The sequence below is a fragment of the Vitis vinifera genome, chromosome 9 (assembly GCF_030704535.1).
Source record: "Vitis vinifera cultivar Pinot Noir 40024 chromosome 9, ASM3070453v1".
Lineage (NCBI taxonomy): Eukaryota > Viridiplantae > Streptophyta > Magnoliopsida > Vitales > Vitaceae > Vitis > Vitis vinifera.
Genome location: NC_081813.1, coordinates 18,886,873 through 18,958,961, shown reverse-complemented (window position 1 = coordinate 18,958,961; position 72,089 = coordinate 18,886,873). Strand labels below are relative to the sequence as shown.

General features: G+C 34.9%; 1 protein-coding gene and 2 long non-coding RNA genes across 3 annotated transcripts; 2 read left to right on the top strand and 1 right to left on the bottom strand.

Annotated features, from left to right (window-relative positions):
* The first annotated feature begins 31,715 nt into the window (after positions 1–31,715).
* Positions 31,716–36,090, top strand: LOC104880376 (receptor-like protein EIX2). The gene is made up of 3 exons (XM_019221966.2): positions 31,716–32,007; positions 32,209–33,206; positions 33,876–36,090. Exons 1-3 carry the CDS (start codon positions 31,961–31,963, stop codon positions 35,933–35,935), a joined length of 3,105 nt encoding a protein of 1,034 aa, XP_019077511.1. The 5' UTR covers positions 31,716–31,960; the 3' UTR covers positions 35,936–36,090.
* Positions 36,091–36,221: 131 nt separating this feature from the next.
* On the bottom strand, positions 36,222–39,254 carry LOC109123103 (uncharacterized). Its single transcript, XR_009466610.1, has 2 exons — positions 39,147–39,254; positions 36,222–39,002 (listed from the first exon to the last, which is right to left on the bottom strand). It is a non-coding gene; the product is annotated as an uncharacterized LOC109123103 (long non-coding RNA).
* Positions 39,255–67,704: 28,450 nt separating this feature from the next.
* LOC132254374 (uncharacterized) lies at positions 67,705–69,115 on the top strand. Its single transcript, XR_009466652.1, has 2 exons — positions 67,705–67,915; positions 68,890–69,115. It is a non-coding gene; the product is annotated as an uncharacterized LOC132254374 (long non-coding RNA).
* Positions 69,116–72,089: the final 2,974 nt, after the last annotated feature.

The following is a 72,089-nucleotide window of genomic DNA, read 5'->3' as shown; positions in this document are numbered from 1 at the left end:
ATCAAGGAAGGACAGTTTGTGGAAGTCCCTGATTCAGTGGTCAAGATCCTTAAGGAATTCAAAGACGTGATGCCTGCAGAACTCCCCAAGGAATTGCCACCCCGGGGACCTATTGACCACAAGATCGAATTGCTGCCTGGAACAAAGGCCCCGACTCAAGCCCCTTACCGGATGCCTCCTGTAGAGTTGCTGGAGTTACGTAAGCAACTGAAGAAGTTGTTGGATGTAGGCCTAATCCAACCCTCAAGGGCCGCATATGGTGCACCAGTGTTGTTCCAAAAGAAGCATGATGGCTCTCTCTGCATGTGTGTGGACTACAGAGCCCTCAACAAGGTGACCATCAAGAATAAGTACCCGATCCCCTTGGCTGCTAAGTTGTTTGACAGATTGTCAAAAGCCTCTTACTTCACCAAGTTGGACCTGAGATTGGGTTACTGGCAGGTTCGAATTGCAGCAGGAGATGAGAGGAAGACCACTTGTGTAACTCGGTATGGATCATACGAGTTTCTAGTAATGCCCTTTGGACTTACTAATGCCCCTACTACATTCTGCAATTTGATGAATGATGTTCTGTTTGATTACTTAGACGCATTTGTGGTAGTGTATCTAGATGATATTGTAGTTTATAGTAAGACCCTAACAAAGCATGAGAAGCACTTGAGATTGGTGTTTCAGAGATTGAGGGAGAATAGGTGTGGACCCCGCATTTCGATTGCTCGATGCGTTTCCTACTCGATGGCGAGCTCGATTTTTATTTTATTTGAAAAATGAATTTTATTTATTCAAAAATGACTTGGAGTCGCCACTTATTTTTGTTTTATTTTTTAAAAGGGTAAACAAAATAAGAAAGAAAAACCCTAAGTGTGACTCCTTATTTTGGAAAAGGCGGTCTGTGAAAAACCGGATCGGATTCGGGGGTCAGGTTACTTATCGGGAAGGTACGGTACTGGCCGTAGCACCCCTCTAAGTCCCTAAAGTCGAGTCTCTACTAATAAAATGAAGCTGACGTGGCAATTGATGAGTAAAACAATGGATATCCCGAATAAATCATGCACATGTGAGTATCAAAACATGCGTACAGCAAGACCAGACTAAGGACAGATGCGTACCTGGGTAACGATCTTCAATGCGCTATCAAGAAGTGAGATTAGTGCACAATTAAAGGATAGTCACATGCATATCATAGAGTAGAATAAATCATGTATGGCACCCGAATCAACCAAACAATCCATCAATCATAAAATCTCATATGTTGGGCCCCCACCAAAGCCCATTTCTATTTTTGCATGAATTGATTTCATAAGTTCCATTAATTGGAATTACAAAATTGGATTCATGTTTTATTTCAATAGGCTTTATATGAAGCCAGAGAAATGTGAGTTTGCTCAGGAGGAGATCACATTTCTAGGACACAAGATCAGTGTAGGCCTGATCAGGATGGACAAAGGCAAGGTGCAGGCTATTATGGAGTGGTCGGTTCCTACCAAAGTGACGGAGTTGCGGTCCTTCCTTGGCTTGGCCAATTACTACAAAAGATTCATTAAGGGGTATCTCCCCTTACTGACCTGTTGAAGAAGGATAACCAGTGGGATTGGAGCATGTAGTGTCAGATGGCCTTTGAAGGCTTGAAGGAAGCCATCTCCACTAAGCCTGTACTATAGTTGCTAGACTTGGACTTACCCTTTGAAGTCCAAACAAATGCATCAAATAGAGCCTTGGGTAGAGTCTTGGTGTAGGAAAGGCACCCTGTGGCATTTGAAAGTAGGAAGTTAAACAATGCTGAGCAGAAGTACTCCACTCACGAGAAGGAGATGACGGATGTGGTTCACTGCCTACAACGGTGGAGGCACTACCTACTTGGAAGCATTTTTACAGTTGTCACTGACAATGTGACCAACACCTTCTTCAAAACTCAGAAGAAACTAAGTCCCAGACATGCATGATGGCAGGAGTTCCTGGTCGACTTCAAATTTGAGTGGTTGCATCAACCAGGAAGACATAACACTGTGGTTGATGCCTTGAGTAGGAAAGAGGTGATTGCCTACATCACGGCCCTCTCAGAAGTCATCTTTGACCTCAATGAGAAGATCAACCAAGCTGCGGAGCAGGATGTTGCATATGGCAAGCTGAAGCAGCAAGTAAAGGAGGGTGTGATCATGAGGTATTGGCTAGAGGGTGACATCTTGTGGCAAAAGGAGGAAGATGGTACGTTCCTGCAGGAGGCCTGAGAAAGGAATTGTTGCGAGAAACTCATGACGCAAAGTGGGCAGGCCATCCCGGTGAAGAGAGGACTCTCACATCGCTAGCCAAATCCTACTAATGACCTAAGATGGGTGAGGATGTCCAGGCATATGTGAAATCCTGTCTGGTTTGTCAGATGGACAAGACTGAAATGAAGAAGGCTGCAGGGTTGCTGCAACCCCTCCCAATTCTAGAGAGACCTTAGGAGAACATTTCCATGGATTTCATGACTAGGTTCCCAAAGGTTCGTGATTTTAAATTTGTCTTTATTGTTGTAGATAGATTCTCTAAGTATGCTGTGTTTATACTTGCCCCTGATGCTTGCCCTGCAGAGAAAACGACTAAAGTGGTTTTTCAGTAATGTGGTCAAACACTTTGGGTTGCCTAAGGACATAGTTAGTGATCGAGATGCACGGTTCACAAGCCGGTTTTGGGTTGAGCTGTTCAAACTCTTGGGTTCAAAGTTGAAGTTCTCTATAGCCAACCACCCTCAGACTGATGGGCAGACGGAGAAGGTCAATGCATTGCTGAAGGAATACCTCAGGCACTAAGTGACAACAACACAAAAGAATTGGGTGGACTTGATGCATACTGCCTAGTTGTGCTACAACTTACAAAGGAGCTCAGCGATAGGGGTGAGCCCCTTTGAGCTAGCTATTGGGGTGTAGCCACGGATGCCTTTGGAGGTGGTTAAGAAAAAAGCAGGAGGAAGTAATCCTGCAACATACAAGATGGCTCAGTCCCGACAAGAGATGTTTGATGAAGCCCGGGACAGTCTAGAGAAGGCAGTTAGACGAATGAAGAAATATGCGGATCATGACCACAGACCCTTGGAATTTTAAGTTGGGGACAAGGTCCTCTTAAAATTGACTTTTCAAATTTGGAAGAAGATCAGCAACAAGACAAGGCAGAGGGGTTTAATTCCTAAGTATGATGGACCATTCGAGGTGATTAAACAAGTTGGGCAGGTGGCCTACATGTTGAAGCTGCCTAAGAGGCTCAAGCTTCACCCAACTTTCCATGTGAGCTTTCTAAAGCCTTATCATAAGGATCTGGATGTAGAGAGGGTGTAGACAAAGCGGGCCCCTCCCTTAGTCATGAAGCAGTTTGATCGAGAGATAGAGAAGATCTAGGATCATAGGACCATGGGATATAGCAGAAAGAACCGGCGAACTGATTTTTTGGTTCAGTGGAAGGGGACTTCAGAAGCAGAAGGTACTTGGGAAAGAGATGTTACCTTGTGGCAATTTGAGACAGCGGTCCAGGCATACTGGCAGACTAAGTCGACAAGGGCATCGACTTTAGTAAGCGAGGGTGGGTTTGTCAGCCCCTTAGCCTCTTAACTTAACCATGGTGGAATAGGCCTCATAGGTAGGCCTTGCACCCATGAGAGCCTAGGCTGAAAGTAAGGAAAACTTGGAGGTTTGGTGGTTCAAACTTCAGGGGCTATGTGAGGAGGCTGCGGGCGAGCCAGACACGCACCGCACGCTTACCGCGAGAGATCCAGACGTGCACCGCGCATGCACTGCGGGTGAGCCAGACATGCATCGCATGCGCACCAAATGGGCATCGCGTGCACACCTGACTTAGGTGGTGCAAATAAAGGCTGAGGGACTTTTGGAATTTTAATTTATAATTATTTATTATTCCATTATGTCTCCTCAGGCATACTAATGTCTCCTCCAGAAATAATGAAAACGACTCATATTGCCCTTTAAGGGGGAAGGTAGGTGACTAAAAGGAGGAAGCACCAAGGGAAGCCTTGACCGCAACAAGGGGGCACCATGGCACGACCTTGGGCATACCTAGGACACATGGATGCGACTCGAGCACACACACATGGGCTCAACGGCATGTGTGGTGTGCACCTCGTGGCCACAACGGCACGAGGCCTGGTGCGGCCTACCTGATTACTACTCAAAACATGCTATTTTGTAGCTTGTAATTAGCTCTTTTAAACAACCTTGAGTAGTAATTATTACCTTTTAACTCAATTAACATGTTAGGGACCCTTGCAATCGTTTTTAACAATTGTGTTGAGTTTTGGTGCTTTTTGATAGCTTTATGCTCACCAAAGCAATTTATGAATGAGGGAGAGCTATATATGGTTCATGACAAAGCTTTTGGAAAGCTTAAATTTATGAAGAAACCAAGCTTTGGAGCCTCATAATGCTTTGCCTTAGTAGTTCAAAGTATGCAAGGAGAGAATAATGGAGAAGAGGAAAACAGGGTGATGAAAACAGGGGACACAGCTACAGTCTTTCATTGCACTTTTGGAGCACTTCCCGAAGTCCATTTTCTACATTCTATATACCATTTCAAAGCTTAGAAAGTCAAGAATCCAACGATTCAAACCATGTACAATTTGGAGCTGAAATGAGGAAGATATGGCCTTCGGAAGACAACTGCATCAAGCTAAGGGACAAATTCGCACGATGGAAAGCAAGGTGCAAATTCCTCAGTCCAAAGCATGAGAATTTCGCACACCTCAAACCAAAGTGCGAAATTGCAACTCCAACGTGCGAAAATTGGATATTTTTGCCGACTCTTTTTCTTCTGATATTTTTGTGTCTAAATTTCCATTTTCTCCTTGTATTCAGCCAATCATGTAATTCCTTAGCTAGGAAGTATCCAAGGAAGGGTAAAATTACCTTCCTATATAAATTCTCTTGTAATCACTAAAAAAGGATCTGTCGGGGAGCTTTCTCCAGGAGACCAACTATTGTAAATTTGATACTTAGTGAAATACAGAGATCTCTTTTGCTTTCTTTTTCTCTATACTATTTTCTATTTTCTTGGAAGCCAAACACCCTCTGAGGATGTTTTCCCAGAGGATGAGAGGCTAAACCAATAGTTTCTTGGAGTAAAGGAAGCTAGGTGAAAAGTCCAGATTAAAAGGTGGAAAGTTTCCGTGCATTAAATTCAGGTAGTTGGAGTCCATAAATGGTTTCTAAATCTAAAGTTTTGCTTTAAATCCCTTAGAATCACTTTGATTGGCCAATACATGGTAAGCTTCAGGTCTCTGTGGATGCTTATTGCTAGATCCATATCAGTCCATTAGTTATCATGTACGAGCCAGTGAAAAGTGATTCAAGGTGATAACCCATAGTGTCTTAAGCCATTAATGGACCTTGACTACCATCTCTATTGACTTATATGGATTAAATTTTCATTGTCAAACCCATACCGGTTCGGGAAATAACTATAGGTTAAATCCCCAATGCGAGGAGAAGAATCCGGAATTTTCCACTTTGCATCCTGAACTTGAACCTAGCAACCTTTAGCTCTGGGAGACTTTCTTTCTTCCACTTTTTATATAGTTCTATGTGAGTTTAGTTTCAATCACATATCAACACTTTCAAAGCAATTTTATTTTCTTTTAAATTTCAAGTTTGTGCTAAAGGAAATCATCAGAATCAATTTCTAGTTTAGAGTCTATCACTGATAGAGTGAAAACCCATCCCTGAGTTCGACCCTAGAACTGCTATACTATAGTAGCTTTGCTACGCCAGTATAAGGTCATAGGATTTATAAATATATTTGATTAAAAGACCCGGCTGGGCATTGAATCACTACCCCCTCCCCGCGCAAGCACGAGGGTGCCTAAGCCTTGTGCAGTGAGCCAACTGATGAAACTATGGGCACAATGCCATGGTCTAATGGCACCAAACAAATAGATGACTCGCACTAGGATGCCTACGCACAGCACAGGGGCGCAATGCCCTATGCACCAAGAGGAATCAGCCATGGGCATAATGCCATGGCTCGTTGCTATGAAGTTGGACCGGACAAGGGGAAGCAAGCAACAAGCCCAAGCCATGGGCACCTAGACATGGCACGGGCTCATACATCAGTGTGAGGAAGGCACACTGATGCACCAAACACTTGGTCAGCTGGTTGGTGCACCCTGCTTAGCTTAGAAGGCCTTGATCAAAGACATGTTGATGGGCACCCAGACACAAGAGGCACCTTGCGAGAAAGGAGACAGCTTGTTAGGGGGACTCTCTAGCAGCTTGGTGAGTAAGGCTTAAGGAGATGGCAGTGCAGCTAGCTCAGACAGCAAATGACCAAGTCAAGCCGTCATTTGACCTGCAGTTGGCTGAGGGATGATGGCTGGTGCAAGTGGGTGGCATGTGCAGGCCACTCTCTAGGTGGTGGGTGGTTATGCAAGGCAATTATGGGCGGTTTTGGTTAGTTGCATAACCACCAAGTTGGCTCCAACATTTGAATTTGGAAAATTCAAATTTGCAACTGCAGCTTGAGTATTTTAAAACGGCTCCTGTATCCTTGAAACAGAGGGAGAGAGTTTAGGATAGGGTTCTTCTCGTATACTTGGGTGTGAGCATTGTACTCTGGTTCAGGAAAACGATTTTGTCTTATAGAGTGAAATAATACAAGTTGGGAAAGGGTTCCCGTAACCTCGTGTGTGTCCCTGTTGCTTTGTTCTTACTGTGCTTTTACTTTGCTTTTGCTTGGTTTCTATAAAAGTTGGGAAGGAAGGTTGGCTAAGGAAAGGTCCTTAGCACCGCGCACTCGTGAAAAATTCAGTGTAATCTTCAGGGGCGTGACACTTTGTATGGTGTAGAGGAAGACATTGCTAGAGGATTGTAGCCCGAGTCTTCCCCTTCTGCTTCAAAAGGGAAGAAGCCCTCAAGAGGACAGAGACCAGGAGATGTGGGTACTATCAGTTCAGTAGGATTGAGACTGTCGAACATAAACTGACTGATACTGATATTGTGAATGAGATAAATGAGCTCTTACTGTAGGAGGCCTATAAGGTGAGTGATGCGCAAGCCTCTAATATTGATAACTAATAATGTTAACCTCTTCAAATTTGTTAAATGATCCAATTGACTTTTTCCCCTTACTGTCAGGGGAAGGAGTAGTATCTATCCATAATCCTCAAGCAATGGCCTCCTCAACACTGAAAGCTGCCTAAACTAGACTCTTGAGATCCTAAAATGGAATGCCCACAAGGAGTCTAACAAACCTCGGTTGTAGGCTCCAAAGAACTATATCAATCTAATTTTGCTCCTTAAGTCGGTTTATCATACCAGCCACCTTTGCCCTCCAACCATTGACAAAGAAAGAAATAGACTTATTTGACCTCTATCTGATGGCCTCTAACTCTCATCTAGATACATCAATGTCAACACTGAAAGCGAATTGAGTTAGGAACTCATGAGCCACATCCTCTGAGGTGTAGAGTCTCTAAGGCTCAATTGAGGCAAACCATCTTTGAGATGCCCCACTAAGTGACATGGGAAAGAAAGCCATTAACTGTGCAACATCTATCCCATTTGCTCTCATGATTATGCTGTATAGTTTCAAGTGGATCTTGGGATGACCAATCCCACTATATCGCTCAATGTATGGCATGCGAAACTTAGTGGGCAAGCTAGCTACCAGTGTCCCATCCCTGTCATCCCAAGTCAAACCTCCATCCTGCAATCTGATATGTCTCATCCTAGACTCAAGCCTCTCATACTGCTCAACCAATCTAGTATCATCAATGGTATGAACAAGACGATGTGGCACTATGATAACAGCTAGTGGAATGGTCTCATAATGATTTGGAAAATGGAATTGAATACCATATGAAATCCTAAGTGGAAGAGTCTGTGCTGTCTGAGATGCATAAGGAATCGTCTCATCTGTGCCTATGCCAACTAGATGAATAGCCTGGTGTGAGCTCTTTATTTGATCCAAGCGTCTACTGATTCCTGCCATGAAATCTTGAATAGAAGTAAATGTAGAAGCCAACTCATCTGACATCCTATTTGGACTATTTGAACTCAAGTATGAATTTGATACGATCAATCGGTCTCCAACTCTTTTCCAAGAATGCGACTCTAAACTTAACTAGCACTTAAACTGACTTCCTACAATGCAAACTAAATGGATGAAGGACATAAGATAAGACCCTAAAAGATAATATTACAACATGTAAGCACATGGTCCTAAGGTGGCAACTCGAAATTTGGATGTACGATAGGGACTTTAGAGTCATAAAGGTGTCTACTGTGAGATGGCTACAAATGTGACTAGAGAATTCGTATCAATAATCCAAGATAAAATATGTGCGAGAAACGCACTATCACAACATTGATACTCCATCTATAACCACATATCTTTGACTCAACCTTCAATCCAAGCTCCATAAAGAAAAATGATAAGGTGATCAAGGCGACTCTCTAAAAAAAATGGTGAATGTGAAAAATGTGCCTTTCATTTTTCCGTAATGAAAATGTGAGCATCAAGTTGAAAATTGCATCAAGAATCGAACAAAGAATGAAGTATTAGGCCCATGATAGGTGTACGACGTAAAAAAGTGATCATGATCAATGAACATATCCCAAAGCATCTAGCAAGTGACAATAAAGTGAAAGGATGTGCCAAGACAAGAAAGAAAGATGAAAGCCCTAAGGAGAAAGCATGCTAAACTCATCAAATGGAAGAAAAAAATCTAATGCAACAAGGTAAGAAGTGATCCAACTAATACTCAAACTCATACTAATCTCTGAGCACCCTCAATAGGAAATGAAAGGAGAAAGCACTGGGTCTAGGTGGTGATTAAGGTGACCCTGAAGGCTCACAGATGCACCCACATATGAGAAAGGAATCCTAATCAAAGGATTTAAGCTCATCCTATAAGGTCAAGGTGGCTTTAAAAGGATAAAGGTAGGCTTTCAAGGGTCCCTAGAAAAAGCGATTGTACCCTCTGGTGGTACGCATCCCTCTGCACGCCTTCAAAGAAATGGGGTGCTTCCATGTAAGGTGGTCATCACATCCACACCTGCACTACCTCGCATCCCAGGGGGTTTTTTAATGGTGAAGACTCTCGCATCTCTCAACACTCAATGGTGATCTAGAATGTACAATGAATGGTGTGGGTGCATCTGAAAATCCTATCAAACTAAGAAGAAAACACACTAGCCACACAAATATCTTGAAATCTAGCTTTGGGCTATACAAGTCTTCAAAGGTCAAACTCCAATCAACATCAATATGTCAACCACCTCCAGAATGCTCCCAAACATATATATAGCCCATTGCTAGACCTTACTCCAAATCACTAGCTCAGTTGGAGAACAAACAAGGCAACAAGTTTCATATGAAATATGAGATCAAGGAAAACAAGTTTGACTGAGACTAGAGAATTGGAAATAAGGGGATAGGTGTGAGACCCACACAGACAAGCAATACATGCATCATGTAAAAGGAAAGTAATCATGCACCATGCAGTCATGCAAAGCAGGTATATATCATCCAAATTTACACACAAGCTAAGCAGGAAATAGGATAATTGAGATTAATATCTATCAAGGATAGCATGCTCCATGATAATCATGATAATATACAACCAAGAGAATCAAACATGTCAGGATGAACGAGATAAACAACTACAAGAATGTACATGTCAAGGTGAGCAAAGTAATCATACAGTAAAAAGAGTCACTATGTGAGGACAAATAAAAGGATCGATCAATATAATCAGTATGTCCATGCCTCAAATGAACACAATAGGCAAACATGCATCCTAGATAAACATATCAAGAAATCTTAATGTGCTATCAATACTCAATCATACAAAAGCACAAAGAAAGAAGGGTACCCACTAATCAACCAATCAAACGCCATATTTGCCTTAATTTAAGTTTAAGCTTAACCCTCTAGTGTTCCCTAGTGGAGTTGCCATTTTGTGGACCCTGCATTTCTCGCATGCATTCCCTACTCTGGCGAGACTCGCTTTTTATTAGAAAAAATGATTTTTGAAAAGTTTTTAAAGTTGCCACTTATTTTTGTTTTATTTTTAAAGGGAAAAAAATAAATAAGAAAGAAAAACCTTAAATGTGACTCCTAAAGGAAAAATAAGTCTGCAAAAAATCGAGTTTGGGTTCAGGGGTCAAGTTACCTATTGGGAAGGTACGGTGATAGATTGTATCACCTTTCTAAGCCCCTAAAAATTAGGTCTCTATTAATTAGCTAAGTCAAGTATGACAATTGATCAGAAAATCGTGGATACCAAACAATGATCAAATAATAAAATAAGTCATGCATGATAACGGATAAATAAATAAATATGATCAAGTACTAGGCATACCTTAGTCACAAGCTGAGTGCTATCATGAGAGACAAGGTTAGTGCACAGATACAGAATAATAACATGCATGTCAAAGTAGGGCAAAGTCAATCAAGCAATCAATCATAGAAGTTGGGCCCCACTAATGCCTAATTTATTCAGTATGAATAAAATTCTATACTTCCATCCACAATATCTTTAGCTTACCTAACTTTGAAAAATGTTCTTCAGAAAGAATTTTAGTCAAGTGATTCCCAAAAACATCTAAGAGAACAAATTCAAAAAGTTGTCCAAAACTAACTGGGAGACTCCCATTCAGTTCATTCAATCCAAGCCACATTTCATTCAGATTTTTGAATGTCCCAAAAGAAGCAAGGATAGGACCTTGAAGCTTGTTGTTGTACAGATCGAGATGCATTAGTTTTTCCATCTGATTCAACCGTTTTGGCAATCCACCCACTAATTGCTTCTCGGACAAGTCCAAATAGCTCAGTTCTAGTAAAGGATCTTCAGAACTGCAGTTTTTGATATCTTTGACAAATTCAGGGAAAGTTCTTGTCAAGGTATTGGAAGCTAAATCCAAATGTTTTAAGTTGCAAAAATTTCTTATGGAGTTTGGAATTGTACATGCAATCATCATCAAGAGTATTAAAATAATTTGATTTATTTATTTATTTATTTATTTTTATGAAACATAAGAAAGTTCATGAGAAAGGTAAGAAACTTTGCCTTCTTAATGCATCATCAAATGAGTGGTGAAAAGATAATTTAAACTATTTTTAGAAATAAGTGTCTACATGGAATAAATTGATAATATTGTTTTCAGAAATTAAAGTTTCCAAGCAAAATTTTGTTTCAAAATATAATATAATATTTGTAAAAATTATTATAAAAAAAACTCAAAATTTGACTTTGAAAAATTATTTTTAAAATGTTCACAAGAAACAAAATACATTATAATTTTTGTAAAACCATTATAAAAAAACTCAAAAAATGATTTAGAAAACTATTTTAAAAATTGTTTACAACCAAAACCTAGATCTTGTAGTGTAATCTTTCAAATCCATCAAAAGCCATGGAGGAGAAGATGAGCCAAAAAGCCCTAAAAATTCCCCTTTGTTAGTCAATTGTGCAATGGATTTATGACAAATCATGCACCATCAAGAGTTAAAATAATATAATTTAAAATAATTTTCAAAAAAATAAAAAAAAAGAGTTTATGAGAAAATAATTTAATGAATAGTGAGAAGATAATTGAATTTACTTTGATGGTTTAATGTAAAAGTGAAAGAGATTATTGGAAAATCAGAATAAGTTAATGCCAAATATTTTTTAAAAACAAGTGTTAGACTGCAGAACCACTACATTATTTTGATGTATCAAAATCAATAAGCAATAATAATTTTTCTAAGCCAAAAACATACCAAGAAAGTTATTGGATGCCAAATTCAGAAATTCTATCTTCTTCCAGCTTCCGCTTAACAGTTGAGAGCAACTACCTATGAGATTTTTCTTCCAAGATAGATCGAAGTGCTGCAAGTTAGGTAGTTCCCCAAGGCCAGGTGAAATATGCCCATATAACTTATTAGAACTTACATCAATGTATACAAGGCTGCTAAGGTTTATAAGCCATATTGGGAACTTTGACCGGAAAGAATTGTAACCAATGCTTATGACCAACAGTGAAGAGAAATTGATAGAGCTTAGAAATGAAATTGGACTAGAGAGCCCACACTGTTGTAGATGCAACTCTGTAAAAAATGGAAGCTTATTTAATGCCTCCACCCAGTGAGATCCTACCATTGAAAGGTTGACATAATTCATCTTGAGATGCCTTAAGGAAACAAGACTAGTCATCCATTCAAGGTCCTTAACAAATAATTGAAATTCATGAGAAGAAAGATCAAGAAATTGCAAATTAGAAAGGTTTCCCAAGGTTGGAGGAATTGCACCCCATAATCCACAATTTGATAAGTTTAGATATTGTAAATTTTTCAACGATCCAAAGAATTTAGGAATTGAGATATGTTCAAATGAGTTGCCACTCAAATTTAAATATATCAAATATTTGAGTTCTATCAAAGAAGGTCGAATCTCCCCGCTTAAGTTCATTGAGCTCCAATTCTCATATGCTTCTTTAGGAGAATATAGGTGTCACGTTCTAAGTTAATGGCTCAATCCTATCCCCTTCCTCGCCCCCTACCTTGCCCTCAAGCTATGTTGCTAAGGCAAAATATGAGCAGAATTGAAAGAATTTGGAAAGCAAAAAACAAAGACAAGTTTTTGGAAGTTTTTCATTTGATCGTTTTATTGCTCAAAAATGAGGAAATTTATAATTTAATAGACTCAACAACTTAAAGATTAAACAGCAACAATTACTAAAAAATAGCTCACGTGACCCACTCTCTAGCCCACTACTGCTAGTTATTTGAACTAACTCAATAAACCAAGATATCTGAAATAAACAAATTAAAATTGTTGCACATGACATTTCCTCCCTCTTGGAATCGTCCTTGTCCTCAAGGACACACAAAGTCTGGAAATTTGTTTCGAAGTTGGTTCTTATCCTCCCAAGTAGCATCTGTTGTCGGGAGCCTCTGCCAGTGAATAAATAGTTCACGTTTACACCCGTTGTTGCAAAAATTTAGAACTGCTATAGGCTAAGGTTGCAAGTGACCTGATGTTTCTAGTACTAATGGAAGAGGATAATCAATTTTATCAGTTGTACCAAGCTGTTTTTTAAGGATTGACACATGGAAAACTAGATGAATCTTACTTCCTGGCGGGAGATCAAGTCGATAAGCCACTGAACCAATTCGTTCTAGCACACGATATGGCCCATAAAATCGCAGGGACAGTTTATGTGACTTCTTAAAGCCAATGAAGTTTTCCAATAAGGTTGTAGCCGCAAATATAACCAATCACCAACAACGAATTCTCTCTCAACTCGCCCTTGGTCATAAGCAGTCTTCATTCTAGCTTGTGCTTGTTGGAGCTGACATCTTAGGTCTTTTACAACTTTATCTTTTGCTTGGAGCATGTTATCTACAACTTCAACTTTTGATGTACCATGAACATAGGAAAGCAAGTTGGGGGGCTCTCTTCCATACACCACTTCGAAGGGAGTTTTGTGAGTAGAAGCATGTAAACTGGTGTTGTAACAGAATTCAGCCCAAGGAACCCATTAAACCCACTCCTTTGGTCTTGAACTAGTAAAGCAATGTAGGTACATCTCAAGAGTCCGATTCACTGCTTCAGTTTGGCCATCTGTTTAGGGGTGGTAAGATGAGCTGAAATTGAAGCTACTGCCCTACAATTTGAAAAGCTCTTTCCAAAAAGCACTTATAAAAGTGGAGTCCCGATCACATACTATTGAACTTGGCATGCCATGGAGTTTAGACACATTTTCAAAGAATGTTTGAGCCACCTTTGGTGCAGTGTAAGGGTGAGACATTGGAATAAAATGTGCATATTTGAATAGCCGATCCACTACCACAAGGAGTACTGTTTTCCCCTTAGAAGGGAGTAGGCTATCAATAAAATCCATAGAGATGTCTGTCCATACCTGTGTAGGAATAGGCAATGGTTGGAGAAGACCTGATGGCTTTTGGTGATCTATCTTATAGCGTTGACAAAAATCACATTGCTTGATGTAATCAAGTACAACCTTCTTCATTTGCCTCCAATAGAATACCTCATTCACTCGATGAAGAGTTTTGTAAAGACCTTCATGCCCAATGCCATGAATTTCTTGGAGAATGATTGGGATGAGTTCTGAGTTTGATGGATGATGGATACGCTCCTTAAAGAATATTACACCATTTCGATTTTCCCATGGTCCAATAGCCTTTCCTTGCTTATGCAACTGATGAATTCGTTGCAGCTCCTGGTGTGATTGATTCTCAACCTTGATGGATTCCAACCGTTGGGGTAAGAGACTAGAGACTGCATTGAATTCCCCTTGTGTGTCCTTTCTTGATAAAGCATTTGTTGCCATATTGTTCTTACCCTTCTTGAATTCGATGGAGAAGTCATAACCCATTAATTTGAGCAGCCATTTTTGTTGCGATTCTATCATTATTCATTGCTCCCAAAGAAATTTAAGGTTGCGTTGGTCAGTTCAGACCATAAAATGACACCCAAGCAATTAAGGTCGCAATTTTTTTACCGCAAGAACAAGTGTCATAAGTTCATTTTCATAAGTGGACAACAAAAGGCGTTTTCTCTTCAAGACAGTGCTGAAATAAGCAATAGATCTTTGTTCTTGCATTAGGACAACTCCTAATCCATTCCCTGATGCATCACATTCCACCACAAATAAGAGCTGGAAATTTGGCAAGGCTAAAACTGGAGCCTGCATCATGGTTTGTTTCAATAATTCAAATGCTTCTTCCACCTTTTGAGACCAAGAAAAAGCATTTTTTTTGCAACATGTCAGTCAAAGGAGCTGCAATTTTGCCATAACCTGCAATAAACTTCCGATAACAACCCATTAGTTCTAAAAAAACCCCTCAAAGCTTTGATAGTTCCTGGTTTTGGCCATTCCATCATTGCCTTTATTTTTTCTGGATCCACCTTCACACCATTTTGGCAAATGATATGCCCCAAATATTTGATTTACGTTTGCCCGAACTGACATTTTTCTTTCTTGACTGCAACATGATGAGCTCGCAAAATGGAAAATGCAATTCTAACATGTTTCAGATGTTCAACCCATGTGCTACTATAAATTAGAATGTCATCAAAGAATACCAAAATGAATTTTCTTAGATGAGCCTTGAAAATCTCATTCATGAGTGATTGAAATGTAGATGGGGAGTTAGAGAGGCCGAAAGGCATTACCAGAAATTCAAAGTGCCCATGGTGAGTTCGGAAGGCTGTTTTATGTACATCAAGAGGATCCATTCGTATTTGAAAATACCCAGATCTGAGATCCAATTTGGTGAAGAATTTGGCACCATGTAGCTCATCCAACAATTCATCTATAACTGGAATTGAAAACTTATCTTTGACTGTCACCCGGTTTAGTGCTCGATAGTCCACACAAAACATCCAACTCCCATCATGTTTTCGCACCAAAAGTACCGAAGAGGAAAATGGGCTTTGGCTAGGCTAAATTATACCTTGTGATAGCATCTCCTCCACCAAGAACTCAATCTCTTGTTTCTGGAAATGCGGGTATTGATAAGGACGTACACAAATTGGACCTACTCCTAGCTGGAGGGGAATCCTGTGGTCATGAAAGTGTGGAGGTGGTAATCCCGTAGGTGCTCCAAACAATTCGTTGAACTCAATGAGCAAAGGAGCCATTGCATCTGATAGTAACTCCTCATGATTTGTATGCTCATGCTGGATTGTACAAAGCTGTAAAATAATTCCCCTACCATCACTTTGCCTCAATGTTCTAGAAACAGTATCACCTTCAAGAGCCCGAAGTTTTGAGGAGGTTGAACCTTGTAGCAACACCTTTCGCCTAGCTATAATGAATTGCATTTGCATCCTTCCAAAATCCCATAAAATTGGACCAAGAGTACCCAACCACTGTACTCCTAGAACAACATCACAACCTTCTATAGGAAGTAAGAAAAAATCTACCTCAATTGGGATGCCTTACAAGGGCAATTTTACTCCATTACAACGCCCAGGACTTAACAACCTCTCCCCATTGGCAACCACCACGCTAAACAAGCAGCTCCTTTCCGACTTAAGTCCGATGATTTTGGCAAATTTGTGATGCAAAAAATTATGAGTGGAACCAGAATCAATTAAAATAGTCAGTGGAGTCTTACCAATCTATGAGTGGATCCATATAGTTTGTGGAGATTGAACCCTAGCCAAGGCATGTAAAAGATAGTTGGTGTCTCTTCTTCATACTCTTCTTCTATGGCTTCTTCATTCTCTTCTTCTAGTTCAATGAAGAACAATTTCTTGCATTTATGACCCATTGTATACTTTTCATCACAATTGTAGCACAACCCTTGTTGTCACCGCATTTGGAGTTCGATTGGAGATAATTTACGGATTAGTAAAATTCTCTCTAGATTGGTGCCTTTTGCACCACTAGGGGTTGAGGTGTTCCATTGGTTGTTGGGGTTGCGAACTGAAGAAGAGAATGTTGGGTTGGTTGGGCGCCTCACTTCCTAGGCTTTGAGTTCATCGTGCTAACCCAACTGCAGAAGACAGATTTTGAGGGTTTTGGATTCTTACATCCGCCCTTAGCCCATCCTTCAATCCATTACTAAAACACTCAACTTCTTGTTTATCTATCAAAGTGTCGGCCCGTGCTAAAAGCCTTTCAAACTGAGTTTGATAGTCTGAAACAATTCCCATTTGCCTAAGCTTGCATAAGTCTCCAAAGAAATCTTCATATTAAGTTACAGCAAACCTCTCTAGCAATCCCACCTTCATTCCATCCCAAGTAACCAAGTGACCTTGATTTTTGCATCACTGGTACCACAATTGAGCATCTTTTTCCAAGTGGTAGGCTGGTAATTTGACTTGATTCTTCCAATGATGTCCTTTGAAATTCAAAGAATTGTTCTGTGCGACAAATCCATAAAGTTGGATCTTTTGAGCCATCATAGCGAGGAAAATCAAGCTTTGCAAACTTAGGAACCACTAGTCCACCTGCGTACCTAACACCACCCTGTCCATGTGGTCCTCGATTCCTATTGACGGACCCTTCTTCCTGCAAGTCTAATCGGGAGTTCATTACCCCCACCAGTTCTTCCATCTACTTAAGGAGCCTTTCTTGACCTGAACTTAGGTTCTCAACCTAATTTTCAAGCCTTTGGAGTCATTGATCGTCAGCCATAACTGGCTCTGATACCACTCTGTCACATTCGAAGTTAATGGCACGATCTCGTCCCCTCCCTGGCCCCCTACCTCACCCTCGAGCTATGTTGCTAAGGCAAAATATGAGCAGAATTGAAAGAATTTGGAAAGCAGAAAACAAAGACAAGTTTTTGGAAGTTTTTCATCTGATCATTTTACAAGAATGAGGAAATTTATAATTTAATAGACTCAACAACTTAGAGATTAAACAGCAACAATTACTAAAAAATAGCTCACATTACCGACTCTCTAGCCCACTACTACTAGTTATTTGAACTAACTCAATAAACCAAAATATCTGAAATAAATAAATTAAAATTGCTACACATGGCAATGGGTTATGAAGATTGATTGAAATAACAACTCCTGTGTTGTTTTCACAACCAATTCCTTCCCATTGACAACAATTGCCTCATATCCATGATGAAAGTCGATTGTTAGAAGAATCTTTGAGACCATTTTTGAATTCAAGAAGAGCTTCTCGATCAGTTCTTAAGCAATTTCCCTCAAGGGTTTCACCCTTATAAGCAAGATTTCTTGTTATTAAACATAGAATGACCAAAAGAAAACCAGGAATCGAAATTTTCTCCATCTGAGAACACCTATAAAAACAAGTAATTAATATTAAGTTTCAACAAAAGAATCAAAATAGTGATGAAATTTGATAAGTAATCAAAACATCGAGTTATTGGATATTAAATAACACATTTATTTTAATCAATCATAAGTTTAATAAGATTAAAACATGTCAAGTGGATGGCATACTTGAACACATATCCATATCAAATATGGTTTGATGATTTTTGCTTATCAAAACAATAGAAATCACCCACAAGAGAAGCTTAGAAGCATTAGGTAGAGGAGAACACTAGAGACAACTTGGCATTGTTGGTAAAGTAAAACAAGACTAGTGATCCATTTGAGATCATTGACATATAAATCATAGGATTCAGAATTAAAAAATAAATCAAAATATTGATGGCTGGAAAGATCAAGAAATTTCAAATTAGAGAGGTTTCCTAGACTAGGAGGAATTGCACCACTGAACCCACAATTTGATAGGTTTTGATATTGTAAATTCTTAAAGATACAAAAAATTCAAGAATTGAAATATGTTAAAATGTGTTGTCACTCAAATCTGAATATCTCAAGGATTTGAGTTCTATTAATGAAGATCCAATCTCTCCACACAAGTTCATAGAGGTCCCATTCTCATATGCTTCCTTGGGAGAATATGGCTTAAGAAGATCAATTGAAATAATAGCTCTTGTTTTATTTTCATAATCAATTCCTTCCCATTGACAACGATCAAGCCCTCTCCATGATGAAAGCCAATTGTTAGTACTTTTGAGACCATTTTTGAAGTGAGTAAGAGCATCTCTATCAATTTTTAAGCAATTTCCCAAATTAGTCTCACCTTTACAAGCAAGTTCTCTTATTATTGAACATAGAATGATAAAAAGGAAATCGAGAATTAAAATTTTCTCCATCTAGGAACACATGCAAAAACAAGTAAAATTAAGTTCCAACACAACAATAAAAATAGTGATAAAATTCAATTAGTAATGGAATCAAGACATCAGACAATTAATAACACCTTTAACTTAACCACTCATTTGTTTCGAAAGATTAAAAATTGCCAAGTAAACAACATACTTGAATACATGTTAAAGAAAATATAATTGAAATCATCTCAACAAATATCAATTATGCTTTGATGATTGCTAATGATCAAAACATTCCAACTATAGAAATCTCCTACAAAAAAACTTGAAGCATTGGATAGAGAGAAATACTATAAAAAAAACTTGGCATTATTAGTGGAATAGGATCTTACCAATTATCTTCCTTTTTTTTTTTTTTCTTATTTTGATTTAGTCATTCCTTTGGATGCAGAGACATATATAGAAGATAATTCAACTAGAAACCATGTGGATGATAGTGATAGGCTCCTATCCTTTCTTTTTAGCAATATTTTGAAAAATGGACTAGACCAACCACTTGAATCAATTCAATTGCTTACCAATTCAAGTGACCTTTTCAAACTATTTTGGGCTTACCAATTACTACTATTTGAATATGATCAAATTGTGTATATGAAGTAAAAAGATGAATTTGCAACTATCTTTTTTAAAAAAAAAAATTCCAAGAAAAAATATTTAGGTGATGTTTGTCTTTTAACTTAATAATAATAATAATAATAATAATAATAATAATAATAATAATAATAATAATAATAATAAGGAAAATAAGTAAAAAGATGAATTTGCAACTATCTTTTTAAAAAAAAAATTCCAAAAAAAATATTTAGGTGATGTTTGTCTTTTAACTTAATAATAATAATAATAAGGAAAATAATAAAGAAAATAATAAAATAATCAATAACACATCAACAATTCTGATTTTAAAAAAAAAACAGAAAACGTATAAAACACGATTTATGCAGTTTTCCATAAAGCTTACATTCACAAATTGAAGATAAAAAAGAACTTCCACTATTGTTTAAGAATATTATAATCCTATAACTCTTAAATCCTAAAGTCTAAATTAATTATACCAAGAAAAATGATTCTTTCTTATTTGATAAAATAACTTCTCATATTTTCTTGATTGGAATATTTAATATAAGGAACTAATTATGTAATTATTTGAGACACAAAATATTTGTGGAGATATTACTACCAGTTTTCCTTATTCTATATAAAGAATCTAATTATAATCATATTATATATATTTATGAAATATTTTATATAAGGTGGTAAGGACTATACGTGGTAGATAGAGATATGATGAAGAGTGAGAGACACTTGTTGGAGAAGACCACAATGAAGACAATAAAAAAGTTAAAACTTAAAACCACAATGAAAAATAAAAATAAATAATAAATAAATAAATAACAAAAAACACATCAAATGCGATTTATGCAGTTTGCCATAAAACTTACATTCACAAATGAAGATAAAAAAGAACTTCTAGTATTGTTTAAGAAGATTATAGTCCTATAACTCTTAAATCCTAAAGTCTAAATTAATTATACCGAGAAAAATGATTCTTTCTTATTTGCTAAAATGACTTCTCATATTTTCTTGATTGGAATATTTAATATAAGGAACTAATTATCTAATTATGTGAGTCACATAATATTTGTAGAGATATTACTACTAGTTTTTTTTATTCTATATAAAGAATCTAATTATAATCACATTATATGTATTTATGAAATATTTTATATAAGGTGGTGAGGACTATACGTGGTAGATAGAGATATGATGATAGAACAAGTATTTGTTGGGAAAATTGAAACACCTAAATACAATAAGAAGAAAGAAAGTGAAATAAGAAAAAAGATAAAATATTTACTTAGTTTGAGATAATCGCCTACATCTATGAGAAAGAAAGATCATATTAATTTATTAATAAACTTTACACACTTCAAACTCTCTCAACATACCTTTCTTTACCCAAAACTCATACACCTTTTGACTATCTCTATTCATTCTTTGCTCATTTTTTCCTTCTATCTTAAAATCATATATAAAACCATATATCTATAAAGTTTTAATCCTGATCAAACTTAAAAGGGTAATTTACCCAAATAGAAACTCTACAAATATTAAATTTCCTCAAAATAAATATAACTAAATAAATTGAGTCTATATATATATATATTAAAAGATTTTTTTTCTTCTAAATCCAATAGACCAAGTCCACCGACAAGGACTAGATATCATTTTATTGAATTTTCATGGACCAAGCATAACTTGCTTATATAGGAAAGTAAAAATTTTATTACAATGAAGAATTTTCCACATTTCCTTTCATTGAATTCCACATCCATACCATCATCCGTGGAAATTTATGCCTTCATTCAAGAAGTTGTAATATTATAAATATAAGAAAATATTCTTAGTTCTTGCCTAGTATTCTCTTTTCGCTATCATTTGGGAAAGAGATAATTTTCACAATAATGTGTACCAAGACTTCTATAATATCCTTTGCACACTTATAAATGTTAAACTAAAAAAAAAAATTTTCAAAACCTCAATGCTTTAGGGAAAAAAAAAATTGTTAAAGCAATTATAGAACTTGTAACTTTTTAGATGAGTGTATTTACTAACTAAGCAATCTAACAAAATCTATGTAAGTTTCTTAAGAAAAAAAAAAATATTTATGAGATGTTATATTTTATTCTACATAACATTATGCTTTGAGGAAAAATTCTCTAGTGATAGAACATTTTCTTCTAATTTAAAAGAGAAACATGTTGTCACTCTCTTGTATAATGAGTTATTTAAGTGGTTAGAAGAATGATACTTGGTGATAAATAATATATAATATAATTTTAAATATAATAAATATATCATCAATTCAAATGACTAGTCTCATACTTATTCATCAATAACACACTAACTATATAATACCCTTTAAATCATCTATATCACTCTTGAAAAAAATCCACAATAATAAATCATATTAAAAGCCTTACTACATCCCTAACAATGATTTTTGAAATTATTTTAAAATATATATAAAATTGGACTTCCAATAACTTCAACAAGTTTGTAAATATTTCTCTCTCTTACCATTTAAAATAAAAGGAAAGGAAAGACCAAATTATTGCTTTGAAAAACTCAATTCTTCTGTAGTTTAGTTTTATGAAATTAATTAAGAAATTAAAAATTTTCTTAGAATATTCATATAGCAATCTTTCCTTAGTTGCTTTCATAATTGAATTTGACATATTTTAAATTATAGGAATTCTTTAGAGGAATATGAAATTTGATTTCTAGTTTATAAGCTAAAATCATTACTGTAATTACTTAGAGCATGTTTTATAATGATATTAAAAGTTTAAAATTTTCTAATATGAGTTTATTATTAAGTCTATATGACTGAAAGGAAAATAGTTATAATCACCTAATCCAATCATGTCAACTTTTGATAGTTGTAAGTGTCCAAAAATTGTGCAACTGGTGTATGTCATGTAATTTTATGCTGTTAATTTCTATCACGATGACAACTTTTTCTTCAATCATTTTAATATATTTTTGTTGTATCATTTTAATACCTTATTAGCAAAAATTTTCGTTGGATTGACTTTAACTTTATGTTTAGATCATCAACATTCAAGCCTTTTCAATTGTATGTGGCTAAAAAAAAATAGAGATATATAAATTAAAAATTCAAGGTCCAAAAACATGTTGTTGTCTTCACTTAAAACATTATTTTTGAAGTTGTCTCCTTTTGTCCTCTTGTAGAAAACAAAACGTACTCCTCACTTCAATCCAAGGATGTATATAAAATAATAAAATATGAATTGACTAGTCTAATTATGAAGTCAAGAACCATCTTCTCATTCATTAAAGGAACCATTTTTAATCGTATCAACTACTTAAATAGAGCTTGAGCTTTAACAATTACCTTTATTTGAACTTTATCATCAATTAGTGATATTCTTTCCATTAATTAATTACCTTCAAATTAGTTGTACGTATTAGTTAACAAAATTTTCTATCTGAATTTATAGTTGAATAATTATAGCTAAGTGAGAAAAAAAATTAAGTTCTATTTGAATTTAAGTAGAAAAAAAATAAGAAAAAAAACACCATCTTAATCTACAATCTTGTAATTTTTTTTTAATGAGAGAGACTTAGTCTATTATGTTGATTCAAACTTTAACTTTGCATTATGTCTCATTGTCCCTTTGAGCATGACTTTGCTACTATATGTCACACACAAGAAATAATATGCACATATAGATGATAAAGTCATTACCTCTATGAATTGAGTTGTGGAAAAGCCTTCCTCAAAATATCACAGTCTTCATGTTGCCCTATCAATAAGTATATAAGTAATATTTCACAATCTTAGAGACAATTAAGGAAAAAAATAATCAATAGCGTATCCACAATTTTAGCATACCACCCCAAAATATTCCAAAGATTGTGGCCACTTTTTAAAGCCATTTTTGCCATGTCATGTCATGTCAAGGGAAATTTAAGGGTATTATTTTCCTCATTTATTTATTCAAGGTTTATGCTTGTCTACCAAGGTGGCCATTTTTCCTCAAGTTTTTGCCATGTCTTGCTACCTTATCAAGAAAATTTTGCATTAGCTTGACTTTGACTTTATGTTTGGGTCATCTAGATTAGGGGCCCTGTAATTGCCTATGCCTAAAAAAAAAAAATACAAAAATAAGGACACAGAAACTAAAATTTCAGTTCATGTCAACAAATTTTAGCAAACCACTCCATAATATATGAAATTTCTTAAAAATTGTATTTTTGTAATAATAGTTCTAAGCTTTTTTTTCCCTTTATTTTAAGAAATATTTGAAAGTGTCAATTGCATTTTAAATTTTGCAAGACTTTGATAAGTATTTGTAAATAATAGATATTTTATATATTTTCATTTTTATTGAAAATATATTTTTTTGGTAAAAAGAATTTTACACTAGAAATTCATTTCCTCACATAGAATTGTTAGACAAATTTTAAAATTGCCTAATCCATTTGGTGCTTTTACGAAGTATATATGATTTAGTTGTGCTTCAATGAATCAATTGCTTTAGATTACTTAATTTCCAACCAATTGAATTTTACATTTAGATATAAGGTAATTTGGGTAAGTAATTGTTAATAGCTTCATAATTTCTTTATTTTAATTTTATAAAATTAAATATATAACTTATAGTAAACAAGTTGGAAGCATATAGTCATTCAAGCCATCATTTTTCCTTTTCGATTTGCTATAAAGTTGATTTTGTTTCCTAATTTGAGAAAATTTTGAAAATAAATAAAATAAGTTATAAAATTAAATATATAACTTATAGTAAACAAGTTGGAAGCATATAGTCATTCAAGCCTTCATTTTTCCTTTTCGATTTGCTATAAAGTTGATTTTGTTTCCTAATTTGAGAAAATTTTCAAAAGAAATAAAATAAGTTGTAAATTAAAACCACAATAAAAAATAATAAGAAAAATAAGAAAACAAAAACAAAAAACACATAAAACACATAAAACACGATTTATGAGGTTTTCCCTAAAGCCTACATTCACAAATTAATTATACCTAAAGAGGGAACACTTATTGTCATTAGAATTTTTACTTTAATAGATTGTCTCTTATAAACTTGACTGATTAGATTAGACCTTTGTTGATAAAATTAGTGTCTTCAAAATATTTAGATTTGAGTGATAATTCATTTAAGAACATCCTCACTCATTAATTCATATAAGGTACTTGATTTTATGGTATATTCCCTGTACATTTGATTTAGACTATAAATTATGTTGCTTTGTCATTTTATTGATTTTAATTTATTAGAAAATTCTCTTTTTTCTTCTTTTTTTTCCTGGTTTCTTTTAGAGTTATTGTTTCGAAATATCATACAATTAACAACTATATTTTTTTTATTCATGTTTTATTGGAGTTTGTAAATAAATAGAAGACCCACTTGAACTAAAAGAATTGTTCAGAAAAACATATAATCATTAAAAAATCTTTTTAATAATTTCCTTTACAATATTCTTTTAGTTTATATTTTTATTTTCTATCTTCTCTCCTTGAACTATCACTTTGTTCAAATCATTTTAGTTTATTGTTAAAGAAATAATTAATATCAATTATTAATCTTACTATTGTTACAACATCTAAAGAAATTACTTTATTTTATGGTTATTAGGAAAAGAAAAAAGTACCATTCCCAGTATTTTTATTCACCAATGCATGAACTTTTTCTTTAAACTAATTGTCCATGAATTAACTTGTTTTTTTATTTGCTATTTTTATTATTAGTTCGTTACATAGTTTTAATTCACACATATTTTTTACTCTTGGTCATGACAGGTTCAATTCCACGCTCCATTGGAAACTTTTGCAATTTAAAATATCTAGATTTGAGTCTTAATAACTTGAATGGAAGTTTACCTGAGATTATCAAAGGAATTGAGACCTACAATTCTAAAAGTCCTTTGCCTAATTTGAGGGAGGTATACTTGGACAAGAATCAATTGATGGGAAAATTCCCATGCTGGTTGGGTGAGCTTAAAGAACTTAAGGGACTTCATTTATCTTACAACAAATTCAAAGGTCCCATCCCTACTTTTTTAGGGGCATTGCAACACTTGGAGTATATGAATCTTGTAGAGAATGAGCTGAATGGAAGTCTCCCAGATTGTATTGGACAACTTTCTCAACTAAAAGAATTGTTGGTTTCATTCAATCATTTAAGTGGAAATCTCCCAGATAGTATTGGACAACTTTCTCAACTGCAACTATTGGATGTTTTTTCCAATCATTTGAGTGGACGTCTCCCAGATAGTATTGAACAGCTCTCTCAACTACAACAATTGGAAGTTTCTTTCAATCATTTGAGTGGAAGTCTCCTAGATGGTGTTGAACAACTTTCTCAACTTCAACAATTGGGTGTTTCTTCCAATGATTTGAGTGGAAGTCTCCCAAATAGTATTGGACAGCTTTCTCAACTACAAGAATTGGATGTTTCTTTCAATCATTTGAGTGGAAGTCTTCCAAATAGTATTGGACAGCTTTCTCAACTACAACAATTGGATGTTTCTCTCAATCATTTGAGTGGAAGTCTCCCAAATAGGATTGAACAACTTTCTAAATTGTAAGTCTTGGGTGTTTCTTTTAATGATTTAAGTGGAACTCTCTCTGAGCAACATTTATGGAAGCTAAGTTGGAGTATCTATACATGGACTCCAATTCTTTCCGTTTGAATGTTAGTCCCAATTTGGTTCCCCATTTCTAGGTGAAAGCTCTTTAGATGGGTTCATGCCACTTGGGTCCTTCATTTCAATATTACAATATTACACTATCATGTAATTAGTATATATTATGTGAAAACATTTTATTAGTCCAATGTCAAATAACCTTATCTTTTCGTTTTTCCATTTTTAAAATTTTTTTTCCCAAGTTCAAAAACCCAATTAAAGTTGAAGAAAAATGGCTAAAATTTATAATTCTTGAAAGAAAAATATCATATTTTTTTCATACAAATTAGATAGATCATAGCTTCTTGAAGGGTAAAAAACAATAAGAAATAATGTGTTCTGATAGAACATACCTTAAATTTGCATCACTTCTACTGTGAGCAAACTTGTTTAAAGCTTAATGAAGAAAACAATAGTGAACCAAAATAACCCTCCCCTTTTCATTTGCAGAGGAGGGTCAATATTTTAGATCAATCAAACCACTTTTTCTTCAATACTACTTTTAATAACTATTTTTGTGAAGAAAAAAAAGACCAAACTAGTATCTTTTCATGTGACATCCCACATTAGATGGCGCTATATAAGTATGGACTCCTCATAACCTTATAGATGTGTTTTAAAGCCGTGAGGGCCCCTTTGGGTCCAAAACGGACAATATCTACACGGTTGTGAGCGGGTCGTTACAAATGGTACCAAAGTCGATCCCTGACCTCGATGTGGGGTTTGTTTGGCCCCACAATCCCGTGGAACACAACAAGGACATTGATTTGCATCGGGAGTGTTTGTGACATCCCACATCGGATAGAGGGGAAAGTTCCTAGCACTATATAAGTATGGACTCCTCGTAACCTTGTAGATGCGTTTTAAGGCCATGAGGGCCCCTTTGGGTCCAAATATTTACATGGTTATGAGCAAGTCATTACATTTCATACCATTAGCACCGGTGGATTCAGGTTGGCTCAGAGAGTGCACATGCCCCCCTCAAAAATAAAAAACTTAGCATGCAAAATAAGGTATTGATCCTATCAGTTTTGAAAGAGAAACAAACCAACCAGTGAGTCAAATACCCTTTCTGGTTCATATCTGCCCCCCGAAAACTAATCTCTGTACTTTTGCCCCCTCAAATCCACCCACCCACCCCCCCGCCCCCATAAATCCTATTTCTAATTCCATCCTAGCCACTAGCATACAATCTTATGATGGTCAAGTGTACAGTAAGAACCATGAGAACCCTTATAGCAAATTAATTCACCAGATAATAAAGAAACAAACAGCTTATGTGAAGATACTTAGTCACACCTTGTCAAGTCCACATTCTTTTTCGTAGTAAAGAACTCAAATTGAAGAGCTCACTGCACAGAGACATGGGGAGTACAAAAGGACATAGGCCCATCCATGAGAATAGAAAAAAGAAAACTTGTTTGCACCAGGTCTGCAACAACCTCATGGTGATCACTTTGAACCTACACAACAAGATGATCCAACGAACATACCACAAACTGAATTCAAACTGGCATGTTAGAAATGGAAAATTCAAACTCAAATCTATTTTCCCAACTTCATCAGAGAAGGATGAAGAGAATTTCCAGCAAATATATTGGATATCTGGACAATCAAATAATCCCATTGTACTTTATTGTGGCATATTTTGAGCTTGTTTTCTGTTTGATACTCTTGACAAAATAGATGGATATTGTCTGGGTCCCTGAATTTTTCCACTGTACTTTATTGTACCCTATGTTAGGATCTTTTTTTTTTTTCCTGTTTGATATTCTGGGCACACATAGATGGATAGATATGTTGGGAGAGAGAGTGTACCAATTAATGGAGTTCTTACCCAAGAGGACCACCTTAGGAGGATGGTGAACACAAACCTTGAGGTGGAAAGGGGCAGAACATCTATACATCAGAGTTGAAAAATAGTTGCATCTCATATTTTCTCCTGAGTATTCAAGAAGTGGGTTTCTGATTCAGCATGGTATAAGTTCCCTTTAGAAATTTATGCCAAGTGTATTAATAGTGTAATACTTAATGAAATCAGAGTGTTCCTCTATAGAGGAATCTGGTCTTGGTTTTCTGATGTAGTCTGGAATGGAGGCTTCATACTTCATGTTTACCTCATTATTTTCACCCATACCCATCAATGTATCAACCTGTTCATCTGTCCATTCATCTAGTTTAATTGATAAAACCTGCATCATAAGCATCATATGAATGTACAAATTTTTTATACAAGCATGCAAACTTTATTATGCTGTAGCTCAGACAAAATTGTGGCTTAAGGGGGAGAGCATAAATACATTTTGGAGCATGAATACTTCTCAACTCCTGATTTATGGATCAAATAGGGTTTTCATACTAGTATCAACCATCTGGCCCTTACGCTGGCCTGAGCAGCAGATTCAGCCTTATGGTTTTTTATGTTGCCTTATAGAAACTGTGCTGACAAAGCAAACAGACAAATTAAGACAGCATAGCATTTACTTCATACTCTTAAATCCTGTCACAGAAGAGATAGGGTAATGGTAAGATACTACTCATAAAATAATGAGTCAATTTTTTTAATTGACTCATTAAGGTCCCAATTTAATCGTATCTTACTAAATTAATTTGATTAATTAAGAGGAGTTGATAGTAGTTAAAATTGACTCATCTCAATTTTAACTGTAGCTTATCATTTTAATTATAAAAGTATATTTGTTATAAATATAATTTTTTTTTTTAATGTTGAGTAAAATAATATTAGGAGCTCATTAGAATCTAAAAATAATAAAAAGAAATATTATTCATATACTTCATGGTTCATTTTCATGCATTTGCAATTTTTACTATATAAAAAAAAATTGATAATCTATTAGCTTCAAGCTGACATGTGTTCTTTATAAACCCAAATCAATGAAGAGAGATAGTACATTACCATCAGATAGTAGAAATTGTAGTATAAGAGACAGATTGTCAGACATTGAATTAAATTTCCAAATGAATTAAAATGTAGTTTTTATTGTTTTTGATGGAGTTGGAAGAGATTCAACAACCAGATTTTATTGTTTTTGAGCACTGGAAACATATTCCTTATCCTTATGTATGTGTCCCTGATGTTGTTTGCAGCCATGCTTTTGTATGATGGGAGTGAAATTCTGGTGGAAGTTGCTAGTGCTAGAATTACTGGTGTGGTTTTTCTACCTTTGCTTGGCTCTCTTCTTGATGCTATTATAAGTATTGGTGAGATTGATTTAAACCAATAGCTCTTTTGAAATTTATAACTTCTTTAGAATTTATGGTTCCACATCTAAACCCATTTGTTGATTTCAAATAAATATATACATACATAAATACATAAATACATATATATATATATATATTCCATTTCGGAACCTTCTCTCACTTCAGCAATTGCCATTTTCTAGACCTAATACCATGGACTTAAATTTCCCAATTAGTTAAAAATAAAAACCAACAATATACCAAAACATCCACCATGCAATCTAATTATTTTATACACAATGATGGAATGTTTTTTCTTAATTTTTTTGGGAACCAAACATAATCTAAAAACATTTTCTTAATTTTTCGGGAACCAAACATAACCTAAAAGCATACTATGAAGATATATAGTAAAATTAAAAATAGAACTTGAAATAATGCTCTTAAGAATAACGCAAGGATGTACCAAAAAGATTGTTGATTCTCTAGACAAGTAAAAATAAATGAAATAAATTCGACTTAGGGTTTTTATGTTAGAATTAGGGATGAGCGTTTTATCACCATTCCATACTTTTCCACTAATACTTCATTCTTTTTTTAATTTTTTGCTGACAGTTCATTATGGTCTAAACTACAAAAATAAATTCCCGTATGGGGCACGTAGGAAAACTCTGCTGGATCTAGTCCTCAGTCAATTGCAACTAAAATCCTCTTCCACTCAAAATTGGTGTAATGATGGCTTGAGAGGTATAGCAGGCCAACAACTCAGACGTATTACTGCTAACATTCTACTAGATCTAGTCCTCAGACGAATTACTTATCGAACTATTTTAGTGCTAAAATATAATTATTCAAGTGGACCTCGTGGAGAGGTATGTTTAGTACTAATACTTAAAATGTAATATAGATGTAACAAGTTTAAAAGTTATATGGATGATTAAGAGTGTGTTTGGTAATGATTTTATGAAGTGTTTTTAGTTTTTCTAATGTTTAAAAGAAAAATAGAAATGCTTCTTAAAATCACTATCAAATCAACTCTAAATACTTTTCTAACTTGAAGTTTGATGCAACTTTGATTCATTATTTATTCCTATAAAAGAGTTTTTAATTGAAATGTCTTCTTTCCTAACAAAAAAATGCTTAGTCTATGTTTGGTTTCCAAAAAATACGAGGGAAAATACGAGAGAGAGAAAATAGAAAAGAAAATTAAAAGGAACGAAAAAATAAAGGAAAATAAAAATATATATATATATTTGAAGTCAATAATTTTTTTATATCTTATTTCAAACTTATTTCACTTATTTTCCTTAATTATATAAAAATTGAATAATTTACATATTTATAAAATTTTTAACTAATTTCAATTATATTTGATTTTCTGTAATATTTTTCACAATGAAACCAAATATATATAAAAAAAAACCATTTTTCCTTACATTTTTTTTTCTTTTCTTAATACTTTTTTAAAAATCAAACATAATCTTAAAACATATCACATGTATTTGAAAAAAAAGCTCAACACAAATTTCTTTACCTTCTTTTCGTTGGGCAAATATTATTTAGTCACTAGAAATTTTTTCTATACCCCTCAATGTTTTAGTCCACCTGAAATTGATGTTTTGACAAATATCGAGTCATTTTCCGTGGAGTAAGAGTTAAGGAGTTTTGACAAATAATATGAAACAAAGACTAAGAAAATTAAGGAATAACTGGAGCCCCTTTTATTAATGCTCAAATGGTTAGATCTTTCAGTTATCCTCTTTAACCAGGTAATTTCAATTATATTAAGTTTGGTTCTTAAAAATTACTAAGGAAAGAGAAAAAAAAATGTTAAATAAAATGAATACATAGACTTTCAATTGCAAAGGAATTCACTAATTAAATTATTTTGAAACATTCCTTAAGTCTCTGGTTCTTAAAAAGTACTCAGGAAAAAGAAAAAAAATGTTAAATAAAATGATTTTCTCTTATTCGGTATCACTATGAAAAATATAAAAAAAAATTCAAATATAATTAAAATTAATTAAAAACTTATGCATTTTAAAATTATTTAATTTTTATATAATCAAAGAAAAATAAGATAAATGAATTTGAAGAAATATATAGATTGTGTTTGGTTTTAAAAAAATATTAAGGAAAGAAATAAAATATTAAGAAAAATAATTTTCTCATGTTTGGTTTTACTATTGAAAATAAAAATAAAAAAAAATTAAAATTAGTAAGAAACTTTTATATATATAATTAAATCATTTAATTTTTATAAAGAAGAGTTAAATAAGTAAAATGAGTTTAAAGTAAGATATAAAAATAATTTATTAACTTGAAATCTATTTTTTATTTTCTTTCATTTTTTTATTCATTCTATTTTTTCTATTACATTTTTTCTCAAACTTTTTAAGAATCAAACATAACCATAAAAATAATTTATAGACTTTAAATTTAATTTTTTTTCTTTCTTTTTTTCTCTCCTTCCGTTTTAATTTCATTTCTATTTTATTTCCTTCACATTTTCTCTCAATTTTTTTTTTGGGACCAAACATAGCATAAAAGTATACTATGAAGATATATAGTGAAATTAAAAATAGAACTTGAAATAATGTTCTAGAATAACACAAGTCCTCGTGGAAATAACGTATGGGGCAGGGAAAATTTTAAAGGGTGTGATCATGGAAAATGTTATTCAGTCACTAGAAATTTTTTCTATACCCCTCAATGTTTTAGTCCACCTGAAATTGATGTTTAAGTCAAGAAAAGCATCTCGAGTCATTTTATTAATGCTCACATTAAGGAGTTTTGACAAATAATATGAAACAAAGACTAAGAAAATTAAGGGATAGCTGGAGCCCCTTTTATTAATGCTCACATGGTTGGATCTTTCAGTTATCTCCTTTGCATCGCTTCTTTAACCGGGTAAGTTGTACTTCTGGATTATACTTCTGTTTAATTCTCTGCAGTGCTTCTATTTATTACTGCCTTTTTGTAAGCTTATTATATTGAGAATCCTTGTTAAATCTGTTATTTAAATGTGTCAGAAGATTTAATACTTTACTTCATATGAAGAAAACAGTACTTATGTATGATAATTAGTTTTTTTTTTTAATCTGTTTGCAGCTTCAGAATTGAATATCAAATGGAGAGAATTTTGGTTCTTGGTTTCATTTTGGCCACCCTTTCTCTGATGACCACAGAATTTGCTTGTAATGGCGATGTCCATTCGGGAAATTGCTTAGAGTCCGATCGAGAAGCTCTTGTTGACTTCAAAAATGGTCTCAAATACTCCAAGAATCGGTTTTCATCGTGGAAAGGTAGTAACTGTTGTCACTGGGAAGGAATTAATTGTAAAAATAGCACAGGAGTTGTGGTTTCAATAGATCTTCATAACTCATATGATAGTTTTAGTGATTATCAGAATTGGAGTTCTACGAAATTGAGTGGAGAGATTAGACCCTCATTGAAGAAACTCAAGTTCTTGAGGTATTTAGATTTGAGTGGCAACTCATTTGATGACATCTCAATTCCTCAATTCTTTGGATCGTTAAAAAATTTACAATATCTAAACCTATCAAATTCTGGGTTTAGTGGTGCAATTCCTCCAAATTTAGGAAACCTCTCTAACTTGCAGTCTCTTGATCTTTCTTCCGAATTTTCTTATTTATGGTCTGATAATCTTGACTGGATGGCTGGTCTTGTTTCCTTGAAGAATCTTAACATGAACCATGCCAACCTTTCAATGGTGGGGCCTCATTGGGCTGGGGTGTTAAGTAAGCTTCCAATTTTAACTGATCTGCATCTTCTTGGGTGTAACCTCTCTGGTTCAATTTCATCCCTAGGTTCTTCCAATTTTAGTTCACTTGCTATTCTATCTATCAGTCAGAACGCCTTCAATTCGAAGTTTCCTGAATGGCTTGTGAATGTCAGCAGCCTTGTATCCATAGACATAAGCAACTGTGAGTTATGGGGGAGGGTTCCGCTGGATCTCAGTGAGCTACCTAATTTGCAGTACTTGGATCTCTCTGGTAATAAAAATCTGGAAGGCAGTTGCGCCCAGTTGTTGAAGGGAAGCTGGAGAAGGATAGAGGTGCTCATTTTGGCTTCAAATAACTTACATGGTAAATTCCCCCTCTTGCCTACAAATATTTATATTAACTCATCATTTTGATATCAGATGAATAATGTTGAGGTTACCATAAAAAGGAACTTGTTTATATGGATAAATTAACTGACTATTGAAACAACTTTACTGCAATGGTGCTTTATATTGGATTGTGAAGCCTAGGTCAATTTTGTTGCATTTTGCTCGGGATATTGGAGGTTGAACTCTCCATTGAACTTGTAGGGGTTGAAGGGGGTAGTGTCTCTAGAGAATTTTTTTTTTTTTTTTATGTGGTGAATAACGAGTTTATCTTTATTATATATTTAACCTATTGATATTTTAGGGTTTTGTTTTCAGAGAATGCCATTGCAATTAAGCGGGTTTTTTCAAGAATTTTACCATTATGACCCTTCACATTCCTTTTGATTAGTGAATTCTTGAGTGTTGATGCACTCCATGGACGTAAAGATCACATTGATCCTCGAATCACGTTCAAAATCTTGTCTTTTTTCTTTATTTTCTACTCACATGTATGTGTAATTTGATTAATACTTTACAATAAGTACAAAATTGTATCTTCTCTTTAATTCAGTTGTCTATGAATTTAGTTTCTTATTATTTAGTATCATTATTGTTACTATTAGCTAATTAAGCTATTGCTTAATGTGTTTTTAAACTTATACAGGTACAATTCCAAGCTCAATCGGAATTCTTTGCAACTTAAAATATTTGAACTTGGGGTTTAATAACTTGACAGGAAGTCTACCAACATTCCTTGAGGTGCCTGAAAATTGCAGTTCTGAAAGTCCTTTGCCCAACCTCACCCATTTAAGTTTGTCAAGCAATCAGTTAACTGGAAAACTGCCGGAATGGTTGGGTGAGCTTGAAGAGCTTGTGGAACTCAGAATGGATGATAACAATCTTCAAGGTCGCATCCCTGCTTCTTTAGGGACATTGCAACACTTGACCAATATGTGGCTTGGAACCAACAGACTGAAAGGGACTCTTCCAGACAGTTTCGGACAGCTTTCTGAATTGGTTTACCTGGATGTTTCCTTCAACAATTTGATTGGAATTCTCTCTGAAGAAAATTTTTCCAAGCTAAGTAAGCTGAAATATTTATTATTGTCCTCCAATTCTTTTACTTTGAATGTCAGTTCCCATTGGGTTCCTCCATTCCAAATCCACTTTCTTGAGATGGGTTCATGTCATTTAGGTCCTTCATTTCCACCTTGGCTCAAGTCACAAAAGGAAGTTGAGTATCTTGTTCTCTCAAATGCCAGCATTTCAAGTTCCATACCAAACTGGTTTTGGAATATTTCTTCTAACATAGGGTGGGTAAATCTGTCTCTCAATCATTTACAAGGTCAGTTACCAAATCCACTGAATCTTGGCCCCTTTGCGTCTATTGATTTCAGTTCCAACCTCTTTCAAGGACCCATTCCTCTTCCAAACCGTGGGGCTTACTTACTAGATCTATCTGACAATAAATTTTCTGGTCCTATCCCACAACGCATAGGTGAATTCATGCCAGAACTGTGGTTCCTTTCTCTTTCAGATAATGAAATAAAAGGAACCATCCCTGCTTCTGTGGGACAATTGTGGAATGTTGAGGTCATTGATCTTTCAAGGAATGGATTGGTAGGAAGCATCCCTTCGACCATAAATAATTGCTCTAACCTAAGGATTCTTGACCTTGGGAACAATGGTTTGTCTGGAATGATTCCAGTATCATTGGGTAAATTAAAGCAGCTTCGGTCTCTTCACCTAAACAAGAATAAGCTTTCTGGAGAGCTTCCTCCATCTTTCCAACATTTATCAAATCTGGAAACCCTTGATCTCAGTTACAACAAATTATCAGGTAGCATTCCATCATGGATGGGAGCTGCTTTCAGCCATCTTAGAATTCTTAACTTGAGGTCCAATGCTTTTTCCGGGGAACTTCCGTCTGATGTCTCCAAATTAGATTCACTGCATGTGCTGGACCTTGCGGAAAATCATTTGACTGGAACCATTCCTGCTATTTTGGGTGATCTTAAAGCCATGGCTGAAGAGCAAAACAAAAATCAGTATCTATTGTATGGGATTTCTTCAGTCCACTACTATGAAGAAAGCTTGTTTGTAAATGCAAAAGGGCAAGTTCTAGAATACACCAAGACTCTTTCTCTGGTTGTCAGCATAGACCTCTCCCACAATAATTTAAGTGGAGACTTTCCGAAGGAAATAACAAACTTGTTTGGTTTAGTGGTTTTGAACTTGTCGAAAAACCACATTAGCGGGCAGATTCCAGGAAGCATTTGGAGGTTGCATCAATTGTTATCTTTTGATCTGTCAAGTAATAAGCTCTCTGGCACTATCCCTCCAAGCATATCCTCATTAACATTTTTGAGTTATTTGAATTTATCAAATAATAATTTCTCTGGTAAGATCCCCTTCATGGGGCAAATGACAACCTTTACAGGGACGGCCTTCACTGGAAATCCAAATCTTTGTGGAGCTCCACTTGTTGCTAAATGCCAAGATGAAGGTTTAGATAAAGGGCAAAGTGATGTTGAGGATGAAACTGACAATAACTTCATTGATCAGTGGTTTTACTTGAGTGTTGGGTTGGGGTTTGCAGTTGGTGTTTTAGTTCCCTTTTTCATTTGTACATTTAGCAAATCTTGCTATGAAGTCTATTTTGGTTTTGTAAACAAAATTGTGGGCAAATTGGTGTGGCCGAAGAGGAGAGTAAATCGTAGCTAAAACTTAAGGCATGCAGCTACAATGATTGTATGTATGCTTTGTGTGAACTTACAATGAATTAAATATTGTATGTAATTTTATGTTGTACTTTGTGTAAGCTTACAATAATCTTGATTTGGAAAGCAATTCATCAAATCTGTGAAGAAAAATTTGAAGTTTAGAGAGAATATTTTAGCCTTAGAATGAATAGAGCAGTAACAACTCAAAAAATACTAGCACCAATCTTAAGAAGGATTGAGACTAATAGAAGCACCACAACAAACACACAAGGGATAAACAATTAATGTGATCTGAAAAGTCCCCCACATCCATTGAAGGACCATATCATTTCTTGCCATTGAACTGTAATTGTACAATTTTTTTATTTTTTATTTCTCTTTTACATGTCAAGTTATATACATCAACATTGCAATTGACTTCATCATCGATTGACTAATTGATCATTGTTTTGAGCCAATATCCAACAACCTTTATTTCTCAACAATAATCCTAGTCAAAATGATCAATGGGTAGCTTCAAATTAGCGAAATGGCAACTACCTGTGTTATAATCAAGATTCATAGAATTAATTTTGGGAAGCAAGCTGATTAAAATCATAAGAGCAGTAGCAATTCAAATTCTTCAGGTAACATAACTTGTCAGATTTGTGGTAAACTTAATCATAGTGAAGTAGTAGATCAAAACCATGAAGGAAGGTTGAAAAGTGAGAACATGGCATGTTGCTATTGGATATTGTGATAGTAACCATGGCACGCATAGAAGGTAAACGCAAAGCAGTATATATGAGCAAAATTCACCAGGCAACAAAGAAGCTGCATTTAAGGGCTGCACGTTTGATGTTATCAGCTCAAAATTGTAGCTACAGTGACCTCTTGAAGTGCTCTGCACAGGTAATGTTTTTCTATCATTTCAATAAACTGTGGAATGTAGGTGTTTTCTGCAATACATGTCCTATGGGTTAAATTATGTTCAGACTGCAACAAATTCACTAACTTTAAAGAGAGCACATTGCAGAAAAAAGGAACACACCATTGACCTCAGTCTGAATATGTAATAAACACAGCATATTATAAAAGTACATTTTAAAATGAGATGTCAATCTCAAAAATCAATTTACAAAGCAGAAAACAAAAAGAATATATGGTAATTATGACAATTGCAATAAAAATAAATAAATGGTAGGCGACTAAGTATGAAACCTATATCATAGACTACAAACCGAAGCAAACAAACACTTGGTGTACAATCAAACTATGTAAAGCATATATATACAACATGAACCTTAAGCTTAAGCTTTCTTCTTGCTGCAGAAAAAAAAAAAGAACTATTGAAGTTACAAAAATATAAATATCCAACATATCTTACATCTTCCAATACAAAGATAAAAATAAATAAATAAATAAATCAAAAAAATAAAATTTCAAACTAATATGAGGAATTAACAGAATTCTAATAATGAGGGAACTATAGTTCACAAAGACTGAGCAAAAAATGATGTGTATTTATGTGCATGAGAGAGAGAGAGAGAGAAAGGTAATTTTAGTTTGTGGCCATTTGACCACTTCTACATAAATTAGCAAGGTGATGACCAAGAAAAAGGATACAAGAAATTGCTAGGTGTATCTATGATACTAGCATGCTATGCATCCAACTACCTTACAGAGTTACACCAAACCCATAGGGTAGAACAAAGTTGATTTTTTTTTTCTTTTCAATGCATGGAAATAAAATTGGAAGGGATTAACACCCTATGTTAACCTGTTGGTATAAGGAGAAGTTTTTCTTGCATCAGTGAATTAACTTAGCAATTTGGAACTCAGGAAGCCATTTGCCTTAGTTGTAGAGTGCATCAAGGCCTTGTAAATTGAGAGAAGAAGTCATCTATCTTACCAAAATAAGATAGGAATTCTAACTTTAGGAAATGTTGGTTGCAGTCCAGCAGCTTATGCTATTAATTAGTAGATTAACAATGTACGTTAGGCCGATTAATACTTATGATAATTGCCTTAAGACATCCTCTCACATATGTATTGAATACAAAGAGAATAAATAAGTGGTGAGGTTCAAACCTAAGACTCCTCAAAAGCCAAGGATTCAACACTATTTTAAACTACAAATTAAACTCAAAAAGTTGAAGCATGGGAATTGAGTTTGAGACACCATCTACAAAAGCATGTCCCATTCCTCCAACTATATTCTTCTAGTTTGCAACTATAGACTCCAACAATATTAATACATGGAAACAAAATTGGAAGGGATTAGCACCCCACATTTACCTTATAGCCCAAACATGGAAACAAGAAGCAGAGTAAGTGAAGGAAATATCCTCTTAACCTGTTGGTAGAAGGGGAAGCGTTTCTTGCATTAATAAATTAACTTAGCAATTTTGGGAGTTGAGAAACCATTTACCTTAGTTGTAGGGTGCTTCCCCTAGCCCCATAAATTGAGAGAAGTCATCTACCTTACCAAGATAAGATAGGAATTCCAACCTTAGTAAATGTTAATAACCACTTAATCCTAGAGCTTATGCTATTAGATAATGGATCAACAATGTATATTAAATGAAGTAGCTTAATAGTTGTGATAATTGCCTTAACACTAGCCTCCATGGATTCTCTGTTTCTCTCCCACATCGATTCAATACAAAGGGAATAAATAAGTGGTGAGATTCAAACTAGACCTCTCAAAAGCCAAGGATTCAACACATGGATTTAAACTACAAATTTAACTCAAAAGTTTTAGCAACAGGGTAATTGACCAACAAGGCATACCAACATGATTAACAACAATAAGGTTAATAGGCTTCAACTTATTCTTGGTCCAAATCTAAATTGCAGGAAACAATGACAAATTTGACACTTCACAATCGCCAACCAAAAGATGCAAAACAAAACAAACAAAGCGCAAACCAAAAGTTACAAATTTGAAGTAACTACCACTCTCTTCTGCTAAAACACATTTCTGGGCAAAACTCATCATCGATTTGGACCCATAAAAAACCACCCCAATTGAAAATTTCAGGTTTCTGAATATGGGACTCTTAATACACTCTTAAAAGACCCTAATTCTGCAATAAGGGTGAGATGAAAAGCATTATAAAATTGAAACTTTCACAAAAGATTCTCAGAGAAAAAGGGAAAATTGGAAGTGGGTATGGCGAATTAAGACAAAAAAAAAAAATTAATAATAATAAGGAATTGTGAGGACTTACGGAGAAGTGGAGAGGAGGCCATCCTGGTTTTGGATTTTTGTAGGGCCTGGTGATACTGTGGAGCTTGGCGATGTGGACGCAGAAACGCCCTCAAAACTCCAAGAAGCAAATGGGTCTAATTTAATTTTCTTTTTTTTTTAAAAAAAAAAAAGGAAAAATATATTTTGAAATAATATATTTTCTAATATATTTTTTTTTTTTACAGAAATAAAAGTTATCCCAACAATTATTTTCATTATTTGTGTTATATTGTAGCTTGACTTGATCCTATCATATCAACTAATATTTTAATATAAATTCATTTTGCTAAAAATAATAATATTTTTTATTTTTTATTATTAATTATAGTTAATAAAATTATTTATTTATTATTATTATTGTTATTGTTATTTTGATTATTAAAGTATAACGTGACAAATTCAAACTTATTTCAAACTCGATTTTATTGAATCTAGTTAGACGTCATAATCATTTTTTTATTAATTGTGTTCCATCATAAATAATATAATCCTATCACATCAATAATTTTATTTTTAATATAAATTTAAAAGCAATAAAATAAAATTAATTTCTTAATTTTTAGGACAATAATTATTTTATTATTATAAATTTAAAATCAATTAAACTAAACAAATTAGCCTTTTGGCATTATTGATTTGTAAGCCCAATTTTGAGAATAACTCACCCAAGTACCATAAATAGTAAAATTAAAAGTCATGTTTTTTTTTGGTTAAAAGATGATAATATGTAGTAAAAATTATAAAAGATAGATATTAATATTTTAATAAATTTTTAAATTAAATTGATAGAGTAAGGGCACTAGGATTTCTCTCGGGGAGGAGGGAGAAGTTTTTTACACAGGAAAAATATTTATTATTTTTATTATTCTATAAATAAGACTGTAAAAATATGAAGTCATCTTAATTTTCTATAAACAAAAAAGAATATAAAAAAACCCTTAAATTTTTTCCTGTAAACAGTATAGGTTGAAAACCCTTTTTTTTTTTCTGATGATAAAATTTGAAAAAAAAAAAAAACTGATTATTTTCTCAGTTAATAATATCGATCCCCAATATCATAGAAAAGTAGCTCCCGCCCAATTGTCTACCGAGAGCAGCGCCCCTCAAAGCTTGACTCGAGTGGGAAAAAGGGTTAGAGAGAGTTTGTCATATTAAAGTCCCAATAAAGACAAATATTATAGAACCTATATCATAGACTATAACACAAATGCCAAACTATGTAAAACATATACATACAACATGAACTACAAAGCATTTTTCTGTTGGATGCATATTGATATGATTTTATGTGGGAAGAGTGTAAATAATTTATTTTATTTTATTTTATTGGTCTTATATTTTTGGGAAGAATCCTTTTGAGAATTATTTTTATTTTATTTTATTTTATTAGTCTTATATTTTTTTAAAGAGTCATATTGGGATTGTACTAGTGGAGTCTCATTCCACTTATAAGTAGATTCCCCTTCTACTTTGAGTTATATTCTGATTACAAGTAAATTCTCATTGGGAGTGTGTTAGTGGTATATAAAAGTGGGTCACCCTTCATTCTCTATATATGAATACCAATTTTTTTAGAGAATTTTTCAGAGTTTTTTAGGGAATATTTTCATACATTTATCTGGAGGAATATTTTCAAAACCCATCCTGACACCTCTAAAATTGATCCCTTCAACGGGACATTCTTTAAGAGATGACAGGAAAGGGTCTTCTCTATAATTGATGTAGTAAACTTGGGACACATTTTGATTGACCCAAAACCAGAAGATGATTCTCATTTTTTACCAACCTAGGAAATTGAAAATAAATAAGTTAGGCATGCTATTTTGAGCACCCTTTTAATGAACTTTATGATATTTATTGTCAATTTAAAGTTGTAAAAGAAATTTGGGATGCAATAAATAAAAAAATATATTTTGGAAGATGCAGGAACTCAAAAATATCCCATAGGGAATTTTAGAAATTTCCAAATGACCGAGGATAGAGATGTATCATATCAAATCCATGACCATCACTTATTGATTAATGACTTAGCTATTGAAGACACTAAATTACTCGAATCTTTTGTGGCTGGTTATTTAGTAGAGACTCTTCCAGAGTCTTGGAAAGATTACAAAAATAACATGAAACATAAAAGGAAACAAATGTTCCTAGAGGATGTCATAATCCATATTAGGATTGAAGAACAAAACCTAAATAGGGACAATATTGAGAAAGCTAAGGAATTGTTTTCTAAGGCTAATGTAGTAGAAGAAAAATCTAAACCCAAAAACAATAGGTCTCGGAAACAAAACTCTCAGACCAAACCTAATGCATCAAACAAGGTCCATAACTCAACTATTAAAAAATGGGGTAATTGCTTTGTCTGTGGCAAGTCTGGACACCATGCACCTCAATGTCGCCACAGGAAAAGAACTAAGAAGTCCAATTCAAAGGCAAATCTGGCAGAGGCAGAGGTAATCACAACAGTAATTTCCTTTGAGGTGAGCATGGTCAGCAATATGAAGGATTGGGTGGTAGACTCTAGGGCTACCAGGCACATTTGTGGAAATAGAAGTGCATTTACTTCCTATACCAGTCTAAAGGAAGGAAAGGAACAAGTATTCATGGGTGATTCTAGATCTACTCCAGTGATTAGCAAAGGGAAAGTTCTCCTCAAGCTAACCTTTGGAAAAGTGCTTGTCCTTAATGATGTTTTTCATGTGCTAAATATCCGCTGGAACTTGGTGTTAGTATCTTTGCTTGGGAAAGTAGGAGTGAGGATATTGTTTGACTTTGATAAAATAGTTTTAACCAAGAATGATGCATTTGTGGGAAATGGCTATTGTAATCAAGGTTTATTTATGTTGAATGTTTATGATATTATCAATAATAATGCATCTTTTTCTTCTACTTACATAGTTGATTCTTGTGATATTTGGCATGGTAGACTAGAACATGTGAACTTTTCATATATGAAGAAAATGGTTGAATTGAGTTTAATCCCTAAACTGTCCTTACAAAACCATAGAAAATGTGAATTTGGTGTAGAATCTAAAACCACAAAGAAATCTTGCAAATAAGTTGAAAGAGAATAAGATCTACTAAGTTTAATACACAGTGACTTAGGAGAGCTAAAAAATACAATGACTAGAGATGGTAAACGATTCTACATAACTTTCATAGATGACTACTCAAGGTATACAAGGGTATATCTTTTGAGAAACAAAGATGAAGCAAGAGATGCTTTCATCAAGTACAAAAATGAAATGCAAATCAACTAACTAAGAAAATTAAAAGGCTTATAATTGATAGGGGAGGAGAGTATGAGTCCATCCCCTTTAATTCTTTTTGTGAAGATCATGGGATCATTCACGAAACTACTCCTCCTTATTCCCCTAAGTCTAATTGAGTAGCAGAAAGAAAAAATAGAACCTTAAAAGAAATGATGAATGCAATGTTGGTAAGTTCAGGAGCACCCTTGAACTTGTGGGGGGAAGCTATCCTATCCACATGTCATATTCAAAATAGAATACCTTACAAGAAAACTGGTAAAACTCCTTATGAGTTGTGGAAGGGTTATGCACCTAATATAGCATACCTGAAAATGTGGGGGTGTTTAGCTAAAATTCTTCTCCTTGAACCTAAAAAACGAAAACTAGGTCCTAAAACTTTTGATGCGATGTTCATTGGCTATGCTGAGAATAGTGTGACATATAGGTTTCTTATTACTAAGTTAGAAAAAAGTCATGTAGATGTCAATACTATAATAGAAACAAAGAATGCAGATTTCTTTGAAAAAATCTTTCATGTGAAACTAAATGGTGAACAACAAGTTCAAAAAACAAGTAGAGACAAGTCTATTGAACCTTCAAAATTTGAACCTAGAAGGAGTAAAAGAGATAGGAAAGAAACAAACCTTGGAGATGGTTTCTACACCTTCCTAATAGATGAGGACCCTAGATCCTACAAAGAAGTTATAACTTCTCCTGATGCACCATTCTGGAAGGAGGCCATTAATAGTGAAATCGAATCAATCATGTATAATCATACATGGAAGTTAGTAGATTTACCTCCTGGTGGAAAGACTATTGGTTGTAAGTGGATCTTTAAAAGAAAGTTAAAACAAGATGGGTCCATAGAAAAGTATAAAGCTCGTTTAATTGCCAAAGGCTTTAAACAAAGGAAGGATGTAGACTATTTTGACACCTTTGCCCCTGCGACTAGAATAACATCAATTAGAGTATTGATTGCTCTAGCTTCCATTCATAATTTGGTGATACACCAAATGGACGTCAAGACTGCATTCTTGAATGGGGATCTGGAAGAGGAAATTTATATGGAACAACCTGAGGGTTGTGTAGTTCTAAGGAAAAAGAAAAAGGTGTGTAAATTGGTTAAATCACTATATGGGTTAAAACAAGCTCCCAAACAGCGGCACAACAAGTTTGATCATGTGTTAATAACTAATGGATATTCCAATAATGATGTTGATAAGTGTATCTACAACAAGTATGAAGATAACACATGTGTAGTCATCTACCTTTATGTTGATGACATGCTGATCTTTGGAACTAGCCTAGAGATTCAATATGAGATCAAGAAAGTCCTAGGTTCTAAGTTTGATATGAAAGACCTAAGAGAGACAGATGTGATTCTAAGAATTAAAATAACTAGAACACCTTATGGGCTTAAACTTTCTCAAGAGCACTATGTTGAAAAGATCCTAAGGAAGTTTGAACACTTCGATTGTAAATCAGTGTCAACTCTTTATGATCCTAGCTCATAATTAAAGAAAAATAGAGAACATAGTGTTGCCCAAATAGAGTATGCTCAGATCATTAGGGGCCTAATGTACTTAATGAACTGTACCAGACTCGACATTGTTTATACCGTAGGTAGATTGGGTCGACACACCCAAAGTCCTAATCAGGACCATTGGACTATTGTTCGTAGAGTCCTTAAGTATTTGAGAGGCACTATTAACTATGGTTTGTGCTTTAATGGATTTCCAAGTGTCCTTGAAGGATTTAGTGATGCAAATTGGATCTTAGATTTAGATGAGATGAAATCCACTAGTGGATATGTTTTCATCCTTAGTGGAAGTGTAGTTTCTTGGAAGTCTACCAAGCAAACTTGCATTACTCGGTCTTCTATGGAGGCTGAATTTATTGCCTTAGAAAAGGCAAGTTCTGAGGATGAGTGGCTTAGAAACTTCTTAGCAGATATCCCTTTATGGACGAGACCAACCCCGTTTGTGTTTATACGTTGTGATAGCCAAGCTGCAATTATTAAGGCTAAGAGTAAAATATTTAATGGGAAGAATAAACATATACGCCTAAGGCACAATATTGTGCGGCAACTGCTTGAAACAAGGGTTATATCCCTAGAATTTGTGAGGTCCAAGTTGAATTTGGCTGATCCTTTAACCAAACCACTAAATAAGAAAATAGTGGAAGAAACATCGAGGGGGATGGGACTTATGCCTATTACAGAAGTCAAGAGTGGTGGTAACCCAACCTATTAGAATGGAAATTCCATGAAGTAGGTTCATATGGGTAATAACAAATCACTTGTTGAGTTGAGGTGCTCTATCAACTCTAATTGTATGAGAGTCTATCCCTATGGTGTAGATAGAACATATTCTGCATTGATTAAGGTTGAGTGTTTACTATTAATGACTACCATATTCCTTATGGATGGTATGTTTAAATGCAAAAGATACTTGATGGATTCACCTATATGAGAGTGGATGTGAGGTCGTTTCCTTTGAGAACTTAGGTAAGTTCTCTAGAGCTCTCATGAATATCCAGGCAGGGTGCATAACCTATTTGTGCCAACCCGTTTTGTACATCTTGTAATGTAGTTGAGAAAACTAATGTGGATAAAGGTCCCTTGAGTTACATCAAGAAACACTGGTTCATAGAAATTTATTTTCAACGTGTTTTGTGATTCAATACTTATTTGTCCTAAGACTGGTTCATAGCCCTTAGGCACCAATACTGATGCATTGGATTCTTTTTTTTCCTCCAAAAAGAAAAAAAATCATGTTTACACTCTGTGAGGGATTGTGGGAAGAGTGTAAATAATTTATTTTATCTTATTTTATTCTAGTAGTCATATATTTTTGGGAAGAATTCTTTTGGGAATTATTTTTATTTTATTTTATTTTATTTTATTCTATTAGTCTTATATTTTTGGAAAGAGTCCTATTGGGATTGTGCTAGTGGAGTCCCATTCCACTAATAAGTAGATTCCCCTTCCACTTTGAGTCATGTTTTGATTACAAGTAGATTCCCATTGAGACTGTGTTAGTGGCCTATAAAAGTAGGTCATCCTTCATTCTCTATTTATGAATACCAATTTTTCAGAGAATTTTTTAGAGATTTTTTCAGGGAGTATTTTCATACATCTATCTGGAGGAATATTTTCAAAACTAGAGTTGTATGCATCTCGCTTACAGAGTGTACCTAAGCCAAGATCTGACTGTTAAATCCTAGAGGTAGACCACTGGTACCCTAGTGCATCGAGTTCGTCTTCAAGGAGGGTGGATTTATTTCAAGGACAGTGTTTGTCACGCCTCAGTTGATAAGTTTTTCTTCTTATTAATTTTGTTCTTGTTTGTGTCTTTTAGGCTAGTCATTTGTTTCATACCCTTAAAACCAACATTTTCTAGAGGAAAATGGCTTGTGAGGAACTTTCATCTAAAAAAAATAGAGGAATGAGAAACAAATATTATGAGATAAGTATTTGTAATTTGTGACCATTTGACCACTTATAACTTTCCAAGGTGATGACCAAGAAAAAGACTACAAGAGATTGCTAGGTGTATCTAGGATCTTAGCAGGCTATACATCCAACTACCATATAAACTTACACCAAAGTTAGAACCTTCTTAAGTTGAATTGTTTTTGGAGGTACCAAAAATTAGCATATCTTTAATGCACTACCTCCCAAATGAGGTACCTGAAAACACATAAAATCACCTCATCCCAAAACTAGGACCATCAAAGAAGACAACCTCCTAGACCTGTAGGATGATTTGACTAACTGACCCGTGCCTAAAAAGATGAGTCCAACTACCCTTGTCCTTATGTGCCTAAAAGCTAACAAAACCTATTAACCTACTGCAAAAAGCCTATTGACCTATTGCAAAAGCCACTTCTTCATGCTCATTCACAAGGAAAAATGGCTATAAAAGGGAAGTTTCTTTCTCCTCAAGAGATTCTCTCTTGGACTTTAAAAGGAGATGCAGAAAATGCATCTCTGTATCCAAAAAAAATTGAGGAATAAAAGCTCCAATATTTTCCTTGAAGAATTTTAGCTTCTTCAATTTTTCAATGCATAGAAGGGACTAGCGCCCTATGTTAACATGTTGGTAAAAGAGGAAGCCTGTCTTATATCAACGAATTATACTTAGCAATTTGGGCATGGGGAAACTAATTTCCTTAATTGTAGGGTGCTTACCTTAGTCATAAGGTACTTCCCTTAACACCATAAATTGAGAGAAGTCATCCAAACTTAGTGAATTTTGATTACCAATTAATCCAACAACTTATGCTATTAGATAATGGATCAACAACATGTATTAAATGAATCTGATTAATAGTTGTGATGATTGCCTTAACACTAGCCTCCATGGCATTCTTCCATATATGGATTCAATACAAAGGGAATAGATAAGTGGTGAGTGATTCGTGCCCAATTGGTGTCTCAGCTGATTTGTGTCCAGCTGCTGCTCCTTGGATGAGGGAGTAATCAACAAAATTTATAACCTATTACACCATATACTAGGGTAGCAAATAAAAAGCTACTATAGCATAGCGGCTCTAGGATCGTTCACTGGGAAGGATTAGCAAATTATCAATGATATCAATTCAAAGTGAATTGGTAGTGTTTCATTTCAAGGTTAGCTTAAGAAATAAAACTCAAACCTTGATTGGTGAAGATTTAGATTCAAACTAACTAACAAAACAAGTAATGGGAATAACTTAGGAAGAAAAACATTCCTTGGAGGGTCAGGTTCACTGGGGTGGTTCCTCATGCAAAAGACATAGCTCCTGTCAGATGGTTCATTTCCTCGCGTTAGAGATTCCACATATAGTCAATTCTCTAATCGGTGTTGTACAGATACATCCTTTAATTAGATTTCAACTTTAATTCTCTCACTGATGCAACTTGCAATGGTTCAAACCTCTCACTAAGCCTTAACCATTCAAGGTGATCTTTAACCTTGGACTTCCCTTCTCAAGCTCGCAAGAGATAACTAATGGATGTCTCCTTGGAGTCCAAAAGCTTACCAAGTGTTGGCAATTCCAGAAAATCCTACCTTAAAGTCACCTCCCAGAGGCTCGCAAGGGGTAAACTAGTGCATCTCCTTGGTTGGAGATCACTTGCCTTACCAAGTGTTGGCCCAGGTGACTCTAAGGTGTTTAAAGTTAACTAAAAACATAGAAATCACTAAAGGATTTCACTTCCTCTTCATTAATGGCTGAAACCACAAAGCTTTGCATTCTTGCACTTGGAACCTTCCCCGGCAACCTTAGCTCCAAGGAACTAAAGGTTTAGTTACTCATTCTCTAGGGAAAATTCCTCAGAGAGTGCATAACTTAGTAAGAAATAAAAAATACAAAGGGAGAAGGTAAGGCAAAACAAAGGACCTAAACTTTACTTGCTTTCAAACTTTTACAAAAAGGTCTCCTCCCTTGAGAACATGCTCTCGAGGGGTATTTATATGAACATAATACAAAACTAATTATTACTTGGATATTTACTCTTTTTCCTAACTTAAAAGCTAAGAAATCTTGTAATTGGTGGCTTACAAGGAGAATTTTTGGATTTAGACAACAAAAATCTGATGGAAAATATCTCCCAATGTCGGTAGCAAATATCGGGAAGCACTAAGGACCATTTCGCAAGAGAAAATGATGTCTGCGAGATTTCGCAGACACACAAAAAGGGTTGCGAAATTACTTCGCAGCAAAAGGCTAATCTTGCAGCGCTGCGAAGTTGGCTTTCATCTTAAGGTTCTCAGCTTCCAACGTGTGGCATATATCGGGCAACTTCAGGAGGAAATCCACAACACTGTACAAAAAGGCTGCGAAATCATTTCGCAACAAAAGGGTGATTTCGCAACACTTTGCAAAATGCTTCCTTCAGCTTAGAGTGATTTACTTGCAGTGGCTATTACTTCTTCGTTTCAACTCTGAATTGCGCACCGTTTGAAGCATTGGATTGTTGACTTCCTGAGCTTTGAAATGACATATAGCATGCATCAATTGGACTTTAGAAAATGCTCCAAAAGTGGCTGATACGACTGTCATCAAGAATATGCTTCATGGCAGATTCTCTTTACTTCTTCTCCTTGCATTCCTGATTTACTCATGGAAAAGGACTTCCAAGCTTTGCCCAAGATTCCACATAACTCTCCTCAATCTCGGATTGCTTTGGTGATCAAAAGGCTATCAAAACACCAAAACTTAACATAATTTGATTAGAATTGATTGCAAGGGTCCTTAACATGTTAATTGGGTTAAAATGCAATAACTACTACTCAAAAGTGTTTAAAAGAGTTTATTATAAGCTATCAAAGAGCACTTTTTGAGTAGTAATCAGTGAGGTTCAAACCTAAGACCTCTAAAAAGCCAAGGATTCAACACCATTTTAAACTATAAATATAACTCAAAAGTTTAAGCAACAGGGTAATTGACCAACAAGGCTTATCCACATGATTAACAATAAAAGCAAAAGAGAATTCCCTTCTTTAGCAAGAAAATCTTTTGGTGAAGCACTTTGTCCAACAAAATTGGAGGACTTCCATTTGCATCCATCGTGTGATGTGGGCATCCACCCAACTTGCACAACCCATACCCCCAGGAATTAGAATTCATTGTTCACTCCAATGCAAATTGGGTCAAAGAAGCATACCTCTCCCAACCCCCAAAATTTGAATTGTGGGGAAACATTGATGAATTTGATCCTTCACAATTCCAACCAAAAGAGAAGATGGGCACCTTCAAAACCAAAATAAATATAAGGAAAACAAATTCCCTAAAAACCTAAAAACCTTATTCTTGGTCACTTTTTGGGTGAGTAGCAACTTGAAGTAACTATCAATCTCATATGCTAAAACACATTTCTAGATAAATTATTTGGTTATCAATTTGGACCCACTCTCTTGGTTTGAACCCCATAAAAAGCCACCCTACACAAACCTAAGTCTAATAATTCAAGTTTTTGCATATGAGACTGTTAATATGGTCTTAAAAAAAAACCCTAATTCTACAATGAGAGTGAGATGAGAAAATTGAAAATTTGACAACAGATTCCCAGAGAAAAAAAGAGAAAATGGAAGTGGTATGGTGCAATGAGACAAGAAAGTTTGGAATTAGGAAGAGTTTCAAAGGAGTGTAGAGGAGGTTGTTGTGGGTTTGCCTTTTCCAGGTGTCCCAAGATGTTGTGGAGCTTGGCAATGTGGATTTATTAAAATATAAATGGGTTTCAATTACTCTTCTATTTTTTTCAAAAATAAAAAGGAAATATATATATATATATATATATATATATATATATATATATATATATATATAACTGATAGCTTTTAGTAAAAATATTTTTAAAAATTATTTTTAACATTTTGTTTAGCAACTTATTCTAGTTTATAATATTAACAACCTAGTTAGATTTTTTAAATTCTTATGAATGGTAAAAATTGTTTTCTATTTCTTTGAAAAATAAAAAATAATGTTTGGTTATGATTTCAAATAATTTTATAATTTTAAAAGATAAAAAAAACTGTTATTCTAAAAAGAAGATAAAAATATATGACTTTTCTAATGACAAGTGAAAGTTATTTTTACTAAATTTTGATTTTGATTTTTAATTTTTCAATTTTACTTTATTTTATTTTTTGTATTTTAAACATTAGTTTTGAAGATAAACTCTTTTAACACCACCCTATTATTTGAAAAAAAAAAATAGAAGGCTTTTTTCTATCTAGAAAATAATTTTTAAAAATAAATTTAAGAAAACATGATTGAACCCTAACATTTTGGGAATTTTAAAAAATGTAGAGTTGGAAAATTTTTCAAGAATGATTTTGAAAAGAAAATCACTCATGTTTAAAATATGGTTATATTACATTGTGTCATTGTGGACCCACAATTTTCACATGTGTTCCCACTCGATGGCATGACTCGCTTTTTATTTGAAAAATCGATTTTTTTGAAAATTGTTTGAAATTGCCACTTATTTTTGTTTTATTTTTAAAGAGAAAAACAAAATAAGGAAGGAAAACTCTAAGTGTGACTCCTAGAAAGAAAAAATAGGTCTATGAAAAATCAAATATGGGTTTTGGGGGTCAAGTTACCTACCGGAAAGGTATGACAATAAGCCATAACATCCTTCTATACCCTAAAAATTAAGACTCTACTAAATAAGTTAGGGCAAGTGTGATAATTGATCGATTAATCATGGATACCAAAGAGTGGTCAAAGACATACTATGATCAAAATACACAAATGGAAAGTGATCAAACAAATGAGAGAAAATAGGATGCGTACCTGAGTAACGAATCAACAATGTGTTATCATGGAAGCATTATAGAAGTAGGGTTAGTGAACAAATACAAAATAATCACATGTATCACAAAGCAAATAAAAGTTAATTAATATCCAATCATAGATGTTGGGCCTCACTGATGCCCAATTTATTTGCATGAATTAATTATCTAAAGTTCCATTTTATTTGAAATTAGAGAATTTATTCATGCTATTAAAAAAAACCAGAAAATCAAGAAATTTAGTAAAAATCAAAGGAAATAAAAAGGTGCATGCTGGAAGAAAATATGGCAACAAACTAATTTAGAAAATGGAATTTTATTAACCTAAGAGAAAAGCTAAGGAAGAATTTTAAAAGGAAAATTTAGGAAATTACATTTACTGCAATCAAGATTTTGAAAACAATTTTTAAAAGCATGCAAGAGGAGACAAGGAATGAGTCACGTGCGCTAGGGTGGCCATGCATGACCATGCAAAAGTGGGTCCTAGGGGCTTATGTGGTGGCAGAAAGCATGGGATGGGGTTTGGTAATGCTGGGCCCTATACAGTTGTCTAAGATGCCTACAAGCAAAGGAGCACAAGGAGAAAGGTGGTATCTTCTTACTCGACCCCACTTCTACTTTCCTATCAGATCAAAAACCCATTACTTTGATTTCATGTTTGTTGCATTGCTGCGAAATATGCTCTCTAGAACTAGTCTTTTCATTGAGAAGCCAATATTCGGGTTTCAATTCCTTGCATTTATGAAGATTAATGTTATTTTTGTTACACGCCCACAACACCTTGACCAAGTCCTCCACACATCTTCCATATTCCCTACAATCTAGGAACGTGACCCACAACTGCTCAGTAATGGGGGTAAAGGCAACGACGTGGTTTTGATGGGAAGCCATAGTAGCAAAGTATGGTTTTGGTTCTTGGACTCGTCTCTCAATTGTTTTTTTTCTTCAGTATTACACCATCTTCCGTGAGAGATCAGAGCTTGGAAGAGCTAAGACTTGCAGCAAATAACGAGTATCATAAATTCAAACACCAATAGCTGGAGGTAAATAAATGATCCGAAACCTTTCAGTTTTGATTCGTATGACAATGTTTCATACATTTTTGGATTGCATGTATTTCTTGCATTTGGTATCAGAGTAGCAAATCTTGTCTCTGCCTTGGTATTAATTTTGTACTAGAAACTTTGTTAGTGGTCATTTCTTCTGAAAAATGAAACTGGTGATGTGGTTATGAGATATATTCATGCAACATGCTTGAAAGAAAATTTTTCCTTTTTTGATATCTCAAAATCACTGCTTAAAAGTAATTATATACCCTTGCTTGTTGTCATGCTCTGAGCGCGAGTTTTTAACTCAAGTGAGGGCATTAGTGTGGCTGGAGTTTGGCTTGGCTGGGTTGGTAGGGACTGTTAGGGTTATGGACAACGCCCTTTACTCGGTATTGTTCTGGATTACTTGAAACATTCATTTCCAATCTTCAATGGATTGGTAGCCAGGATTGTCATTTGGATATCAACAGCCTATGGACCCTTTTAGGGTTTCCAAAAATGATTTTGGAAATGGTTTAGTAGGAAGTTAAGCCCCGAGATTCGAGTGAAGACTTGGGTTTCTGGGTTCCTAGAGGGGAAGGAGGCGTGCTAGGCCACAATGCACTAATCTCCAGCTGCCAGGCCTGCATCATTAAATTGCAGGCGACTTTGAGGCTTGGACTGGTGTTGCTGATGAGAGGAAGACGTCGCACTGAAGCACGGTGCTTCCGGTGAAGGAAAACGTCGTGTTGCAGCACGATGCTTCTGATGAAGGAAAACACTGCGCTAAAGAACGGTGTTGTTGGTGAAAGAAAGATGTCGTGCTGAAGCACGGTGCTACTGGTGAAATGAAGGCGCCGCGCTGAGTTTTTGGTGGGGGCTTAAAGTTCCGGCCAAGTTCATGGCATGGCTCATATAGTGGCAGAGATCTGCTGCTAGTTTCATAATAGCAGCGCTGTGAATCTACATTTTTCACGTGCGTCTCCACTCGATCTACGAGACTTGCTTTTATTTGGTGAAAATTTATTTTTGTAAAAGTCGGAGTCGCCACTTATTTTATTTTTATTTTAAAAGGAAAATAAAACAAGAAAGGAAAACCCTAAAAAAGTGACTCCATAATTTTTGGAAAAACAATTCTTTGAAAAACCCTAGTTTAGGTCCAAGGATTAGGTTACTTATTGGGAAGGTACCTCAAAGAGGTAGCACCCCTTTAAGCCCTATAAAGGTCGCTACTGACTAAGTTGAGGGAGATGTGACAATTAATTGGTTAATCATAGATACTTAAGTAGGCTAGGTAATTTCAAAAGAATAACATGCCAAACAAGATCAAATCACGCTAAAGGAGAGTTAGGGTGCGTACTTGAACCACTTCTTAAGCGCTATCACAAAACATCAAAGGTTAGTTTAGATAGTATATCACCCAACATGCACTTCATCATAAATAATTGAATAATATAACAAACATCAAGACACCCAATTAAGCACTATCAAACATAGGTGCAGTTCACAATGACAAGCATATTTATAGATTTTAAAAAGTGGGTGTTAGGGAGCATATCTGGATAGCATAGATAACTCATAATTCGCTTCCTTAGGGCATGAGGGGGGTTAGATAATAAATAATAAAATAAGAAATTCTAACATGCTCATCTAATTGACATAGCAAAAATGATAAGAATATACGAAATAATCAAGTATTATACAATTCCTAAAAAAAGAAAAATGTAAATATGATCATAATAAATTGCAATGGTGGTAGCAAAAGTAAGTTTTGGAAAGATTTTCTTATGTAGGGGTTTCACCAATTCCCTGATTAATATACATGAATTTAGCCTATAATTATCCCATTTATTTGGGACCACAAGTTTTGATTCGTGTTTTATTTAAAACCAATTTTTTCATTGAAAACCAAGAATAATGCGAACCGATCAAAATATGGTTGCATATTATTTAAGAAGACAAGATTTTGATTCTAAGAACTCTAGATGAATTTTTTTAAAATAGATTTTTAAAGGGATCTTTTAAGAAAAGGGTTTTATTCTAGAGTAAAAGAAATTAATTTGAAAACAATGAGACATGCGGAAGGAAATATCAAGCAAAAACAAAAGAGAACAAAATACCAATCAAAACAAAGAAAATGAAAATCACAAAATAAAGATTTAGACAATCATGTCAATTAAAGTGGTGAGAGTAGGGCCAACCTTCATGGGTTTCCAGTAGCCTTCAAAAAAAAAAAAAAAAAAGGAATTTGACTAACAATTAATAAGGCAACAAACTAATGACCTCCTAATCAATCCAACTAACACAAATATTCTCCAAGGCTAACATTTAGATTTCAAGAAACACATGAATTAAGGTAAAAAAATCAAAGATTAAAGTCAACAAACTTAGCATATGGAGATGATAATATGGGATCAATTAAGATAAATTGGCATTCTAACAAAATATGGTAAATCAAAAACCAAAGTTTAACAATCTTGGAAATAGGAAACAATAACACGCAATTGACTAGATTCTAAAAAAAACTCATACTAAATATTGACGAATCAAAGCTGAAATTTCCATACTTAAAACGTGAATATAATAACACGTGATTGACTAAATTAATTAAACAAAATTATAATCAACTACAAAATTGGATATAAATGGATTAAATTCGAAATTAATGAAATAAAAAACACACAAATACATTCAATACTAAAAATAATTAATACTAGATTGAATTAAAAACATCAACATCATCTAATAAGATTGGCTAAACTATCAAATTGGAATTAAAAACACAAACTTTAAACTAAAGCAAATAAATAAATTAACAAAATAAAATTAAACTAAAATTGAAATTAAAAATATGGAATTTGTCTAAGAGGGTTAATCAAACAATTGAATTAAAATCATGAACGCATTTAGCTTATAAAATAAATTAAAATCAAACTAAATTGAAATTAAACTCTATTTAATAAAATTATTGGAATTAAAAACTCAAACTGTATTTGATACTATCAATTAAACTAATAAATTAAAATCAATGAACGCATTTAAACTAAAAATGAATTAAAATTAAATTAATTGGAATTAAAAACACAAACTTTATTCAATATGATTATTTAAACTAAAAACGAATTAAAATCAAACTAATTAGGATCACTAACACATTCAAATTAAATCATAAACTAAAACTAAATTAATCCGGAATTAAAAAAAAAAAAACTTTATCTCACAAATTATTTAAACTAAGGAATTAACATCATTAACACATTCAAATTAAAAATAAATTGTAACTAAATTAATCCGGAATTTAAAAAATAAACTTTATCTCTCAAATTATTTAAACTAAGGAATTAAAATCACTAACACATTCAAATTAAAAATAAATTGTAACTAAATTAATCCGAAAAAAATAAACTTTATCTTTCAAATTATTTAAACTAAGGAATTAACATCATTAACACATTCAAATTAAAAATAAATTGTAACTAAATTAATCCAGAATTTAAAAATGAACGCCATCTCACAAATTATTTAAACTAAGAAATTAAAATCACTAACACATTCAAATTAAAAATAAATTGTAACTAAATTAATCCGAAAAAAATAAACTTTATCTTTCAAATTATTTAAACTAAGGAATTAATATCATTAACACATTCAAATTAAAAATAAATAGTAACTAAATTAATCCAGAATTTAAAAATGAACTTCATCTCACAAATTATTTAAACTAAGGAATTAAAATCACTAACTCATTCAAATTAAATTGAAACTAAATTAAATCGAAATTAAAAAAAAAAAAAGGAATTTACCTACCTCGAATCGTTGTTATCCCTTCCAAATGCGTGGCTCGTGTGTGTTACTCAGAAAATCTTCTTGGTAAGTCAAAGTGGCAATCGAATTCTTGTCTGAAGTCCTCTGTTCTCCTCCAAAAATTCTTGCGCATGCCCCCTTCTAGAAAAAATGCTCTCGTATGTCAATCTTCCAGAAAAATCTGTTGCCCATCCTCTCCCAAAAAAAATGTGCTTTATGTCCGGATCTCCAAAAAAAAATCCTTGTCTAAAGAAATCCATTCATCCGTGTCATCTCCAAAAAAAAATCCCCCTCCTTTTTTTTTGTGTGGATCTTACCCTTATTTATATGGCAGCCCACTCCTTATATCCTACGTGAGATCTTTCAAAATTCTCTTTTAATCTTCTTTTCATATGTTCTTGGATGTGCCTCCTTCAACCGTGATCTGTCCACTTTCTATATGCGGCCTGGATTCCTTTTTGAAGCTATGATCTTGCTTCCCTTAATGAGGACTCTTCCCGAAACAAGATTCCTCTTTCCAACCTTCCAAATATCAATCTCAATGTAACCATGCACACTTTCCATACCTTGCGTGTTCCCCCTTCAACTGTACATTCTATTTTTTTTTTTTTCTTAAATCTGGGCAGCGTTGCCTTTATATGTCCTAGGTGGTGCATGTCCCTTTTAAAATTCTGGTAGCGGTACCCTTGAAGACAAACAGCCCATGGAGACCTATTGAGCGTGTGATTTCGTGCCCATAGAAAGTGGACAGTGTGTCCCTTTAATAGATTAGTGGGTTGCTGCTAGTATTCCTCCAAGATGGTGGCGTCTTCGTAAAGAATAATCTATCCATGAGTGGTTGTGGGCTGTTACTCCCCAAGGACATAAAAAACTGGACTGTTTCCTTGATTTAAAAAAAAAAAAAGTGGACCGTTACTCCCCAAAGAGATCAAAACCTGGGTTGTTTTCTTGATTTAAAAAATGTGGACTGTTACTCCCTAAAGAGATAAAAAACTGGGTTGTTTCTTTGATTAAAAAAATGTGGAGTGTTACTTCCGAGGACACCAAAAAAGTGGGTTGTTTCTCTGATCCAAAAGACTTGCTGTGCTCAATCCTCCTCGCCCTTTAAAACTTGTTCTGAATATCTCAAAATATGTTGAATCTTCACGTCCGAAAGCCCCCAGAATGCTCCTTCAAAATCCAGCCAGTGCGTCATGATCGCAATGAATTACAGAGAATGCTAATGGCGGTGATGATTAGTATCAAGAGCTGGTTATTGTGTGGCTTCGATGAGTTTCCATGGATGATGGGTCATAGATGAAGACACGTGGGGTTAAACCTTAAAGAGAAAACCCCCAGCTGAAGCTACCGTTAACAACTTATAATTCAGTTGACGACTTGAAGTTGACTCCCTCTTCGATATGGCGACGTGTTATTCTTATCTTTTTCCTTTTGGAGGCTTGTATTTTGATTTTTATATAGAAAGTCCTTTTCTTTTGTAACGAAAAGTGATGTTTTAATTGGAAAGTGGTATTTTAACTTTTATGGAAAGTGGTTTTCTATTTTATATACATCATAATTCCAAAATAAAAAAATAAAAAATATTAACAAACCTTTTTAAAGGTAATAATAATAATAATAACAACGTATCAAATTGGCATAAACAAATATATATATATATATATTAAAAAACTTAACTTACCAAAAATATATTAAAAGCACTTTAAGAAAATAACAAAATAAAATAAAAAAAATAAAAAATAACTTACTAAAAAATTTATTAACGTACATATTAGTAAAAACATATAATAGTAATAATAATAGTAATCATAAAAAGAGATAAGATAATTGATTACATACTTCTAAAAACAAATAAATAGATAAAAGTAAACAAATAGCTAAACAAATATAATAAATAAATAACTAAATAAATAAATAGATAAATGAAAAAGAAATCAAGCTCATGCAAGTGTTAGAAAATACAAATCATGCGAACTATGCAAGCCATACAGGAATTATCTAAAAGGTAACATAGGTAGGCCAGGATGCCTAAGTGGACCTAGCGAACCAAAGTGGGCCTAGATGTGCCTAAATGAGCTTAGGTGAATCTAAGTGGATCTAAGTGGGTCAAAGTGGACCTAAGTGAGCTTAGGTGAATCTAAGTGGGTCAAGGTGGACCTAAGTGGGCTAGGTGTACCTAAGTGGGCCTAGGGTGAGACTAGGTGGGCCTAACTAAAGTCTAACCTAAAGTGCACCTAAGTGAAGCTTAATCTAAACTTGAAGGGCAACCAAGGTCATACTGTGGAGCATTGGCAATGAACTTAAAGGTATGTGCTAAAGGGACAAAATTGAGGGTCTACAAGCACCCACTTCCCGCACCATCCAACAACTAAATTATCTTGTGGAAGATGAGCCTTTTTAATCCCTAGTTTTAGTAAATTGTTGGGTCATGGGCTTAATAAGGAAAATGGCCAGTTTAGGCCCTTATGGCCCGTTTTAAAATAATATTGTTGGGCATGGACCTGGATTGTGTTATTGTATGGGCTTGGGCCCCCAATCACAATCTGAAATCAACCTTTACTTAAAAATAAAATAAAATAAAATTATTATATGATTTTTATACATGCAAATATGGTTATTTTATGCTAATTTATATGTTTGTATCATTCATGCCAATAATATTATGTTAGGATAAGTTATTGTATGTGTAAATTTGTAGCTTTAATTGCATACAATGTTGCCTAAATTGAGCTTAATGAATTTAAGTTATATCATATAGTTTTAATGTCTAGTGAACCATATAATTTTAAATAATTAAAGAATAGCCACAACATCTTTAATTATATAAAATTATATATTAAGTGGATAAGGATCACATAATGGACATTAATTGTAACTAATTATATAAATATAACGATTTTACCTTGCAATGATTTCATTATGTTTATATAATTAACTAGAATAAAATGTTAAAATTAGTTTTTCTTAATTTACCCACAAGAGTTAGGAAGAATTAATTTAATGGGCTATCATAAAGCTTAAAGATAGAAGATATCAAACTATATTCATAATAAATATTATAAATTTAGTAAAAAATAGTTTGATAAAGTCTATCATAAAGATAATGAACCTGATTGAATTAGAGATTTAGCCTACAAGCAATTTTTAATAAAATTAGGTTCATTTTTAAGCATGTTTTACATTGGTAGAACATGAATTTATTTAAAGCCTCAAATATTAATAAGCTTGTAATATTTTTGTGTAATTTTACTTAGCATTTCTGATATCCGTTGTGAGGTTCCTAAACTCAAGGGAGATAACTTTAAGTTATGGAATGAGAGAGTTCTTCTTCAATTAGGGTGCATGGACATAGACTATGCCATCAGGAAAGATGAACCACCTAAGATCACTGATACTAGCACACCTGATCAAATTCTATTGTACGAACACTGGGAGAAATGTAATCGCCTCAGCATGATGTATATTAAGACTAAAATTAGTGCTAGTATACGTGGTTCAATCGAGCTACACGAGAATGTCTGTGAATAGCTAAAGGCTATTGACGAGCAATTTGTCACTTTAGATAGAGCCTTGGCGAGCACCCTAATTATGAAGTTCACATCCCTGAAGCTCATCAATATAAAAGGTGTACATGAACACATCATGGAAATGAGAGACATAGTGGCTCAACTAAAGAAGCTCGAGGTAGAAATATTTGAATCCTTCTTGGTGCACTTTATCCTTAACACTCTTCCACCTCAGTATGAACCTTTCAAAATCTCTTACAACACACATAAGGATAAGTGGTCTATCAATGGATTGATGACCATGTGTGTTTAAGAGGAAGAAAGGTTAATAATGGAACAAGGAGAAAGTGCCATGCTGATAATGCAAAAGAAAGGAAAGAAAGGAAAATCTCAAGCAAGTCAGAAAGGGAAACATCAAATTTCTCCCAAAACTGACATTAAGAAAGACGAAAAGTGTTTCTTCTGTAGAAAGAAAGGACACGTGAAGAAGAAATGTCTGAAATTCCAGAAATGGCTTGAGAAGAAAGGTAACCCTACCTCATTAGTTTGTTATGAATCTAATATGGTTAATGTAAATACCAACACATGGTGGATTAATTTTGGATCTACAATCCACATTTCAAATTCTTTGTAGGGTATGCAAAACCTAAGGAAGCCAGTGAGTAATGAGCAATTCATCTTATCCGGAAACAAGATGGGCTCGCATATGGAAGCAATAGGGATGTGTTATTTAACTTTAGATGGTGGTTTTGTTTTAGAATTACAAAGGACCTTTTATGTACCGAGTTTCTCATGAAACTCGATTTCAGTTTCTAAACTTGTACCTTTTGGATATTCCTTTCATTTTTCAAAAACATCTTTCAGTTTGACTTATAATTCTGATTGTGTTAGGATGGTATTTTGTCTGATGGTCTTTATCGCATATTCTTACAAAATGGTACTACTTATAAATCATTACATGTTCAAACTAGCATTAAAAGATGTGTTGTAAATGAGGATTCCTTTACATTATGGCACCAGAGATTAGGTCATATCTCCATAGATAGAATCAAAAGGTTGGTAAATGATAAGGTACTTACTACTCTAGATTTTATTGATTTTGAGACTTGTGTGGACTACGTTAAAGGAAAGCAGACCAATAATTCAAAGAAAGGTGTTACTAGAAGTTCTACCATATTAGAGATCATACATACTAATAGATGTAGTCTAGACATGGACTCTCATGGTCAGAAATACTTCATCTCTTTTAGAGATGATTACTCATGATACATGTATCTCTACATACTTCACAACAAAAATGAAGCATTAGATGTCTTTAAGGTTTTCAAGGTAGAAGTAGAAAAACAATGCGGTAAACAAATTAAGATCGTGAGATTAGATAGAGGTGGAGAATATTATGGTAGATACATGGAAAAGAGAGAAGCACCAAGGCCATTTGCGAAGTTTCTTCAAGAGCATGGGATTGTTGCCCAACACACCATACCTGGTTCTCCAAACCAAAATGGTGTAGTAGAGAGAAAAATCGAACTTTATTGGACATGGTGAGGAGTATGCTGAGTAGCTCAAAACTTCCTAGATTCTTGTGGACTGAAGCACTTAAGATGATAGTGTATATATTAAACAGAGTTCTAACCAAGGCTGTCCGAAAGACGCCATTTGAGTTATGAAAATGTTGGAAATTGAGTTTGCGACATATGCACGTTTGGGGATGCTCGTCTGAATTGAGAATTTATAATCCACAAGACAAGAAACTGGACCCAAGGACTATAAGTGGGTGTTTCATTGGATATGCTGAAAAGTCTAAGGGGTACAAATTTTACCATCCATCTCACAGCACTAGGATTGTAGAATCAAGAAATGCTAAATTTCTTGAATATGACTTGGTTAGTGGTAACGATCAATTCAAAAACATAGTTTCTGATATCGATCATACAAAGTCTTAACCTTCCACTTCGAGTGATAAATTGTTTGTTGTTCATAACACCCCTCAAGTTCAAACGGGTGTAGAACAAACAGTTGTTGAAGTTCAACCAATCACTGAAGACCAACCAATCATTGAAGTTCCACAAGCTGTTGACAACATTTTAGTAGATCAAGTTGATCAGAAGTTTCTTGACATTTTTGAACAACAAGTTGAACCTCATACTTCTCTAGAAGATAATGGTATAACCTTAAGAATGTCTACTCGAACTAAGAGGTCATCAATTCCTAGTGAATATGTAGTGTATCTACAAGAATTTGACTATAAAATAGGAGCCGAAAATGATCCTAAATTTTTTTCACAGGCCATGAGTTGCAAAGAATTAGAATTGTGGTACAATGCCATGAAGGATGAGATGAGTTCCATGAGGTGCAACGATGTTTTGGACCTTGTTGAGTTGCCTAATGGTGCAAAATCCATTGGTTGTAAATGGGTCTTTAAAATAAAGAAAGACTCATTAGGCAACATTGAGAGATACAAGGCCAGACTTGTTGCAAAGGGGTTCACTCAGAAAGAAGGAATCGATTACACGAAGACCTTTTCTCCTATATCTAAGAAAGATTCCTTATGCATTATATTGACATTAGTATCCCATTTTGATTTGGAATTGCAACAAATGGATGTGAAAACTTCATTTCTTAATGGAGAGCTAGAGGAGGAGGTTTACATGAAACAACCTGAAGGATTCCCCTCTAGTGATGGTGAGTAATTGGTTTACAAGCTTAAGAAATCCATATACGGTTTAAAACAAGCATCCCGCCAATGGTATTTAAAATTCCATAACATAATTTCTTCATTTGGTTTTGTAGAAATTGTTATGGATCAATGCATATACCTTAAGGTCAATGGGAGTAAAGTCTGTTTTCTTGTTTTATACGTGGACGACATCTTACTTGCAACCAATGATAAGGGTTTACTTCATGAGGTGAAATAATTCCTCTCTAAAAATTTTGACATGAAGGATATGGGTGAGACATCTTATGTCATTAGCATTAAGATCCATAGAGACAGATTTCAAGGTATCTTAGATCTGTCTCAGGAAACCTATATCAATAAAGTTTTAGAAAGATTTCAGATGAAGGATTGTTCACTTAGTGTTTCCCCTATAGTGAAGGGTGATTCAATATAAACCAATGTCCGAAAAATGATCTTGAGAGGGAACAAATGAAGAACATTCCATATGCTTCTACAGTCAGAAGTCTGATGTATGCTCCAGTCTGCACAAGGCCTGACATTGCATTTTCTGTTGGAATGTTAGGACGATATCAGAGTAACCAAGGTTTGGACCATTAGAGAGCTACAAAGAAAGTGATGAGATATCTTTAAGGAACCAAAGACTACAAGCTTATGTATAGACGGACAAGCAATTTAGAGGTTGTTGGCTACTCAGATTTAGACTTTGCTGGTTGTGTTGATTTGCTTAAATCAACATCTGGATACATTTTTATATTGGCCGATGGAGCTATATCTTGGAGGAGCGTTAAGTAGACCTTGACTTCTACTTCTACTATGGAAGTTGAGTTCATATCTTGTTTTGAGGCTACTTCACATGGTGTATGAATTAAGAGTTTCATTTCTGGGCTTAGAATTATGGATTCTATATCTAAGCCATTAAGTATATATTGCAACAATTTAGTCGCTGTCTTTATGGCAAAGAACAATAAAAGTGGAAGTCAAAGCAAGCACATCGACATTAAGTATCTAGCCATAAGAAAACAAGTTAAAGAAAAAAAAGTGGTTATTGAGCACATTAGCACTGAATTGATGATCGTTGATCCTTTGACGAAGGACATGCCATCGTTGAAATTCAAGGATAATGTAGTGAACATGGGACTTGGTTCCCTTATGTAGTTTTTATTGTACAAACTCTTATTATGATGTTTTCTCATATTGATATGCACCATTATTTAGCTTTGAGAAAATTTAACTTCATTGGACCAAGAATGAACATAGGATTTATTCATTAAGTAATATTGCCACAGAAAGTATAATATTAAGAAATAAATACACTGTAATACATGGAAGGTAACACTCGTTATATAGAGGACTTCTGCCATGATTCATGTATTTATTACTTAATGCGGATAATTGATGGACTAAGATGAGACATTAAGTTAAAGGTGTAGACCAAGTGGGAGAATGTTATTTTTGTTACACGCCCACAACACCTTTAAAGTGTTCTAACACCTTGACCAAGTCCTCCACACATCTTCCACATTCCCTAAAGTTTAGGATGTGACCCACAACTGCTCAATAATGGTGGCAAAGGCAACGACGTGGTTTTGATGGGAAGCCACAATAACAAAGTATATGGTTTTGGTCCCTGCACTCGTCTCTCAGTTGTTCTTTTTCTTCAGTATTACACCATATTCCGTGAGAGATCAGAGCTTGGAAGAGCCAAGACTTGTAGTAAATAGTGAGTATCATAAATTCAAACACCAATGGCTGGAGGTAAATAGCTGATCCTAAACCTTTTAGTTTTGATTCGTATGGCAATGTTTTCATACATTTTTGGATTGCGTGTATTTCTTACAGATTCATAACGCCCACACTCCCAACTTCATCACTTTTGATCTTTCCTAACTCCAACAGCAAACCAATATTTTGCTCTTCCAGTTCTTATATGTTATCATCACCACCAACAGCATCATGGTTAATATCACTGTTGCCATTTTCATCCTCATCATCTAATCTCATCATCTTCACATCACCCACATCCAGTTCGCTCATCCATTACCTTTTACCATAGCCCTTTCTTTTTTAAAAAGATGGCATCTAACTCAATAAGGAAAAATCTCAGTTAATATAAGATGTTCACCTTAAAGCTTTACCTGCCCAATCTCTATCATCTAGACCTCCATTCCCTGTCTGGCTTTCTCTAGTTCCACCATAGTTTTCACTTGTAAGTGGCTTCCCAAGTGGCTTCTTAGTTTCAGGATCAACGAAGGGGTGAGGACGTCCGAGGCTTGGATATATTGAGATCGAACAACTTCTATTAAAAATACTGAGCAAAAATTGCTTATGAAGCTTCTGCAACTCACTATCCTCTCCTAGTAGCTTAATTCGACGCTCCATTACTATAGGGACTTGACTCTTTACAGTTTTTGTACTTCCAAAGAGTCTTGATACAGGGATAAGCGTGGCATCGGGAAGAGCACCGTGCATGGGAGGGAAAAGACCGATGACTAGGCTAGGCCCAAGATTTCCCGCAAGAGCTCGGATATGTATTTTAGCTGGACAGTGGCTACGGGTATGCCGGGGTCGTCTTGGGCAATGGTGAGAGGTTGGAAGAGGGAGGTTAGAAACCCAAGGCCCACCCAGGAGTTGCTTTTGGTTTATTTATGGTTATTGTTTGAGGAGCATGTTATGGGGAGAAAGGAAAGTGAGGATCATGAAGGGAGTATGACGGGTTTGAAGTTGAAGTTAGGGAATGTGAGGAGTGATTGTTGAGTATGGTGATGAGTTTGGCGGGTATGAGGGTTGGGGAAATGGTGGGTTTGTCCTGAGGCTTTAGGCATGGAGTTGTTTGGCTTAGGATTTAGATTTAAGGATTTTGATGGAGGGTTTTACAAAGGTTTTAGGTGGCCATGCATGGCCATGCAAAGGTCGGGGTAGGGTAAGTGCTCCAAGAGAAATTGCTGCCATCTAATACACAGCTGAGTAGGTAAGCCAAATGATGACTCTAACCCAATTTCTGGCTATATATTTCCCCCAGTTGCCAAAGAGGATGAGGACAATTTGGAAGAAGAGGCCTAATAGAACTACTAGTTGAATTTCCCATGCATTCTAAAGCTTAATCACACTTGAATGGAAGATTTCCATCACTTTCCTCTTATTTATAGGGTCATACTTCTAACGCCTGCAACCAACATGATTTTTCTTTGAACCTTGAATTTAGCACCTGCAAACTCTGCTAAATAGCTGATTTTAATAACCCAAAACCAGCCAAAGTATTGAAATGATTTCTTATCTTCTTGGACCTCTTTGTGGAATCTAACCATTGGATCTGTAATCCGCATTGCCGAGAACAAACCCCTTGAATTCGGATAATGCTCAATCTAGTCAACAATGCTTAGTGTATATAATCCCGAACCCTTAAACCCATACAATGCCCAGGCTGGGACCCAAGCTCGGTAGTTAGTTGAGAAAAATCTTGTTTTTAATCATCAACTAGTATTTCTTCAGCGTGTCGTAGTGCCAGACATACACGACTATCAGAAAGATGAAAGCAAGAGCAATAGGAACCCATACTTCTACAAGAAACTTGGTGAAAGACGTTGAAACAAGTGTACTAACTTGGGTTATGCTCTTCCTAATTGTCACCACCCAAATTCCGGGCGACCCAAAATTTGACCCGTGACCCCAGGTCAAAGGTTTGACCCTAAGGGTTCCTCCTATTCCACGTTGGCAGTCAACCAAAACACTCTAGATTTTTTTTTTTTTCATACAACCATGATGCAAATGAATGCCACAAACTCCAACATTCCTCAATAATTTCAACAATTCCAACATTTTCAATAACCCAATAAAATAAAATTTTCACATTAAAATTCCCGAAAATATACCAACGAATTTTCGGAAATTCACACATCAATATACTTGAATTTATATCACAATTTCAGAATTTTTCAATAATTCTAATAATTCCTAATATTTGAAAATAACTAATTTTTCGCAATAAAATTACCGCAAATATTCCAATCAATTTTCAAAAATTCATAAATCACTAGATTTTAAATCTTGCCCTTATTCTGGAATTTTGCTACATTTCTAACAATTTTTAACACTTAAAATAATTATTTATCAATTACAAAGAATTCCGGAAATTACAAAAAAATCTAGAACAAATCCTAAAGCATTCCAGAAAATTCACCCAACATCACAATTACTTACTTAACTCATAATTATCAGATTTATAATTTTTTTTCAAGGAAAAAACATAAAAATTTAAGTTTTAGGGTTAGGGTCCCCTACCTCAGATCTGAAAATTTGGCCGTTAAAAACGAAATCAACCACCACAGGCTTGTTCCTCTAGTCGAATAGAGTACTTCCTCCGAATTTGGGCCGAAATGGAGATCGTTTGGCCGTCCAAACGGCCGGTCAAAGATCCGGCGAGTGTCCTAATTTATGCACAGTAGCCCTTCTCTTTCTCTCTCTCCCGCTTGCTGCAGTTTTCCCATTCTCCCTTTTTTTTTTTTTTTTTTTAACAGCCCACTTCAAATGACTTTTTAAAAGCCACCAGCCCACTTCACATGGCTTTTAAAAAGCCACCAGCCCACTTGCTTTTAAAAGCCACCAGCCCACTTTACATGGCTTTTAAAAGCCACCAGCCACTTAAGCCCATATCCAAGCCCAACTCAATATCTAAGCCCAATCCATTATTAATTTTTTTTTCTTTTACAACCCATTACCTTAACAACCCATATTCAAAGCCCATTGAATATATTTATTTTATTTATTTTCTTTTCTTTTCTTTTCTTTTCTTTATTCTAATTGTTTTATTTGATTTCCAATTCATTTTTTTTCATTTTTTTTAACACACAATTTATTTATTAACACCAATCTAAAACTAATTTTTCTCAATTTTATTATTCATCAATTTAATTTAATTTTTCTTAATTAATTCTAATTAATCTTTATTTATTTATTTTTCATTTTCGTTTTCGTTTTTCATTTCCGGAAATTTCCAATTTCTAAAATCCTAAGAAATTTTCTACCCTAAGGCTGACATGACATAAAATTTCAACTCGTTTAATTGACAGACACAATAAAACGAAATTCACCAATCCGAAATTGACACGTGTTCTCCAAACACTTTTCTTTTTGACTTTTCAACCATCACACAAAATAAGACTTTTCAAACTAAAATTGCTAACGTGGCATAAAATACCCGGTCATTACATCCTACCCCCCTAAAAGAAATTTCGTCCCGAAATTTAAACTAGCTTACCTTAAAATTCGTAGAAGAGTTGCGGATAGTGTCGTCTCATTTCTTCCTCGGGTTCCCTAGTGGCTTCTTCTATCCCATGGTGTTGCCACCACACTTTGACTGTAGGAATCACCTTGTTCTTGAACCTATGCTCTCCAACTTCCAGAATTCGTAAAGGTTCCTCCTCATAAGATGTATCTTCACTAATCTGAACATCTTGCAACTCCACTACCCAAGTTGGATCTGGAGTACACTTCCTTAGCATCGACACATGGAAAACATCATGCACAAGGGACAACTGTTGAGGCAAAATTAGCTTGTATGCCACTGGGCCAACTCTCTTATCAATCTGAAATGGTCCCACAAACCTAGGGGGCTAACTTCCCCTTCTTCCCAAATCGAAATATGCCTCTTCGAGGGGACACTTTTACAAACACCCAATCAATTGCTTGTAGGAAAGGCGCATATCCTAGCCTTATAGTGCATTCACCCAAGCGCCCACGGCGAACACAAGGGGAGTTGATGGACGTGGCCAACCCTTCGATCTACCAACAATCTCCCTCCAACGACACCCCTGGGGTTCGAACCCGTGACCTCGGCTCTGATACCACTTGTAGGACCTCAGGCGATATTGAGTTGGGCTTGGATATGGGCTTAAGTGGCTGGTGGCTTTTAAAAGCCATGTGAAGTGGGCTGGTGGCTTTTAAAAAGCCATGTGAAGTGGGCTGTTAAAAAAAAAAAAAAGGGAAAAGGGGGAGAATGGAAAAACTGCAGCACGCGGGAGAGAAAGAGAGAGAAAGGCTACTGTGCATAAATTAGGACACTCGCCGGATCTTTGACCGGCCGTTTGGACGGCCAAACGATCTCCGTTTTGGCCCAAATTCGGAGGAAGTACTCTATTCGACTAGAGGAACAAGCCTGCGGTGGCTGATTTCGTTTGTAACGGCCAAATTTTCAGATCTGAGGTAGGGGACCCTAACCCTAAAACTTAAATTTTTATGTTTTCCCTTGAAAAAAATTTATAAATCTGATAATTATGAGTTAAGTAGGTAATTGTGATGTTGGGTGAATTTTCTGGAATGCTTTGGGATTTTTTCTGGATTTTTTTGTAATTTCCGAAATTCTTTGTAATTGATAAATAATTATTTTAAGTGTTAAAAATTGTTAGAAATGTAGGAAAATTCCGGAATTAGGGCAAGATTTAAAATCTAGTGATTTATGAATTTTTGAAAATTGATTGGAATATTTACAGTAATTTTATTGCAAAAAATTAGTTATTTTCAAATATTAGGAATTATTAGAATTATTGAAAAATTCTGAAATTGTGATATAAATTCAAGTATATTGATGTATGAATTTCCGAAAATTCGTTGGTATATTTTCGGGAATTTTAATGTGAAATTTTATTTTATTGGGTTATTGAAAATGTTGGAATTGTTGAAATTATTGAGGAATGTTGGAGTTTGTGGCATTCATTTACATCATAGTTGTATGAAAAAAAAAAAAATTGTGAAAAGTGTATGAAATGGAAAAAAATAAAATAGTGATGAAAAGTGAAAGCCCGTGTGAGGCGAACTAAGAAGGGAGAGAGATCCCTAGGGTGAAAGACCCAAAAGTTTACCCCGGGAAGACTCCGAATGGGGAGTGTATTTGGGTGCGGACGCGTATCCTTCGGTGAAAGCCCGAGAACAATAGTGCATTGTATGACTGTGTGTCACACGTTCATGTGCATTCATGTAATTGTTGAATATTGTGAAATTGTGTATAAAATTATATATTAAACTATGTGGTTTGATTGACACTGTTGAATTGTTCCTGTGGTGTTGAAGTGTTCTTTTCGTATTCTTTGAAACTTAGCAATCCCTTTAACCCCTTATGTGTTAGGAACCCTACTGAGCAATGTGGAAATGCTCACCCCTTCCTTGTTACACCTTTTTAGATGCAGATATCTCTCCTGAGGATCCACAGGTGTGGCAGGGAGGACTTCAGGATGCTCCTGGAGCGGCCTAGTGGAGCATGACATTTTCTGTTATTGTGTTTTTTTGTTTGGATTTTGGGATTTGTTTTAGTGATTATGACTCATGGATTTGTTATGAAGCTTTATTTTGATTAAGTTGTTAATTGTGAACTTTTATTTTGGACTATAATGAATATTTATTTAATCTTGTTGCTTTGAGTAGTTTTGGGATATTGTGGTTTATGAGAATTCTAGTGGGATGTATAAATAATAAAAAAAAAAAAAATCCAGAGTGTTTTGGTTGACTGCCAACGTGGAATAGGAGGAACCCTTAGGGTCAAACCTTTGACCTGGGGTCACGGGTCAAATTTTGGGTCGCTCGGAATTTGGGTCGTGACAGCGTGGTATCAGAGCCAAGGTTGCAATAATACCTTGGGGTCAATGTTTGTGGGCATTGTAATGTTATGTAATGTTTTGATTTTCTGTATGTGTTAGTTAATGCGTTTATTATTAAATAAATTAGTTAATTGTGGATTCTTGATGTTTGAAAAGCCTTGTGATGATTCTTGTAGATGATAATAAGAACATGATGATGTTAATTATGTTGAATTAGGTATTGTGATTGTATGGAAGTGAAAGTTTTGATAGTTGTTGAAATTGCTAAGTGTGTATATGTGAAATTTGTTTTTGCTCACCTTGGTAATGTGGTTGAATTAGGGTTTATTAAATTTGAAATGGCGGGAAGGACCAGAAGAGGAAGGTCTGAGAGAAATGAGGAGTTGGAGTCGGTAAGAGAAGAACTAAGAAAAGCACTACTCCGAGAAGTAAGAAGGGGGTTGAGAGAGACTGTTCAGTCGATGAGGGGTCAGGACTCTAGGAGATCAGGAGGTACCTAGGGCCATGAGGATTCAGACTACTCACATAGGAGGAGCCGCACTGAAAGGCTAGTAATGAGCTAAATGGAAGCAATGAAGAGGTTCATGGTGATGCAACCTTCATCTTTTAATGGAGAGCCCAATGCTGAAGCAGTTGAGCATTGGTTGAGGAGGATGAGAAGAATTTTGGTGGGACTGGACATACCTGAGGAAAGAAGGATAGGTTTGGCAACATATATGCTTGTTGATAAAGCTGATTTCTGGTGGGAATCAATGAAAAGGGTGTATGACACTGAGGTTATGACCTGGGAGGAATTTGAGAGAATCTTCCTAGGCAAGTATTTTGGGGAGGTGGCTAAGCATGCCAAGAGGATGGAGTTTGAGCACCTCATCCAAGGAACCATGTCGGTGCTGGAGTATGAGTCACGCTTCTCAGAGTTGTCTCGTTTTGCTTTGGGGATGATCAGTGAGGAAGGAGAAAAGGCTAGGAGGTTCCAGCAGGGGTTGAGGCCTGCTATTAGGAACAGATTAGTCCCATTGGCTATAAGGGATTATTCTGAGTTGGTTAAGAGGGCTTTGTTGGTGGAGCCGGATGTTGAGGAGACCAACCAAATTCGGGAGCAAATGGGGGATAGGAAAGGGAAACAAAGAATGGGGGAAAGTTCCCAGGGGAGATCTCAGGGTCCGCAGCAGAGGCAGAGGACTCAGCAGTCTGAGAGGCATTCCTCATTCTATGTAGGAGGTGAGCAGAGTGCTCAGAGGGTGGTTGCTAATAGAGTATGTTATGGTTGTGGAGCGGGAGACCACTTATGGAGGGCTTGCCCATTGCGGGGTGTACAGCAGGCTCGACCTCAGTCTCAGGGAAGTTCTCAACAGCAACCAGTAGTGTCTTTCCAGCCCCCTCAGTTTCAATTGCCTTACTACCAGATGCCACAATTATCCCCAACAGCGCAGGGAACCAGGACAGCTACTATGAGTAGTCAGACCCGTTCTTCTCAAGGGTCGAATGCTAGAGGTAGGGGAAGGCAGGTAGCAGGAAGAGTTTTTGCCTTGACCCCAATAGAGCCAGAGGAGGACGCCCTTTTGGTGGAAGGTATGATTTTGGTATATAGTACTTGGGTGCGTGTTTTGTTTGATACTGGTGCAACTCATTCTTTCATATCTGCATCTTGTGCTAATGCATTGGGGTTGAAAACAGAAAGGGTAGAAAATTTGTTACTTATTGAGTCCCTTATGGGTACGAATTCTAGAGTTGATAGAATATGCAAGGGGTGTGTTATTACCTTGGCAGATAGAGCACTAAATGTGGACTTGAGGATTTTGAATATGACTGGGTATGATGTTATCTTGGGAATGGATTGGTTGACAGTGTATAGAGCGGTTATTGATTGTCATCATCGTAGGATAATATTTTGTCCACTAGAGGGATTTGAGGTTTGCTTTGTTGGAGGGAAGTGTGTTAGTTTGCCTTTTTCGCAGTCCGATCCGTGCTATCAGTATGTGTTGAGAAAGGGATCAATAAATTTCCTAGCTTGCCTTCGTGGTAAGGAGAAAGCCCAGAAGGACATTATAGAAATTCCAGTGGTGAGGAAGTTTCAGGATGTATTCCCAGATGAGTTACCAGGTTTAGCACCGCATAGAGAGTTTGATTTCTCTATTGAAGTATACCCAGGAGCTGATCCTATTTCAGTATCCCCTTATAGGATAACCCCTCTTGAGTTGAAAGAATTGAAAACTCAGTTAGATGAATTGTTGGGTAAGGGTTTTATTCATCCAAGTACATCGTCATGGGGAGCCCCAGTGTTGTTTGTGAAGAAGAAGGATGGCACACTAAGGTTATGTATTGACTATAGGAAGTTGAATAGAGTTACTGTGAAGAACAAATATCCTCTTCCAAGATAGATGACTTGTTTGATCAGTTGAAGGGTGCAAAGTATTTTAGTAAGATTGACTTGAGAACTGGGTATCATCAACTGAGGGTTAGGGAAGAAGATGTTTCTAAAACTGCTTTTAGAACGAGATATGGGCATTATGAGTTCTTAGTCATGCCTTTTGGGTTAACTAATGCCCCTGCCACTTTCATAGATTTAATGAACAGAGTATTTCGTGCTTACTTGGATCAGTTTGTGATTGTCTTTGTGGATGACATCTTGATCTACTCCAAGAGTTTGGAGGAGCATAAGCAGCATTTGGTGACCACCCTTAGAACTTTGAGAAGGCATCAGTTGTATGGGAAGTTGGACAAAAGTGAGTTTTGGCTTACTGAAGTGAATTTCTTAGGCCATGTGGTTTCTAAGGCAGGAATAG

What these genes read in the sequence shown, in the direction of transcription:
- LOC104880376 (XM_019221966.2), top strand. Translation starts at nt 31,961, where the DNA reads ATGGTTGGATCTTTCAGTTATCTCCTTTGCATCGCTTCTTTAACCGG. An exon ending in TGCATCGCTTCTTTAACCGG is followed by an intron (nt 32,008 to 32,208) that starts GTAAGTTGTACT and finishes ATCTGTTTGCAG; the next exon opens with CTTCAGAATTGAATATCAAA. An exon ending in GGCTTCAAATAACTTACATG is followed by an intron (nt 33,207 to 33,875) that starts GTAAATTCCCCC and finishes AAACTTATACAG; the next exon opens with GTACAATTCCAAGCTCAATC.